General features: G+C 37.6%; 1 protein-coding gene across 3 annotated transcripts; it reads right to left on the bottom strand.

Annotated features, from left to right (window-relative positions):
- Nucleotides 1-3,848: 3,848 nt before the first annotated feature.
- On the bottom strand, nucleotides 3,849-56,254 carry LOC115224808. 3 transcript variants are annotated; one of them, XM_036513620.1, is made up of 2 exons: nucleotides 56,127-56,254; nucleotides 3,849-4,633 (listed from the first exon to the last, which is right to left on the bottom strand). In XM_036513620.1, the coding sequence occupies exon 2, from the start codon at nucleotides 4,628-4,630 to the stop codon at nucleotides 3,854-3,856; it is 777 nt and encodes a 258-aa protein (XP_036369513.1). In that variant the 5' UTR covers nucleotides 4,631-4,633; nucleotides 56,127-56,254; the 3' UTR covers nucleotides 3,849-3,853. The 3 variants fall into 3 exon arrangements, with proteins under 3 accessions (XP_036369513.1, XP_036369512.1, XP_029651592.1); XM_036513619.1 differs by lacking the exon at nucleotides 56,127-56,254 and adding an exon at nucleotides 28,039-28,538; XM_029795732.1 differs by lacking the exon at nucleotides 56,127-56,254 and adding an exon at nucleotides 10,529-10,648.
- Nucleotides 56,255-64,512: the final 8,258 nt, after the last annotated feature.

Below are 64,512 nucleotides of genomic sequence, written 5' to 3'. Positions count from 1 at the left end.
CACGTCCTCGCGTTGTGTTTTTTTTTTGTTGTTCTTGTGGGATTAACTTAATTTATATAACCCATGCTAGCATGGAAAGCGGACGTTAAACGATGATGATGATATTATATATAAATATATATATATATATATATATATATATAAGAAATATTGAATTTCTAAATCTCTCGTAGAGACATGTACGGTGGCGGGGCGATAGAATGGTTGTATACTGTCAATCTAACAAGAACGTGACAGTAGGGGGTACCCCACCGCTGTATAGCCCTAGGAAGCATCGAAACCTCCTGATGGCTTTGACACATTTTCCCCTGTGTCCTTATATACATTTACGAAGGGGAGACAAACACCCCGGCTGCCAGAACTGCATCTAGGGACACGTGTTTCAGGATCGTTGTCCTTCATCGGCCTAGAGTAGCAGACACGGTCTGCTGGTGATATTATATCTTTATTATGGGCACGATGGCCCGAATGCAGAGGGGACATTACAAGACGGGACGTGGGGTACATAAGTAAAAAATAAAATATGAAATGAAGATGAATTATGTGTAATGAGTTAGATGGAACGGCTTACGAACCCCCCAACTCGCAGTTCCGTTTAAAATACAATTTTACATTTTACAATTTACAATGTTACAATTTTACAATTACATAAATTCCAGTTGTTGGACGTTCGTCGTAATGTACTTTGTTAATTCCATCTGGTCTATCACATTTGGCAAATTGTCATAACATACATAATACGTTAAATAAACCTGATCAAACATACTTTTTCATTTAGTAAATGTTCCTTTATCTACAATACCCTTTCATATCGTCATCATGCAGTTTTGTGTGTAATTTAACCCTAATCAATCCTTTCCTACCTGTAAGTCTTTTTTCCACTTCTGTGTCTTTCACGTACAACATGAATACTTTCAGGTATTTTCCTACAGGTCTTTTTCCCTTTTTACAAGCATCCAACTGTTCTCTCACTTTTTTTCTCCATTCTAGGTTTACCTCTGTCTTTGTCTTGTTCGTCCTTTTCTTTGCACTGTCTCTCTTCTTTTTCTTCTGTTATCTTGCTTTTGATTTTTTTCTTTTTAGAACTTTCGGTGGTGATTCCACCCTTGTTCTCTTCCTATATCTTTTGTTCTTTCATCCTCTGCACTTAAACGTTCTTCTTCACATCCTCAATTAGCTGCTCTCTGTTTGCGCCTCCACTGCTTTCGTTCCTCCTGCACTTCTCCCTCCTCCACACACGTATCTTTACACTCCTTCGTTACAGCCTCCGGTGTTATCGTTTTCTCCAGCGGGCATACATCCTTCATGTGGCCTCTTAATTTGCAATTATAACAAACTGGAGGTCTTCCCTCTACCACCCGACCCTCTAAGCGGTCTCAAGGGAAGACCAACTCCTCCGGGATGTTGTATAGGTCTGGCACGGTTATATGTGCCAGAACCTGTACCGCATATCCCCACCACTTAACTTCTGTTGACTTTTCCACCTTCACCACCTCCACACTTTCCTTGCAGTTGAAAACTACTGCCGCTAATATCCTCTCCATGTTAAGTTCGGGCGAAATCCGACTAATTCTTATTCTGACTGCCCTTTTTCCACAGTAACTAGGTAATAAAGTCCAACTTTCCGATTTCAGAATTCTTGTCGCATTCTTTCTTGCTTCATTTTCATTTTTAAAGTGTACCACCACTGTGGCATACTTTCTTCCTCTGTTGAAAAATGTAGGTTCACCCTCAATACCTTGCAGACATTTCTCTATTTCTTCCGTCTCTGCCACTTCTATTTTTCTTGATGTCACACACCATGTCCTGTACATTATCATACGTTTCTCCACATTGTTTTCTTCTTCTTCGGACGGTGTGACTCTCACGCAGTCACCCTCCCTCTTCAAACTGTCGAAATATTTTTCTAAAGTCTTCTTCTCGACTACCACTTCTTCCATTTCTAGTTCACTCGCAACCACGCCTCTGCCTGCTGCTCTCGCATACATCTGGTCTTGCATTTTCAAAGTCTCCAAATAAATTTCACCACGTCCTCCAGCAACGAACTCGAACTCACAACCTCTTCACAATGACGCACTCGAAACCAACACACCAGAATAACGACTCCAAAAAAAAATAGGTCGGCTGGTGATATTTGCCTCGACTTCGTATTGCATATATCTATATTCAGTGAAGTCTATTCACTGATTATCAAAATAAGAAATATTGAATTTCTAAATCTCTCGTAGAGACATGTACGGTGGTGGGGCGATAGAATGGTTGTATACTGTCAATCTAACAAGAACTTTCTTGTTAGATTGACAGTATACAACCATTCTATCGCCCCCACCAAGTACATGTCTCTACGAGAGATTTAGAAATTCAATATTTCTTATTTTGATAATCAGGAATAGACTTCACTGATATAGATATATGCAATTACGAGTCGAGGCAAATATCACCAGCTGACCGGTGTCGCTACTCTAGGCCGATGAAGGACAACGATCCTGAAACACGTGTGTCCCTAGATGCAGTTCGGCAGACCGGGGGTGTTTGTCTCCCCTTCGTATATGTATATAAGGACACAGGGGAGAAAATGTGTCAAAGCCATCAGGAGGCGTTCGATGCTCCCTAGGGCTATACAGCGGTGGTGTACCCCCTACTGTCACGTTCTTGTTAGATTGACAGTATACAACCATTCTATATATATATAAGAAGAGTGTTTATAATTATGAACAAGTCATAATTATAACTAAGAGGTTTCAAAAACCCTTACATGTTTAGAAATAGCAATCAAAAACCACTATAAAGCCACTATTATCACTCATATCATATCTCCTCACAATAAATGCTATCTGCAAGCAACATGACATATAGAATCCACAACTTGAAAATAAAAGGTTAATTCTCTATTGCAATTTCAACGTTAGGAACCTATTAAAGGTTCCATTTGTCTCTTCAGGAGAATATTCCTATAGATAGAAATTGATGCAAGACCTTACTTTGGGGCTTACATGTATCCCGACCGGCAAGAATAATGTGTCAACCTCTATCTACACATTCAAATTCTGAATTCAAATGTCATGTACAGCGTTTATGAGGAAAGACCAGTAAATTCGAGCCACGGCAAAGCACCGGATATGAGTGGGGAAAATTAAATAATTAAAAAGTAATGTAATAATACATTAAGGAGGATATATCATAAATATATCAATAATTATTTATGAATATATCAATGGCCAAACATGTTATCATAAAATACACAAAGGTTAAGATCTTGTATCAATTTCTATCTGATAAGGATATTCTCCTGAAGAGACAAATGGGACCCTTAATAGGTTACTAACATCGAAATTGCAATAGAGAAACAACCTTTTATTTTTAAGTTGTGGAATCTATGTCATGTCACCCACAAACAGCATTTATGTATATATTTGTGTGTGTGTGTCTGCGTTTGCCCCTAGTAGTGCTTGACAACTGGGGTTGATGTGTTTACATCCCCATAACCTAGTGGTTCAGCAAAAGAGACCAATAGGATAAGTACAGGGCTTACAAAGAATAAGTCCTGGAGTTGATTTGTTTAACTAAAATCCCTTAAGGCAGTGCTCTAGCATGGCCACAATCAAATAACTGAAACAAGTAAACGTCTGTGTTTACCCCTAGCACTTCTTGACAACTGGGGTTGATGTGTTTACATCCCCATAACCTAGTGGTTTGGCAAAAGAGACCAATAGGATAAGTAGAGGGCTTACAAAGAATAAGTCCTGGGGTTGATTTGTTCAACTAAAATCCCTTAAGGCGGTGCTCTAGCATGGCCACAATCAAATAACTGAAACAAGTAAAATAATAAATTCAACAACAACAACATGAACAGTTAATTATCAGTCTTTAATGCTTCGATCTTTTTCTTAATATTATTAATTCTCGTTTGAAATATCTGTTTCACATCTTTTACGGTTATATTAATAATGTCCTGGTCATCGCAAAGTTTGACGCCAGCCAATGTCTTCATAAATACTCTACCTTCTTCATTGGCATGCATTGGGTGCAGATTGATCCCAGGAACAATGTTATTCCAGATCATAGTTTTTGGGTCCCATGGTTTGATGTGTATTTCAACGACAAACCTGTGTATGACTTCATCTGCTTTGACCATCAAGGTAGCTTGCTCATCACACCAGCATCTGGCATACGACTGGCAAAGATGGCTTCGCTGGCGCTCCTCTTTCGAGAAAATGTCACTCTCCAGTTTGATCTTATTGCATATTCGATAAACATCAGCCATAGACACCGTCCGGCTAATGACCGGCATGAAATGAATCCCATATCGATTCAAGTCGACTTGTGGTATGTAGCGCTTCATCAGATTGTCAAGATTGACTTTTAGGTGGTCTCTCTGAAATAGCGTTAATTGTAAACCTATGATTTTGCCATCATCTGCCACGCCAAGGTAAACTGAGCCTCCTTGACCTGTGTTCAGAAAAGCATTCAGTGTGCGAGAAACAGACCTCCGCGTGCGTTTTTGGTTTTCCTGGGTCCATGGTGGTAGCTCTTCGACTGACAGGTTCCTGTGACATTTGAATTCGTGTCTGGAATCCTCTTCGAATGGAATCATATTGTTTTCCCAGTAGAAGTCGACATATTTATTCATGATCTACAAAAATAAAAATGAAAAACCTTTTTAAAAATAAATGTGAAATATCACAACAAATAAATATAAATTTTATTTAAATAAATTAAGACATGGCAATGTGGTTAAGAAGCTCACTCAGGAATGGAATTGGAGTGGAAGTGGTAGAAGGAAAGTGTGTGTGTGTGGTGTCTGTGTATTCTTTTACTTGTTTCAGTCATTTGACTGCGGCCATGCTGGAGCATCACCTTTAGTCAAACAAATTGACCCCAAGACTTATTCTTTGTAAGCCTAGCACTTGTTCTATCAGTCTCTTTTGTTAAACCGTTAAGTTATGGGTATGTAAACACACCAACATTGGTTGTCAAGTGATGTTGGAGGGACAAACACAGACACACAAACATACACACACAAACAATGGGCTTCTTTCAGTTTCCACCTACACGACAGGTTTCTTTCAGTTTCTGTCTACCAAATCCACTCACATGGCTTTGCTTCGGCCGAGGCTAAAGTAGAAGACACTTGTCCAAGGTACCACACAGTGGGACTGAACCCAGAACCATGTGGTTGGGAAGCAAGCTACTTACCACACAGCCACTTTCTTAAAAAGTACTTCCTGGATTCTGTTGGTGATCACAAATTGATAGTTTGGATGGGAAATATGTCCTGCAGGCCACTGAGATAGTCAGTATAAGTAGTAGCTTAGTGGTTAGCATGTTAGCAGTGTCGGATTTCAGACAAATGAGGCCTTGTGATAATTAAATTATGAGGCCCCTTACTTAGACAGGGCCCCTGTACTTAAGCACAATGGTAAATCTGGCACTGAGTGTTGGACTCATGATCGTAAGATTGTGGTTTCAATTCCTGGACTAAGAGCAAAACACTTCATTTCACGTTGCTCCAGTCCACTCAGCTAATAGTTGGGATGTTGCACTCATGACTTCTAGATTGTGGTTTCAATTCCTGGACTGGGCAGTGCATTGTGTTCTTGTGCAAAACACTTCATTTCATGTTGCTCCAGTCCACTCAGCTAATGGTTAGGATGTTGCACTCATGACTTCTAGGATGTGGTTTCAACTCCTAGACTGGGCAGTGTATTGTATTCTTGAGCAAAACACTTCATTTCTAATTGCTCCAGTCTATTCAGCTGGCAAAAGTAAGTAATCCTGTGATGGACTAGCATCCTGTCCAGGAGGGGAATTTATACGTCATGGAAACCAGGAAACTGCCCCTTAATGAGTTAGTACAACTTGAAAAGGTAACTTTACCTTTTTACTTCACTGCTGTTTTGAGTCCTAGAAATCACAGAGCTGGTTACCCAGTTTCCATGGTGAATAAGGGACTGAGATCACAACAATGGCCCTGAGTGGGATGTAAGTCTGTTACAGGATTACTCATTTACAGTTAAGTGGACTAGGGTTAGATTAAACGAAGTGGTTTGCCCAAGAACACAACGCATTGCCTGGTCCAAGAATTGAAACCATGATCTCGTACTCGTGATTGCAACACCCTAACCACTGTGCCACATGCCTGAAAGCATGTAGCTTAATGGTTAGGGTATTGGGTACATGATCGTAAGATTGGGAGTTCAATTCCTGGTGGTATGTTATGTCCTTGAGCAAAACACTCTACTTCATATTTCTCGGGTCAATGTATTTCAAAGGGTCAGCCATGTCACATTCTGTCATCATTATCAGTTAACATTTGTTGTCCATGTTTTTTAAAAGCTTGGTAATTATTCTATCGGTCTCTTTTGCTGACCCGATAAGTTACAGGAACGTAAAGAAACCAAATTGGTAGTCAAGCAGTGGTGGTTGGGAACAAAGACAGACACACACATAGATGCAATGGGCTTCTTTCAGTTTCCATCTACCAAATCCACTCACAAGGCTTTGGTCGGCCTGAGGCTATAGCAGAAGACACTTGCTCAAGGTGCCACGCAGTGGGACTGAACCCAGAGCCATGTGGTTGGAAAGCAAACTTCTTACCTCATAACTTTCTGAAAAATGAATTTTTTTTTTAAATCAAAATTTTCAACAAATACATTTCTGATGATGGAGATGACAGTTATATTGGAATTTGATGTGAAAAAATAAATGGTTCGGAGGAGGCGGGGGAATAATTCCCAAACCTCACCGACGTGTATAAAGAAACAAGGTTAAGATGTACGAATTATCTAACACAATCCACCAAATTTATTTCCTTGCGTTTTTCACACAGTTTTCTGATATTATCATAATCTACATCATCTGAAATATATTTGTAGAAAATTTCATCAAATAATATCCTGTTTACAGAAAGTTATCAGGAAACAATTCGAGGTGTGCAAATTATCCGAGATTCCTCTCCCCAACTCCGAAAAACGTTTTTTTACAAATTCCGACGTAACCCTAATCTACACTATTTAAAATGTGGCGATCTTTCGTCTCTAGTAGACCTTTCCGTCGATTTCCGTAAAAAAATAAATTTTTTTTACATATTGGCTTGCGGGAACTTTTGAAGTAATATACATACATATACACATACACCGAGTAAAAAATTTCAGTTATCTCTCTCTTTCACACATTACTCTGTCTCTTCACACACACTAACAGAAGCACTTCACTTACACAACATACTGTCTGTCTCCCACACCCCATCAAACACACACACACACATGTACATCAATGTTTCCCATGCACGGTAACTTCAAAAGAACTTCCCTCGTCATACAATCGCTTTCTCTTAGTCTCTTTCGCTCTCATTACTTCAAAAGTTCCCGCAAGCCCATATGTAAAAAAAAAAAATTTTTTTACGGAAATTGACGGAAAGGTCTACTAGAGACGAAAGATTGCCTAAAATGTATTTCTAGAAAATTTCATTAAAAAGTATACATTTCTCGGTACTTGTCTATTGTCGTGGTCCCGGTTTCGCACACGCGAATTCGCGCGCGCGAAAAATGGAGAAAAATGGAGATTGAGAAAAATTGTTTCAATTAGAAAAGCAACATTTCTAGAAAATAGTAAATTGAAGTGTGAACACAGCACCTTACAGAGTATAAGTATATGACATTTATTTTAAAAATTTAACTTCATTTGTTTTATATTCTAAATAATTTGCAATTTCAAAAAATATATTAATTTTGCGTTTTTTAATTTGATAAATTCTACGGAATAATTTTGCGCGTTTTTGATAAATTCTACGGAAAGAATTTAGTGCGAAAAATTTTATATTTATACACAAAGACCTGTTGAGGCAAGCGAAGTTGATATCGAACCTCATCCCACGACAGGCACCCATGCCAACCCCCTTTGCTTGCGAAGACATGTTGGGGCAAGTGTGACACCCGGCAAATGCCAGGACCCCTGGACTGGTGGTACGTAAAAAGCACTATCCGAATCGTGGCCGATGCCAGAGCCGCCTCGACTGGCACCAATCCGACCGTGACCAGCCTCGCCTGGCACCTGTGCGGGTGGCATGTAAAAAGCACCCACTACACTCTCGGAGTGGTTGGCGTTAGGAAGGGCATCCAGCTGTAGAAACATTGCCAGATAAGACTGGAGTCTGGTGCAGCTTTCTGGCTTCCCAGATCCCCGGTCGAACCGTCCAACCCATGCTGGCATGGAGAACGGACGTTAAACGATGATGATGATGATAAGAAATTAATTCATTAAGTTTACCAAATTATATACGTCTGTAAAAAAAAAAAAAGTTTCACAAACTATATACGTTCGCGTTTGTGTAAAAAAAATTATTAACCAAGTTTTATAAATTATTTACTTTGTTCAAAAAATATTATTGATATTAATTAATTTTCAAGAATTATTTAATTTATATAATTAATTCATTAATTTTATTCTGTAAAATAGTAATTAATTCATTTATCTGTAAATCCGCGAGGAAAGCGACTATGTAATTTTTTTGTGTAAAATTGAAAATGTTATATATACACACACACACACACACACATATATATTTTTAGTGAAATCCAACACCTTTTTTTTTAGGGGGGGGGCGTTAACGCGCATGCGCGAATTCTGCACTGCGCATGCGCAAGTCACCTCGTAGGATCTTGAGTATCGAGTACCTACGTCTGGCGCGCGAATTCGCGTGTGCGAAACCGGGACCACGACAATAGACAGGTACCCATTTCTCAGAAAGTTATAAGGAAACAAAGTCGGTGGGGCGCATATCTGTAGTTATGGCAGAGATAAAACAATCGAGAAATGTTTATAACAAGAAGCATACATAAAACCCGATTGTATCAGGGTGGGCAAAAAGTCACGCACCAAAACAGTTTTACATTTTACGATGTTATTCTTGTTATTATTATTATTCATTAATTAATTAATTAAATAATTTTGTTAATCATGTACAAGTACACCTGTATTCATCATTATTTTATTTATTTTATTGAATTTTAGAAAAACTGAAGCATATTTTTGACAGGAGTATTGAACTTATTTTGAGCGTGACTTTTGGCCCACCCTGTATTTCCATAAGTTTGTCCAAAACATCCACATTTGTTTTCAGATTTTAAGTTAACCCTTGTTTCATATATTCTGAGTAATATAAAACTTTCCTTTCATAATTTCCAAATTACTCGGACGGTCGAAAAAAATGGCAATGTGTATTATTATATGCCGTATAAACATCATGGAAATATGTCTTGTGTATTACATGCGATACAGGCAAAGAGTTAAAATAAATGACGATTTTTTACATAGGGCACGCGGCCTGGAATTTGTGGGTCCAATAACGAAAAATAGAGGGGCCAGTGAAATGCCCTCATATTACATCTTAGCTGTCTTAGGGGAAAATGTGATCGGAGAGAGAAGGACAACACATTAGGCAGCGTAATCCAAAATATATATTTAAAAAATGGGATGGTCACGGTTGAGAGTTAAACAACAATAATAATGCTTTCTACTATAGGCAAAAGCCCTGGAATTTTCGAGGTAGAGGACTAGTCGATTTGATTGACACCAGTACTCAATTGGTACTTATTTTATCGACCCCCAAAGGATGAAAGGCTAGATCAAACTCGGCGGAATTTTAACTCAATAACAATAGTAATGGTTTCAAATGATCAGAAAACCTGAAGATAAAGAAATATATTTTTAATAATAATAATAATGAAATTATTGTATACAGTGCTCAGGTGCGCCACAAAAGGGAAAAAACCAGCAATTTTAGGGGAGAGGTACGTCGATTACATCGACCCCAGTGTTCAACTGGTACTTGTTTTATCGACCCCGAAAGGATGAAAGGCAAAGTCGACCTCGACAGAATTTGAACTCAGAAGGTAAAAACGTACGAAATGTTGCTGATAATAATTATTTCTAATTTTTGGCACGATGCCAGTAATTTTGAGGTGATGAGGAAATCGATTACATCAGCCCCTGCACTCAAATGGCCCCCTTTTTCTTTTTTTTTTTTTCGTCGATCTCACCAGAATGAAAAGCAAAGTTAAACTCGGTGCAATTTGAACCCAGAACGTAACGTAATACGAGAAGAAATCGGTCTCACGACTCTTGCCAGTTCGTTACCTTAATACTGCTATTAGAAGCAACTGAAATTTTGCGGGAAAATTCTGGCAACCTGTCGAGTTACAGGTTGTTAAATAAATAAAATATTTCTTATAACTTATTTTTAAAACAATTATTCTATAATTTTCGAAGATAAAACTTTTGAAAAATAACTTTTTGTAATAATTCTAATAATAAGCGAGAACAAAAATTAGCTTTATAAGGTTAAACTTTAAAAATTAGTCAACATTTATAGTTGTAGGGAAATACGACCACGACATAGTTTAAAAACAAAAACATTTTCAATTATGATGCGTAAATTGTTTCAGGATTAAAATTACCGAAATTTCCATGATATCTATTTGTCTACAGTATTTTTTCTCTCTCTGTTATTAAAAATATATTTCTTTACCTCAAGGTTTTCTGATGAAAAGACAACAGTTGGTTTTTATCAGCAAATTCTTCGGGACGAAAAAAGTAGGAACCAAGTTTTCTCAGTGCGTGTTTTGAGTTATTTCCCCCTTACCTCTTTGCCAGTGACAGCCTTTGCGGCGTGTTAGCAGAATTGTTAGAGCGTCGGACTAAAATGCTTAGCGGAATTCTGGTTCAATATTTTTACCTTTTGCTTAGTTTACCTGGATTTACCTGTAATTAAAGTCACTTTGAGACAAAAGTTATGCAATAGAATTGATTAAGAACCCTTTCTTTAATTATGTTCCAAATATCACATTAATATGTTGATAAGTAAAAAAAATTTACAGTTGTTTAATGAAACTAGTCTAAATTCATGATTATTTTAGAATTTAACTGAAACTCATGAGGGGTGTATTTTGGTCAGAAATATAGTAACGAAAGGGTTAACATTCACTTTTTTTGTTTCAGTTTACATGCAAAACAATATAATATTTTTTAATTATTTATTTTTTATTTGTATATAAGGAAGAATAAGTATACAAATTATTTTGGATCAGCTATGATTGGCGATTATGAATTACTGATAGAAATGATAGTTAGAGATGAAAAAAAAAAAAAAAAAAAACGGGAATAACAATCATGAACGAAATATTTCGCGTAAGAAATAAGTGACAGACATCTCAAAGTACAGTGAACGTATATTTTCCTTCAAATGTATATTTAATAGACATTTCTGAACGAAAATATACAGGGTAATATAAGTAATTGGGTTGATTTGTTTATCTACATCCTTCAAGGCATGCCCCAGCATGGCCACAGTTCAATGGCTGAAATAAGTGATAGAAGTATTTATTTCTCTTTATTGACCATAAGATCATAAGTTCAAATCATTTCTCAGCTGTTATATCATTGCTGGATTTCTTTTTACAGCTGAATATATTTAATTGCAAAGGTGTGTAGCCTAGTGGTTAGGATATTGCACTCATTAACCCAAGATTGTGGTTTCAATTCCTGGACTGGGTAGTGTATTGTGTCCTTAAGCAAAACACTTCATTTTACGTTGCCCCAGTCCACTCAGCTGGTAAAAATTAGTATATAGTGTGTTGGACTCATGATCACATGATTGTGGTTTCAATTCCTGGACTGGGTAGTGTGTTCTGTTCTTAAGCGAAACACTTCATTTCATGTTGCCCCAGTCCACTCAGCTGTAAATGAGTAACCCTGTGACTGACAGGTGTTTAATTCAGAGGGGAACATTGTAAGCTCAATCACTTATCATGCCATAGAAACCAGGTAAGTGGATCATGGGTCTCAAGACAGTGACACCCAGGAGTCTATGATGATATATTTAATTATAAGTAGTGGTTGTGGTTCAGCCCGAGTCAATTCTGATCAAGCAGACTTGTGACTAAAGCTTTCCCAACTTTTATATCCTAGACAAACATTGGATATATAATTTAACGATGTGCAGGTAAAATCAATGTGTTCACACAAAGTACATCACAAGACACCAGAACACCCTCTTAACAACTCCTTCCAACCTTGGTCTCAACCAATACACTACTTTTTATAAGAGTTCGGCTAGTCTATTCTTCCAATGCCCCAGGGGTTTCAGTGACTCTCACCACAACACCAACTGCGATCCTTTTTTCAAGCATAGTTGTATCTATGGCAACACTGTTTAGTGTTAACAAAGTAGCAAGGTAGCAGAATCTTTAGCATGTCAGACAAAATGATTTGCAGCTATTCTTTCAGCTTTATGTTCTGAGTTCAAATCCCACCAAGGCTGACTTTATCTTTTATTCTTCCAGGGTCGATAAAATAAGTACAAGTCAAGTACTGGGGTCAATGCAATTGACTAGCCCCCTCCCCACCAAATTTAAGGCCTTGTGCATATATTAGAAATAATTATTTAGTGTTACCTTTTTATTAACACAGTGGAGGAGGCTGTTTCCTTTTCATATTAATTTTTCTTTTGCTGTCTTGTAAGTTACTTGGAAATCTCACTAGCTCTGGTAATGCCAAAAAAGCATCCAGTACACGCTGTAAAATAGTCAGTGTTAGGAAGGGCATGCTGTTGTAGAAACCATGCCAAAGCAAACTCTGGAGCTTGATGTAGCACTGTGGCTTGCCAAATCTTGTCAAACTATTAAACCAATGCCAGCAAGGAAAGTGGACATTAAATGATGACAATGAGGATGATGAGGAGGAGTCCTTGTTCATTCATCTGCAGAAGGATGACCAAAGCATTGCTTGATATTGTAACTTGCAAGTGAATGGTTCATGTTTACTTGGTCTCAGTTTCTCTTCCTGCCTTGATATGGAATGAAGCCAAAGTCAAGGCAGATGGAGGCACATCTGGATGCAGGGAAAGACTAGGACTTCTATAGTGTCTTGTATTACTCTTCACATTCCACAATGCTGATGTCATCACCATCCTCATCATCATCATCCAGTTGAGTGATTTGCCCAGACTAATGCAACCCTTTCACACCAGATGTGGCATGAATGCTTGGCTCAAGTTTTAGTCACACTGGGCTTCTGACAGCTGAAATATCTCATCTGCACACACCATGACTGCCGATGATAGCAGGGGTTTCCTGGCCATTTGATAGATTATTATCTGTTCAGCATCTAACGAGAGTCAATAAGAGTCATTTGCCAAAATAGTTCAATCCACCATGCTGCATCTCATGATTTCAGCATACCCTGGCTCAGGTGGTTACATACTAATTAACCCATTGATAGAACCCTCACAGGTGCTATTACACCAGGTCAGAGAAAACTGGGAACAATGGTGGCTAATGGATGGTTCCACACTCTTCAAACCCTTGGAACTCCTGTTCCAGGACCCCACTATTAATTCATAGCTCTATTAATTCATCTTGGCAGGGATTATTACTCTGGGTCAGAGTAGACCTGAGAATAATAGAGGCTAAGAGTTGGTTCCCCATCTCTCAAAACCCTGGAATTGCTGGACCAGGATCTCCCTGTTTACCTATATCTAGAACCTTGACAGGTGCTTCTACTCTAGGTTAGAGTAGACCTAGGAACAATAACAGCTCTGAGGTGGTTCCATCCTGGAATTCTTGAACCAGGGCCCCACAACCAGATGCAGTTTAAACTACTTTTTTTTGATTGCAAGATACACTGTTAGAGATAATCTTTATATCTTAGAGTAACCCTGCAAGGGTTTCAGAGTTGATGGCTACCATCTACTTTAGTTTGCCTGTTAAGACAGTTTATTGTGTTAGCGAAGGCACATGGCTCAGTGGTTAGAGCATCAAGCTTACAATCATGAGGTTATGAGTTTGATAGCCAGACCAGGCTGTGTGTGTTGTGTTCTTGAGCAAGACACTTTATTTCACGTTGCTCCAGTCCACTCAGATGTAGAAATGAGTTGCAACATCACTGGTGCCATGCTGTATCAGCTTTTGCCTTTCCCTTGGATAACACAGTGGCATTGAGAGAAGAGGCTGGTAAGCATGAGTGACTGTTGGATTTGTGCCTCGGAAGGGAACTTTCTAGGTGCAATCCCATGATCATTTGTAACCGAAGGGTGCTTTTACTCTTTACCCTGTGCATCTTACAATTTCTTGGAGGTATAGGGGTGAGCTAGTTTCTTATTTCTTTATTCCTCACAAGGGGCTAAACACAGAGGGGACAAACAAGGACAGACAAGGAGATTAAGTCGATTACATTGACCCCAGTGCATAACTGGTACTTAATTTATCAACCCCGAAAGGATGAAAGGCAAAGTTGACCTCGGCGGAATTTGAACTCAGAACATAACGGCAGACGAAATACCTATTTCTTTATTACCTACAAGGGGCTAAATACCTATTTCTTTATTACCTACAAGGGGCTAAACATAGAGGGGACAAACAAGGAGAGACATAGGTATTAAGTCGATCACATCGACCCCAGTGCGTAACTGGTACTTAATATTTCATCCCTGAAAGGATGAAAGGCAAAGTCGACCTCGGCAGAATTTGAACTCACAATGGAGTGCTAACGTTTCTGCCAGCTCACCGCCTGGGGTGAGCTAGTTTCTAAAACTGAGACTGAATGCGAACTAGGAAAGGTTCCTGAAGAAATATAAATGGTGGCTCATCCAGAGATGTTACTCAACATTCATACACCCCCAGTATTATGTGATTTGAGGATTTAGTTACTATTTTAATTGGTTTGTTTATGGCACATTGGTCTCATTAGCAAAATTAAAAATGTTCTCGTCTACTTTTATATGACTGCATGGATTGGATGGAGTTGATTGAGGCAGATTTTCTATGGCTAGATGCCTTTCCTGTTGCCAACCCTTGCCTATTTCCAAGCAAAGTTATAGCTTCCCCGTGACCAGACATGTTCTCACAGAATATTGGAAGTGAATAAATGACACTGCTTGTATAACAGTGTCAATCATTTTACAACTATAATGTGACATCAAGACAAAGAGACACAAACATACACACACACACTGTCTCTCACACACATGCACAAGCACACACACTGTCTCTCTCTCTCTCTCTCACACACACTATCTCTCTCTTACGCACACATGCAAACTCTCTCTCTTTCACATGCACACACACACACACAATAGGCTTCTCTCTGTTTCTATCTATCAAATCCCTTCACAAAGCTTTGCTTCACCATGAGCTATAGAAGACACTTATTTCTTTATTGCCCAGAAAGGATTAAACATAGAGGGGACAAACAAGGACAGACAAAGGGATTAAGTCGATTACATCGACCCCAGTGCATAACTGGTACTTAATTTATTGACCCCAAAAGGATGAAAGGCAAAGTTGACCTCGGTGAAATTTGAACTCAGAACGTAACGGCAGACGAAATACCTATTACTTTACTACCCACAAGGGGCTAAACACAGAGAGGACAAACAAAGACAGACAAATAGATTAAGTCGATTATATCGATCCCAGGGCGTAACTGGTACTTAATTTATCGACCCCGAAAGGATGAAAGGCAAAGTCGACCTCAGCGGAATTTGAACTCAGAACATAGCGGCAGACGAAATACCACTAAGCATTTCACCCAGTGTGCTAACGTTTCTGCCAGCTCGCCGCCCTCTATAGAAGAAGACACTTGCCCAAGACATCATGCAGTGAAACTAAACCTGGAAGCACATGGTTGGGAGGCAAACTTCTTACCATACAAACACACGAATACCTATAAGACACACCTGTGCCAAAATTAAATGTATGTAATCAACAAATTAACTTAATTGTGTGCATTCAACCATTCAGAATCATATTGATTTTTTTTTTGCCTTTTTAGATATAATAAGTTAGATTGACTTGTTCTACAAATTTAGAAATGCTTTATTTGATAAAGTATATATGATCTTCAGGATTTAAACCAGCCATATCTGGAAAAAATATTCTACTTGTTTTATGTCCAAACTGGCTAAATTAACAGGTACCTCATCAAAATCTCACAGCTACTTGATAATGCATGATTAATTTGAAACAATGTGAATAAATAAGCACTGCATTTTACAGAATAATGTAAATGCTAAAGGTTTAATGTATAACAACTATGTTTCAGTAGATATGATTAGAACATGCAAGCCATGTTCTTCCAATATATTCTCTCAAACAAACTGTTTCTACTTACTTACTTGTGGCGACATTCACCCCGGGCGGGTTGAGTTGGCTTCTTCCACCACCCTCGAGGCATCTCGAACAATGGCAGTGGATGAAGTTTCGTGGGAATATGAATTTCACAAGCGGTCCCCAACAATCCCACATGTAGAGACATCCTGTTTGTCGCAGATTGTCCGCAGACGCAGGGACAGAACGACCGAGGAGCCGCCGGTTGCCGAAACAGACACTCCGAGGATTTTCACCAGAGCCCCGTCTGCCGGGTTGTGGCCCTAATACCACTCGATGTCAGACCAATCCGCCTTGGGTGGCCCTACCAGGAAGTTCCCGATGGCATAGCTCTGACACTACCTGTTGCCAGCATCCCCACCACAGTGAGGAGGGGATGGACTTTAGGGACGCAAAACTATTTCTAGGACCACATTATCCAATGTACCCTTCCTTTTTAAAGATATGTGTAATTTGGTAGTTAAGTCTAGCTGGTCAAGCAACTGCTTAAAGCAGGCAAGGGCAAACGTTTTTGTGGGCTACATGAGACAGGGATCATGATCAAACGGGCCACACCACTAGACAAAAGTTTGTGACAATTTTTCGTCAGGTGGGTGATTCAGAAAGCTGCTAATTTGCCCAGTACTCATATAAAAGTTGGTTTGAAGTTAATCTATAATACAATAACGGATCAAATATCTGACAAGTTTAGGACCAGGGGAAGTCCGGATTTGGGGATTTTTTGGTTTTCTGTAGACCGTCTAAATATATACTTACAATATAAAATAAACTATGAGAAGTAAAGAACTAAATTGTATTTAACAGATTCAAAATTGGAAAACTTCTAAAGCAGGGCCTGTTTGATATTTATTAACCCACTTAAAACTCTCAAAATACCTGTATACACAATAATAATAAATAATAAATGTGCCCTTTTAAAGCCTAGCCAGGCTCATGGGCCCAGTTTCCCAGTTTCTATGGTGTATGTGTTCCCCAGCTGGATGGGACGCCAGTCCATCGCAGTGTTACTCATTTTTGCCAGCTGAGTGGACTGGAGCAACGTGAAATGAAGTGTTTTGCTCAAGAACTCAACGCGTCGCCTGGTCCAGGAATCGAAACCACAATCTTACGATCATGATGCTGACACCCTAACCACTAAGCCACGCGCCACCACATACACTATAATGGGCGGAGGTAAAGAATACCCTAACCCTAACCCTAAACACCGGGTGTACGTATTCTTTACCTTCACCCTATAATGTTTATAGGGGGAAAATTGATCGAAGGAGAGGAAGAACATGATTATATTTAACAGATTCGGGTAAAAATTAACCACTTGTAAATTAATGATTTCAAATTTCGCCAAATGGGCTGCAATTTTGGGAGAGGTAATGAGTCGATTACATCAACCTCAGTTTTCAACTGGTACTTATTTTATCGACCCCTAAAGGATGAAAGGCAAAGTCGGCCTCGGCGAAATTTGAACTCAGAACGTAGCGACAGGCGAAATGCTGAGCGGTGTTTCGCCGATCGCTTGTAAAATAATGCGAATTTAATTTGTATCAATCGACATAAAAAAGTAAGGAACAAAATTATTCAATCAGTACAGAGAAAATTACATGTCAAGGGGGATAACTGTTTTAATCATTCGTCAAGGGACAGAACTTTTCAAAGCAATTTCAGTACTTTCCTCTGGGTTTAGAGGTTAATTAAAATGCACGATACGTACTCACTTGGGTGGGACGTTTTATCACAATTTTCGATTTCGTGATTGGGATAGTGCAGAAAAGTTGTGGATGGACACCAAAATAACTGGTGTAAAATCTTAGAACTTTACAACAATACCTTCTGTCTCCGCAACTGGAAACACAACCCAAACATAGTTCGAAATTGTCAGACATACATCTATACATCTGCGATCCAAGAATTACAATACATGATAGTAGACACAATGTGAACTCATAGTGACCTACGTGTTGCAGAATGCTAAACTGGACAAAGCAGGCTTAAAGGAAAGAGAGCTGTGGTCACGGAGCATCAAAGTGGACTCTTTTTTACTCTTTTTACTAGTTTCATTCATTTGACTGTGGCCATACTAGAGCACCGCCTTTAGTCGAGCAAATCGACCCCAGGACTTATTCTTTGTAAGCCCAGTACTTATTCTATCGGTCTCTCTTGCCGAAACACTAAGTTACGGGGGTGTAAACACACCAGCATCGGTTGTCAAGCGTTGTTGGGGGGACAAATACAGGCACACAAACATATACACATACATATACATACATACATATATATATATATATATATATATATATATATATATATATATATATATATATATATATATATATATATATATACGACGGGCTTCTTTCAGTTTCCGTCAGCTAAATCCACTCACAAGGCTTTGGTCAGCCTGAGCCTATAGTAGAAGACAATTGCCCAAGATGCCACGCAATGGGACTGAACCCAAAACCATGTGGCTGGTAAGAAAGCTACTTACTGCGCCTATATACTAACAATATAAAATAAACTATGAGAAGTAAAGAACTAAATTGTATGTACTGTACATACACCTTTGATGAGTTGTAGTGCACCTGAGCACTATACACAATAATTTCATTACTTTTTTTATTTCAAATTTTGACACAAGTCCAGCGATTACAGGGGAGGGATAGGTCCAATATCAATCGACATAAAAAAGAAAAGAACAAAACTATTTTGTACACACCATATGCAAATTAACTTCCCAAACAGGATCTGTTTACTCAATACAAGGTACAGGATATCGTACAGTATTCGCCTGTTTCTGAAAACAGGATATGATTCGGTACAATAGATGGACCCGAGTTCTCAACAGGTACTTGTTTTATTGACCCTGAAACGATGAAAGGCAAAGTCGTCCTTGGTGGAATTTGAACATAAAGACAGATGAAATACCGCTAAGCCTTTTGCTCTGCTTGGAAACAATTCTACCAGCTTGCTACCTTGTTCAGAACAGAAATTAACATGAAATTTTGATTGGAAATTTTATTTTAATTTAGATTACTTAAACACTTTTGATACCATATTTTGGTTGAAATAAACAGTCATTGATTCAATTATTTTTTTAGATAATGAAGAATTTAGTAAAAATTTAAGAAATTAATTTTGTCATTATTAAGTTAGTGCTTGAAACTTAATATATGAAATTTTGAATGAAGATTTTAATTTAGATTATTTTAAAACCTGAATTTTTAATTACAGAACCAGGGATGCTCATAGGCAGATTAGTATCAAAAGATTTACTGCTTAAATTGTGAAGGCGCATGGCTTAGTGGTTAGGGTATATGGCTCACAATTGTAAGGTCATGAGTTCAATTCCTGGCATTGCATTGAGTCCTTGAGCAATACACTTTATTTCACTTTGCTCCAGTCCACTCAACTGGCAAAAATGAGTTGTACCTGTAATACAAAAGGGTCAACCATGTCACATTCAGTATTACACTGAATCTCCCTGAGAACCATGTTAAGGGTATGCATGTCTGTGGAGTTCTCAGCCACTTGCATGTTAATTTCACAAGCAGGCTGTTCCGTTGCTCGGATCAATTAGAACCCTTGTCATCATAACCAGTGGAGTGCCAGTTAATTAGTTTGGAACCTTAATTAATATGAAATTTTCAATGAAGATTCTAATTCAGATTATTTTAAAACCTGAATTTTTGTGTCACAGAACCATAGTAAGTCTCAAGCAGATTTGTATCAAGAGGTTTACAGCTTAAATTGTGAAGGTGCATGGTTAGGGTATATGGCTCACAATTGTAAGGTCAAGAGTTCGATTCCCTCCCCTGTAATCGCTGGCCTTGTGCCAAAATTTAAAATAAAAAAATAATTAAATTATTGTGTATAGTGCTCAGGTGCACAACAACTCATCAAAGGTGTATGTTGAGACCCCCTTCGGTCATGACTAACTACAGGACCGCACCTAGAAAGTTACCCTCCCAAGCACAAGTCCGGGCAAGGTTGTTTATTGAAGACTAGCAGTCACCCATGCATACCAGCCTCCCCTCTCCATTCCACTGATGTTATCCAAGGGAAAGGCAAAGGCCGATACAGCTTGGCACCTGTGATGTTGCAACTCATTTCTACAGCTGAGTGAATTGAAGCAACATGAAGTAAAGTGTCTTGCTCAAGAACACAACACACAGCCTGGTCCGGGATTCAAATTCACTACCTCATGGTCATAAGCTCAACGCTCTAATCACTGAGCCATGCGCCTTCACACAAAGGTGCATGTACAATATATAGAATTATATACCAAAGGCAGGAAAGTGAACAGTGTATGAGTCATGATATACACGTGTGCATGCGTATAGAGAAGGGGATATCAGGTGTAGTGTTGGCGAATTTCAGGAAGCATGGAGATTTTAAAGGATGCAATGTCTCAGCAACTAACAACTGGTGCAGGTAGTTTGTTCCATGCTTCAGCTGTCAATATATTTCACTGTTGTTTATGTAACTATGATTACAAAGTTTGTTTGTTTTATTTTTTTCCACTTTTCATGAATAAATTATTTGCTATGTCAATAAAACAATAAAATGACTCTCGTTATTGATCTGAAGGACACATGTCGTATATGTAAACAGCTGTTAACGATCAATTTGCATGCAAACACTCTTAGAGAAAATATCAATTTAAGCAGGAAACCTTTTGATACAAACCTTCCTGAGACCTACCATGGTTCTGGGGCGCAAAAAATTCAGTTTTAAAATAATCTGAATTCAAAGCTTCGTTCAAAATTTCATATTAATTTAAGTTCCAAACTAACTAATTGGCATTCCACTGGTTATTATGTCGAATGTTCCAGTTGATCTGATCAATGGAACAATCTGCTCATGAAATTAATGTGCCGGTGGCTGAGTGCTCCACAGACATGAGTACCCTCAATGTAGTTCTCAGAGAGATTCAGCGTGACACAGAATTCGACAAGGTTGGCCCATTGAATTACAGGTACTACTATTTTACCAGCTGAGTGAACTGGAGCAACATAAAATAAAGTGTCTTGCTCAAGGACACAACACACCACATGCGCTGCCGGGGATTGAACTCGTGACCTTACAGTTGTGAGCCATATACCCTAAACCTCTAAGCCATGCACCTTCACAAAGGTAGTTAGTAAATGGAAACTTTGTTATTGTTGTTGTAGTTCATCTCTGTGTTAATTCTGATCCAGTTTTGATCTATGATCAAAGGAGTTCCAGCCTTGACAATCCAGCCTTCTCTCATCAGATATAGTTGTATCAAAAACAAATTTATTATTTATGTCATTTTTTATCTTTTGTCTTTTACTTTATTGAGCTGTGGCCATGCTGGAGCACACCTTGAAGGATTTTAACTGAACAAATCAACCCCAGTTCTTGTGTGTTTCTTTTAAAGACTGGTATACAGTCTATTGGTCTCTTTTGTTCAAAGGAAATACTGGGTGTCAGATGGCAGTGTGTGTGTGGGGGGAAACACACACACACACATAAATATATACACATATATATATAAACATATGTGTGTTTATGTTCATATATATACACACTCAATAAAATATATATATATATACAAGATATATATATATATATATCTTGTCAAGTGATGTTGGGGGGACAAACACAGACACACATATATACACACATACATATATATATACATATATACGACGGGATTCTTTCAGTTTCTGTCTACCAAATCCACTCACAAGGCTTTGGTTGGCCCAAGGCTATAGCAGAAGACACTTGCCCAAGGTGCCACGCAGTGGGACTGAACCCAGAACCACGTGGTTCATAAGCAAGCTACTTACCACACAGCCACTCCTACACCTATTGCTCGTTATTGTAATAAACATATAATTTATAAAACAGTATTGAGTTATTCTCCAGAGCAGCAAGGTGACAGGCTTGTAGCCACGCTGGGCAAAATTCTTAGCGGCACTTCATCTGTCTTTATGTTCTGAGTTCGAGGTTGACTTTGCCTTTCGTTCTTTCAGGGTCAATAAAATAAGGACCAGTTAAGCACTGGGGTTGATGCAATCCACTTACATCCACCTAAAAATTGCTGACCCTTGTGCCAGAATTTGAAACCATTTGGACAGAGTCAACATCCATTGACAAGGATGCAAAAGCAACAAAAGTTTTGGAAGAAAAAATATGTAAATAATAAATGAGTGTAAATCAAATCAATGAGTGTGTCAGACAATAAGGCATTAACCCTTTTGTTAATGTATTTATTTTGAGATGCTCTGTGTTTCTTCAATTTTTTAAAATATAACAGGGAATTTAGTAAAGTAACTTAGTTATCATTAAGCTAGTGTTAGGAACATTAATTGTGACTAAGGTTTGGTGGAAGATTTTAATACAGAACTTATCAAAACAAGACATTTGTTACCATATTCTGTTGAGATGCGCTGTGTCCTTTCAATAATTTTAAATATAACAAGAATTTAGTAAAATAACTTAGTTATCATTAAGGTAGTGTTAGGAACATTAATTGTGACTAAGGTTTGGTGGAAGATTTTAATACAGAACTTATCAAAACAAGACATTTGTTACCATATTTCTGTTGAGATGCGCTGTGTTCCTTTCAATTAATTTTAAATATAACAAAGAATTTAGTAAAATAACTTAGTTATCATTAAGCTAGTGTTAGGAACATTAATTGTGACTAAGGTTTGGTGGAAGATTTTAATACAGAACTTATCAAAACAAGACATTTGTTACCATATTTCTGTTGAGATGCGCTGTGTTCCTTTCAATTAATTTTAAATATAACAAAGAATTTAGTAAAATAACTTAGTTATCATTAAGCTAGTGTTAGGAACATTAATTGTGACTAAGGTTTGGTGGAGATTTTAATACAGAACTTATCAAAACAAGACATTTGTTACCATATTTCTGTTGAGATGCGCTGTGTTCCTTTCAATTAATTTTAAATATAACAAAGAATTTAGTAAAATAACTTAGTTATCATTAAGCTAGTGTTAGGAACATTAATTGTGACTAAGGTTGGTGGAAGATTTTAATACAGAACTTATCAAAACAAGACATTTGTTAGCATATTTCTGTTGAGATGCGCTGTGTTCCTTTCAATTAATTTTAAATATAACAAAGAATTTAGTAAAATAACTTAGTTATCATTAAGGTAGTGTTAGGAACATTAATTGTGACTAAGGTTTGGTGGAAGATTTTAATACAGAACTTATCAAAACAAGACATTTGTTACCATATTTCTGTTGAGATGCGCTGTGTTCCTTTCAATTAATTTTAAATATAACAAAGAATTTAGTAAAATAACTTAGTTATCATTAAGCTAGTGTTAGGAACATTAATTGTGACTAAGGTTTGGTGGAAGATTTTAATACAGAACTTATCAAAACAAGACATTTGTTACCATATTTCTGTTGAGATGCTCTGTGTTCCTTTCAATTAATTTTAAATATAACAAAGAATTTAGTAAAATAACTTAGTTATCATTAAGCTGGTGTTAGGAGCATAAATTGTGACTAAGGTTTGGTGGAAGATTTTAATTCAAAACTTATGTAAACAAGACATTTGTACTACAGAGCCAGAGTTGGTTTCAGCCGGGTTCGTATAGAAAGGGTTAAGACTCTCCCCACACACAACACAATATTAAAATTGTTCAACAAAAAAAACATCAATATAGCATCAATATATACATGTGCATGGGTGTGTGTGTGTAAAGAGACAGGTGACAGATGGAGAGAGAGAAAGAGAGAGAGAGAGAGAGAGAGAGAGAGAGGGTGGTGAGAAATAAGGTGTAGCATGTGCAGTATAATCATCAATAGTATGTATAGGAAAAAGATATGAAAACAAGATAAATCAATACCATAATCCACAAGCCAACATTGGAGCCTCTATGTCGTCACTCGACCTGCTAGAAATAGCAGCCAAATTTCCCTCAAAATGCACCCAGCATCTTAGGAAAAGAATACATTAGATAATGTATGCAGTTTTAAATACAATATCTGAATAACCAATAAGATGACAAACAAACAACTTTCTTATATCTTTCTTTCACTGACCAATGCTCCATGAGTAAATTTGGTTGACAGAAACTGTGTGGGAGCCCATCATATATGTATGTGTATATACATATATATATATATATATATATATATATATTATATATATATATATATATATATATATATAAGGTAATGGCAAAACTTCTGCTGACTCTTTCGCCACAACTTTCTCTCACTCTTTCCTCCTGCATCTTGCAGGTGAGCTGCAAGATGCAGGAGGAAAGAGGGAGAGAAAGTTGTGGCGAAAGAGTCAGCAGAAGGTTCGCCATTACCTTCTGCCGGAGCTGTGTGGAGCTTAGGTGTTTTGCTCATAAACAGTCACATCGCCCAGTCTGTTGGTGTATTTATGTCCCCTGTAACTTAGTGGTTCAGTGAAAGAGACTGATAAAAGTATTGGGATTGATTCAGTCAACTAAAAACACTTGAAGGTGATGCTCCAGTATGGCCACAGTCTGAAACAATTAAAGATAAAAGATATTAAAACATATGTAGTGGCTTAGAGTAAAGTGTCTACTTGATACAACAGGTGTGAAGCACTGTGTGTGTATATATATATAAACAGTTAATTTAGGTCCCCAGAATCAAGATGCATATTGTACACGGTAGTGTAACATCCTTGAATTTTATTGGTATGTGTGTGTGTGGTTGTGTGGTTAGAAGATTGCTTCTGAACCACATGATTCCAGGTTCAGTCCCACTGTGTGGCACCTTGGGTAAGTATTTTCTACTAAAGCCCCAAGCCCATCTAAAGTCTTGTGAGTGGATTTGGTAGACAGAAACTGACAGAAGCCAGTTGTATATACATGTGTGTGTGTGTGTGTGTGTGTGTGTGTGTGTGTGTGTGTGGTGTGCGCGCGTGTGTGTGTGTATGTGTTGTGTGTGTGAGTGTGTGCATCTATGTGTCTTTGTAGTAGTGTTTGTCCCCCACCACTGCTTGACAATCAGTACTGGTGTGTTTATGTCCCCAAAACTTAGCAAATTGGCAAATTGATCCATTTTTGTATTCCTAATAAGAGAAATCGGTGGCTTTCTTCTGGCCAGGCTTAAGAATCTGCTGTCAAACAAGGGTGATTTGAACAGAAGAACATGTTGTGTGTTTGGTGGAATATCAAGGGTGTTGCCCTTTGAGCTTGTCCCAGATGGTCATGCTGTAAATTCTAATCTTTATTTCTCAAGAATTACAGTGAGTGTATAATGCTTTGAAAGCTTGCTACCTAGCATTGGTCAATTAAAGATGCTTACTCCTATAGCATAATACTCCAGCACACACTACCAATGTGACCAAGCACAAACTTGAGAAACTTGAGGGGCTGGAAGTGCTGCCTTACCCTGCTTACAGTCCAGTCTTTGTGGAATCAGATAACCATATTTCCCAAGCCTTCTCTCATTTCCTGCACAGATCAAGGTTCAACCAATTGAATGAAGGTCAAAAGGGTGGCGCAAGTTTTTACTTCTAAACCAGCCAAATGGTATAATCATGGAATTGAGCTTCTGACACAACAATAGCAATGAATATGAAGGTATATATATATTTTGATGAATAAACACTCTTCTTATGCAATTTGTTTGAACTATTAACTGAAGCTTGAAGTACAAAAAAAAACTTTTCACTTAAAAAAGTACAGAAATGCAGATTAAGTGTGAGAACATAGAACATCAGAGAACTTCTTGATCATGAAGTGTCAAGTGGCCTTGACCAACACTGACAAAATAGCAAAAAAGCTTGAGAGAATATCATCATTGAGGCACTCACAGAAACCTCAGAACATATACTACATACAAGCTGATTCTGGGTTCAGTCCCACTATGTGGCACTTTGGACAAGTGTCTTCTACACAATGAGCTTCTTTCAGCTCACCCTATCCATCTGTATATCTATGTTTATATTCATATCCATTTGCCAACATACATGTGCATAGATGTATACATATATACAAACACACAAACATACATATATATATACATCTACATAACAGCCCACTAACTATTCTACTTGTATATAAATATAAACTGTGGACATGAGGGTATAATTACCTATTAGGTATATTTCCTATTTAGTACTGGGGATGTTTCATTTATTTAAGAGTTGAGTTCTTTGGATGCTTGCATAAAATGTGATGTCAAGTTGATCCAGGTTGCCGCTATGTTGGTCCTTGGCATGATGGTAGAGTATGGAGGACTGTTTTTTGTCGTCGTATTGTCTCAAATGGTCATTTAGTCTTTCCGCAATGCTGCTAGATGTCTCCCCGTTGTATGTCATGTTCATGTGTGTGTGTGTGTGTATATGTATGTATGTATATGTATCTTGACCTGATCTTGCCACTGGACATGGATTAGAGAGTGAGTTGATGGTGTGCAACTCTTCTTCATAAAGTCACTGTACAGGTCATCAGCCTTCTTTGAGGTTGACAAGAGGGTCCTCATCACTCTTACCAATGAACATGAAGTGTAGCATTTTATATTTTTGACTCCAGTCAAAAATGTTTCCATCTCTCATCTTTCTTTCTGATGGACAAACATGATACAAGTGAGCTGCGGTGTTGAAACTTTCTTTCAATATTTCACAGATTTAGGTGATGAGCGAGCAGAATTGTGATCATGCTAGACAAAATGTTTAGCAGAATTTCATCCATTTTTATGTTCTGAGTTCAAATTCTGCCAAGGTCAATAAAATAAGTACCAGTTGAACACTGGGGTTGATTCCGACTTATCCTATCTCCTGAATTTGCTGGCCTTGTGCCAAAATTTGAAATCAATATTTCACAAATCTCAGATGGTAAGCTGGCAGAATTGTTAATGCACCAGACAAAATGCTTAGCAGTGTTACATCTGTCTTTATGCTTGCCGGACATTGCCCCATCTGATTCTTATCTATTCCACAGTCGTCAAAATCAATTGGACGGAAAAATTATGAATTCTGTAGATGAGGTTAGAACAGTACTGGAGGAGTATTTTTTGTAATGGAGAAGTGAATTTTGAAAGAGGGGCCATGCAAGTCTACTACATAGATGGAAGAACATTGTAGAAAATGAAGGAGAGTATATTTTAGATTAAAAAAGAATTTTGTTTATCTTAATTTTGAAAAATAAAAGAAGTATAAAAAAAACGCATTATTTATGGGGTGACCAATATATATATATATATATATATATATCTATATATATAAACAGCATCATTTAGGGGATGACCCAATATAATATATATATATATATATTGGGTCATCCCCTAAATGATGCTGTTTATATATATAGATATAGATATAAATTTTTTTCTCTTTACCTGCATGAGTTGTTGAGTATTGCTGTCTGGGAGATATCTTATGGTACTAGAATAGTATTTTAGCTGCTATTTCTAAATTTTGGTATGTGGTGAAGCAAATTTTGCTGAACCCTAATTATAATTATGCTCATAATTATATAATCTCTTATTATATTTTTGTATAAGGTTACTACTAATGGTTCTTTTAACATACCGAACTACTTGGTAAAATTATTAATTGATTAATTAATTTTACCCTTTATTATTATTATATTATTATTATTATTATTATTATCATATATATATATATATATATATATATATATATATATATATATATCTGTGTGTGTGTCCTTTGTTTGTCCTCACTATCATCGCTTGACAACTAATGTTAGTGTGTTTATGTTCCCATAACTTAGTGGCTCAGCAAAAGACACTGATAGAATAAATACTAGTCTTACAAAGAACAAGTACTGGGGTTGATTTCTTTGACTAAGACCCTTTTAGATGGTGCTCCAGCATGGCTGCAGTCAAATGGCTTAAACAAGTTACAGACGAAAATAATGTACCTGAGACAATAACTTGAATTTGCAATGCATTGAAACTATATTTTCTTTCTCATTTATACAAAACATTTTAGGTTTGGCTTTTACGATTTTGAAAGCCTTCCTTTCTTTCTTTCACTAGTTCCTGGTTTTATGTGTGAGTAAATTGTTTTATTCTCACTCAGCTATTATTTTTGTGTTGCCTTTCTTTCCACCTCTCCTTGACTTGTCTATGTAAATGGATCAAGGCATTTGTTATTCATCTTGAGAACTTTTCTGGCCATGAGAATTTTGTTTCGATGATCCTTGGCCTATTTCTCAATCATTATTTGATAATACATATCTTGTATAAACGACATAAATTTATTCATTTTCATGTCATTTCTTTCAGTGACATAGCCAAGAGAGAGACCAGTAGCAATGGCCTTATTCACGGCTGCCATGACCGGTGGGAAGAATCAAAAAAAATATATATACTCAGACTGGATGCTTGTTCAAAATGTTTGTAACAGCAAGGACTCTAAAGTCCTTGATAGATAATGATAGATAATGGCACTAAACTGAGCAGGTCATTTAATAACTCCCACACATTCACCTTCTACCAGATTTTGCTTACAATAACTTTTTTATTGATCTGAATCCTACTTAATGGAAGACAGATTTTAGCCATTTAAAAAGCATTAAAGGACTCTTTATCTTTTGCTTTTTACTTGTTTCAGTCATTAGACTGCAGCCATGCTAGGGCAATGCCTTGAAGGACTTTAGTTGAACAAATCGACCCCAGTATCTCTTTTTGCCAAGCTGCTAAGTTATAGGGACATAACCACACCAACACTGGTTTTCAAGCAGTGGTGAGGGACAAACACAGATATGCTCACACAGATATATATATATATATATATATATATATATGTATGTATGTATATATATATATGTATGTATATACACAAGCAAAACGCCCCACCACCACCACCCCCATCTAATGGACAGTGCTGAGTTGTCAAACATTTAAACCAAGTTTTCTCAAAACAACTTGCCCAACCGTCCCATAGGCCTCCCCTTTGACAAAGTAACCTGAATGCTAAAATGTTAAGTGAAGTTAAATAGGTTTTTCTTGTTTTTGAATGCCTAAAATGTAAATTACATGCTGTAATTGCAATGTGTGTGTGTGTGTGTGTGTGTGTACAGGGTACAGTGACTAAACTGTTGTCTAAATTATGCAAAAATAAAAATAACATTGACATCTCATTTAACAGATACTAGCAGTATCGCCCGGCGTTGCTCGGGTTGTAAGGGAAATAACTATATAAGCATTTTTAGAGAGTTATAGCCAAAAAATAGCAAAAAAATGCATTAAAAATTGAAAAAAAATTAAGGTAAATTTTTTTTTTAAATCGTTGACACATCGTAGATATGTTTAGAGAGTTACTTCCCTTATATAAAAGCGAAAAAATGCATTAAAATGGAAAAATATGATGGTAAATTTTTTTAAATCGTAGACTCATCGTAGACGCGCGCTAATACCCAGAAGGGCTCGATATGAATCACGACTATAAGATACCCGCTTTTGGTTAAACTGCACCGCAAAATGTGGGAGTAGTTACGAATCTAAATCGTTGGAGACAGACACACAACTTCACTCTATATAAAGATGCTTTTTTTTTTCAGTCATAGAGTTAGATTTATGAAGGTCTTGAGTAGAAAATCCTTCGAATTCTGACTCGCTGCTTGATATAATGAAATTCGTATCCATTTTTTGTCAGAATTACAAATTTTGAAAACACAATAGGAACAAATTTCTGAAAAAAATCTCCCATAATTCACGGAATTAAAATTACACTTCGAATTTTGTACAAAACTGTATTTGAAGTGTTTACGAAGTATAATACATGTTTTCACGAATGTACTAAAGAGATTTACTCTGATATTCTCATTTAAATATGAATAGGTAAATTCGGGCGGTTTGGTAACGAAAGGGTTAAACGGATGCATACATTTATAACTATATATAAGTGTCGTCTGTTTATACATAAACACTGTTTCATACTTTCAGTTTAGTCTTCCTCAAATCACTCTGTCGCTATTTACTCTCTTCCAAGAACATTTTCACTCACTCTTATCTGTTAGCTTGCCATACATTTTACTCATGTATTTATCAGCGTGATAGACAGAAACAAATATTACATCTAGTTTCACTTTATTCGTTGCACACTGTGTGTGTGCGTTTGCATGTGCTGTAAATCAGACTAAGAAAAGCATTTGACATACACACCAGAATGTGAGTTTTCTGTAAATTTTGCTTAATTGGAGTTTAAATTTTAAAAACTGGACCTGGCAAAACCCGATGCATTCTACTCTTAAAAATGCTAGGTAAATTGTAATTGAAGAAATCCTATATTGTAGATTTCTATAACTGACAAAGGGAGGCAGATAAAATCTGCCTTTTATAATAAGAGATATTTACCAAAATTACATAAAAATATCTTGAAATACTAAAGAGTAAATTTATTCAATAAAATCGCCATTGGCTTCAACCACTGCTTCCATATGACTTCAGAATCTCCTGCAACTCTTCCGGATGGTCTTCTTGTTTAAGTTGGTGAATGCTGCCATAATCCTTGCCTTCAGTTCATCTTTAGTGTTACAAGGAGTTTTGCTGGTCTCTTGCTCAACTGCACCCAGCACATAATAAACAAGGGGGTTGCAATCTAGGGACTTTGGTGGCCTGATGTTAGGGGTGATGTGGTTGCAGAAATTGTCTGACAGCCATGACTGGGTTCTCCTGTTTGTGTGGCATGGTGCAGAGTCCTGTTGCCAGATGTAGTGTCTTCCAGCAGCCACCCTCTAGAGCCAAGGCAGCACTACCTCCACCAGGCCTTTGATGTAGGCTTCTGTGTTGAGGCTGAGGCCATGTGGGAAGATGAATGGATGCATAACATAACTTTAAACACCATGTTAACTGGATGTTTGATTTTTATCACTCTCGGTACATGCCCTCATACTGACACCTAAACACTCTGAAATGTTCATATTGGAGCTTTTAGCATGAATGTTTCCAAATTTCTGAATTGTGTCATGGTGCTGTTTTTCTCACAGATGGTGCCCAACTGACCCTACTATACTGTGTAGTCAACAAAATCAAAAACAAACAATACAAATGCATGAAATTAAAAATATAAAATGACAACAATTTATCCATCACACTCTGTATGGGTGTGCATGTGAGACTGAGAGAGAGAGAGAGACATATATGCATACAATTACATACATACATACATACATACATAATACATACACACACACACACATACATACATACATACATACATACATACATACATACATACATACATACACTTACATACATACATACATACACACATACATACATACATACATACATACATTTACATACATACATACATACATATACACACACACATACATACATATATGCATACACTTACATACATACACACACATACATACATACATGCAAACAGTCCAACCAATGCCAGCATGAAAAAATAGATGTAGAAATGATAACCATGACAATGACGACAGTGAAGAGAATGACATGTGTTTATAAATATGTATGCACACACACACACACACACACACTTATACACATATTCTAAATGTCATTATCCCATATGTCACAATATTTCACCCAAATAAATCATTGGAATCTGACCATTCAAGAAATTGCTTGCAAAATTATAGCTAAACATTAACATGTCACACCATTGCGTTGTGTTTACACATATTTCAACATATATGTGTGTGTGTGTGTGTGTGTGTGTGTGTGTGTGTGTGTGTGTGTGTGTGTGTGTGTGTGTGTGTGTGTGTGTGTGTGTGTGTGTGTATAAATATATGTAGAAATGGCTGTGTGGTAAGAAGCTTGCTTCCCAACCACATGGTTCCAGGTTCAGTCCCATTGTGTGGTACTTTGGGCAAGTATCTTCTACTATAGCTTCAGGCCAACCAAAGCCTTGTGAGTGAATTTCGTAGGTAGAAACTGAAAGAAACCTATCATTTATATATATAGTTATGCTGAGACCCCCTTCAGCCATGACTGACCAATGGGATTGCACCAAGAAAGTTACCCTCCCAGGCACAATTCCAGGCAAGGTTATTTATGGAAGACCAGTAGTCGCCCATGCATACTGGCCTCCCCTCTCCACACCACTGATGTTATCCAAGGGAAAGGCAAAGGCCAATACAGCTTAGCACCTGTGACATCGCAACCCATTTCTACAGCTGAGTGAACTGGAGCAACGTTAAATAAAGTGTCTTGCTCAAGAACACAACATGTAACCCGGTCCAGGATTTGAACTCACAACCTCATGATCATAAGCTTGACACTCTAACCACTGAGCCATGCGCCTTTACTATATATATATAAATTCAATTAAAGATTGTGTTAACATCATGAAGGGATGGTTTCATCCAAAGAAAAACTGGTTCTATCATCATCATCATCGTTTAACGTCTGTTTTCCATGCTGGCATGGGTTGGACAGTTCGACTAGGGTCTGGGAAGCCAGGAGGTCGTATCAAGCCCCAATCTGATCTGGTAGTGTTTCTACAGCTGGATGCCCTTCCTAACACCAACCACTCTGAGAGTGTAGTGGGTGCTTTTTACATGCCACTGGCACAGGGGCCAGAGGAGCCGGCATCGACCACAATTGGATGGTACTTTTTACATGCCACAGGCATGGAAGCCAGTCAAAGTGGCACTGTCATTGGCCACATTCAGATGGTGCTTTTTACATGCTACCGGCACGGGGCTCACAACTACAATTTCCATTTGATTTGATTTTGATATTGCTGTTGATGTTGATGTAAGTATTTGGCAGGAATTAATTTCCTTAAAAGAAGAAAAAGAAAATGGAGATTGAGAAGTTAATAATAAACAATTATTCACCTCCCAGTCTCCATTGTCTTTTTCTTCTCATATATATATATATATATATATAATATATACATACATACATACATACATACATACATACATACACAAACATGTGTGTGTCTTTGTGTCCCCCTACCATCACTTGACAACTGTTGTTGGTGTGCTTATGCCCCCGTAACTTATCAGTTCAACAAAGGAGAGACTTATAAAGAATAAATCCTGGGGTTGATTTCTTCAACTAAAATCCTTTAAAGTGTCACTCCAGCATGGCCAGAGCCAAATGACTGAAACAGTAAAAGAGTAATATATATATATATATATATATATATATAAGAGGAAAAAACTTTTGATAAGCATAACAAATGCGCAACCGGTAAAAAGAACTTTCACCTAATTAAATTACTTAAATTATTTTGTCAGCATTTTCTTCATTTTCTTTTTTATATATCACAACTCATGTTCCACATCTCCTTTTTTAAATATATATATATATAGATATATATATATATATATATATATAAATATATAAACTTTAATACTTTTGATATATATTCAAACTAATATAAATTAAATTAATTTTATGTATTGGCTTATGTTTTTCATTGTTTGATTTGCCTAATAGTGGTTTTATCTCTAATTTAATATATATATATATATGTATATATATTATATATATATTATATATATAATATATATATATATATATATATAATATATTATATATATATATATATATATATAATAAAATATTAAACTTTTAATACTTTTGATATATATTCAAACAAATATAAATTAATTAATTTTATGTATTGGCTTATGTTTTTCATTGTTTGATTTGCCTAATAGTGGTTTTATCTCTAATTTAATATATTATATATATATGTATATATATATATATTATATATATATTATATATATATATATATTATATATATATAATATAATAATAATAATAATTGTGTACAGAGCTCAGGTGCACTACAACCATCTAAAGTGTATATATAATCAGGTGTAGTTTCGGCGGATTTCGGAAAGCATGAGGGCCTTAAAGGATGCAGTATCATGGCAGTCAACAACTGACGCAGGGAGTTTATCCATGCTTCAGCAACTCTGAGCGTGAAAAAATGTTTCCGAAAGTCATGGAAGCGTGTTTGTTTTCTGACTTTGTAGGCATGTCCACGTTTGTTAGACACATGGAGATCAAAAAGGTGTTCAGTGTTGTTGTTGGTGAGGTGGTTTATAACTTTGTGGGTGTTCACCAAGTCCGTCGCCAGACGCCGGAGCTTCAGTGAATCCATGCCCAGGGAAACAAGGCGCTCAGAATATGGTAGGTGTCTGATGGAGGGTATGCGTTTGGTTGCACGTCTCTGGACAGATTCCAGGAGGTCAATGTTCTGAGCAAGATAGGGGTTCCAAACTGATGATGCGAATTCCAAGTGTGGTCGTACCATAGCTGTATACAGTTTTAAATAGATGGCTGGAGAGCAGCTAACAAAAGTCTTGCTGAGTGATGCCAAGACACCCTCGGTCTTCTTGACAATTTTAGAGATATGCTTTGTCCAACGCAAATCACTGCTGACAGTGATGCCTAGGTCACGCTCGCAAGAGGATTTCTTGATATCAGTGTTGTGGAGGGAGTATGTGGACGCAGGGTTTTTTCTCCCAAAATGCATGGTGGTACACTTGTCCACAGCCAGTTTCAGCTGCCAGTCTATGACAGTATCGTTAGCATGCTAGGTAAAATGCCTAGCAGCATTTCGCCTGTTGCTATGTTCTGAGTTCAAATTCCGTCAAGGTTGATTTTGTCTTTTATCCTTTTGGGGTCAATACATTAAGTACCAGTGAAGCCCTGGAGTCGATGTAATCGATTAGTCCCTTCATTACAAATTTTAGGCCTTGATTGGCACCCGTGCTGGTGACATGTAAAAAGCACTATTTGAGTGTGGTTGATGTTAGTGCTGGCTGACTGGTCCTGTACCGGTGGTTAGCAAAAAGCATATTCAAGTGTGGTTGTTGCCATTTCCGCCTGACTGGCTCCCATGCTGGTGGCATGTAAAAAGCATCATTTGAGCTTGGTTCATACCAGTGCTGGCTGACTGGTCCCAAGCCGGTGGCACATAAAAAGCACTATTTGAGTGTGGTCATTGCCAGTGCCGCCTGACTGGCTCCCGTGCCGGTGGCATGTAAAACACACCATTCAAGTGTGGTTGATGCCAGTACCACTTGACTGGCCCTCGTGTTGGTAGCATCTAAAAAGCACCCACTACACTCATGGAGTGGGTGGCTTTAGGAAGAGCATCCATCTGTAGAAACTTTGCCAGATCAGATCGGAGTCTGGTGCAACCTTCTGGCTCGCCAGGCCTCAATCAAATCGTCCAACCCAGGCCAGCATGGAAAGCGGATGTTAAACAACACAATGATTATATGATGATGATATAACTAACATAACACAAACATTAATATATATATATATATATAATATTAATATATAATATTATATATATATCTATATATATATATATATATATATACATACATACATACATACATACATCATACATACATACATACATACATACATATATATGTAACGTTCTGGAATGGCACAACAATGCAGGGTTGGCTATAATAACTTATAAATATTTAATTATTCATCGTCTAATATGATATTCTGGAATATAAAAATTCCTTCTTCAGATATTACTAGGAAGTAATGGAGTAAGAAAACCAACTATAACAATGACTCCATTACATCCTATCTGAAGAAGGAATTTTTATATTCTGAAATATTATATTAGACTAGGAATAATCGAATTATTTATAACAGTTATTATAGTCCACTCTGTATTGATATCCCATTCCAGACACATTACATTTTACAAACAATACACTCTTATATATACATACATTTTACAAACAATACACTCTTATATATACATACATTATATATATATATATATATAATATATATATATACATATATATATATATATATATATATATACATATATATATATATACATACACACACACATATATATATATACATACTACATACATATATATATATACACACACACCACCATACATATATACATACATACAATATATATACATATATAAATATACATACATATTATATATACATACATATATATACCTACAATATATACATACATATATATATACAATACATATATATATACATACATATATCTATATATCTATCTATCTATATATATATATAATATATATATATAAATTATATTATATATATATTATATATATTATTATTGTATGTATGTAGGTAATATATATATTATATATATAATATATATATATATATCTATATATTATATATAATATAGTATACATATAATATATATATATTATATATATATATATATATACATTATATCTATATATATATATATATATATATATATATGTTCTGTTTCATGTATGTATGTATATATATATATATATTATAAACGGGAAGCTTTATGAAATAAACACAAGACGAAGGCAGGTGGAAAACAACCGACCAATTGTATTAGTATGGCGCTCAGAATATAAATAAAACAAGTCTTTAACTTTTCGAGCCTACGCTCTATTCACGAAAATACACAGAGAGAGAAAAACACAGAAGAAGGAAGAAAAAAATGCGTGCAGTAGCTAACGAATCAACATGGCGATCTGCTTTCGGCCAGAGGTCAAAGATCAAACATGAGACGCGAGAGCGAATAAGGGGAGATAATAGGGTTGATAAACGGGTTTGAGGACCATCTAAAAGTGCGTGGGAGGGGTCTGGATGTGTGTATGTATAGGGTTGGTGTATGTATTAGTATGTATAAGGGTGTGTGTGTGTGTTGTGTGTGTATGATAGAGTATTAGTGCTTAGGATTGGTCTGGAACGTGCTATGTATGGTTTGGTGTATGTATTAGTATGTATTAGTACGTATTGGTATGTATAGGTGTGTGTGTGTGTGAGAGATTATAAGTGCGTATGCGGGGTCTGGACGTGTGTATGTAAGGGTTGGTGTAAGTATTAGTATGTACTAGTATGTATTAGTACGTATTAGTATGTATTAGTTGGTGTGTGTAATTAGTAGGGCACATCATATGTGATGTGATGTGTAAAGTCATGTGGTGTAGTGAGGGGAGGGGGAGAAAGGGGGGAGAAAGGGGAGGGGAAGAAGAGGGGGAGGAGAATGGGAAGAGGAGAGGATGGGGGGTGGATAAGGAAGGGGAGAGAGGGAGCAGAGGGAAGGGGAAGATGGAGGGAGAAAGAGGGAAGAAGGGAAGGGGAGTAGGGGTGAAAGGATGAAGGACTGAAGAAGTAGGGGTCGGGGGAGAAAGGATAGGTTATGGAGGGGGGAGGGGGGATAGATGAGGTAGGGGGGGAGAGTTGAGACCAAATGGTGTATAAGAGCGAAGAGAGAAGATTAATTCCTGTTCAGCGCGCAAACGGGAATCCGGATGGCCTCTGTGTAAGGACAAACCGAACACAGATAGGTGTTGCAAGGAGTGACCGGTGGAGCGGAAATGGGCGTGAGACCGGTGTGTCATTCGCAGGTGGATGTCACGAAGGTTTTCCGCGAACCGGTCAGCCAAGCGGCGTCCCGTTTGTCCGATGTACAAGGAATTGCAGAGAGAGCAAGAGATGCAATAGATAATATTGCTGGAGGTGCAGGTGAAGGAGTGGATGATGGGATAGGTCGATGGTGGGTGCTAGTGAGGCGGGTGGTGTTGGAGAGGTGGGCAAGTGCGGCAACGTGGGCGGAGCAGGGGAACGAGCCGGGTTGGGAGGTAGGGTCAGGGAAGGAGCGATGGACCAAAAGGTCTCGAAGGTTGTGGGCCTCGTTTGAAGAGGGGAGGGGTCGGTTAGGGAAGAGGTGTGAAGTGGACGGGTCGGACTGGAGATGACGGAAAGCTCGAAGATGGTGCGTTGGAGACGTAGGGTCGTGGGGTGGTAAGTGAGGGGAAAAGGGAGGCGGGAAGACTACAGGGCGGGTTCGGGGAGAGAGAGCAGATACACGGTCCACGGACCGTGCTCTGGCAAGGGCGGTGTGGATAGTGGTGAGGGGGTATCCACGTAGGGTATATATATATATATGTGTGTGTGTGTGTGTGTAGGTTATATTATATATATATATATATATATATATTATATATATATATATATATATATATATATATATATATATTCAATTTTTCATCCTTTCGGGGTCGATAAATTAAGTACCAGTTACGCACTGGGGTCGATGTAATTGACTTAATTCATTTGTCTGTCCTTGTTTGTCCCCTCTGTGTTTAGCCCCTTGTGGGTAGTAAAGAAATGGGTATATACATATAAAATGGTTGAGAATCCCTAACCCATGACAGCATGGAAAGTAGATATTAAATGATGATGATGATGGTGGTGATGATGTCGACATAAGTTTTTAAATGAAAGTGATCAATTAATTGATAGACATGTCCGGACTATCTCACTTCTATGTTAGCAATTTCAGTGGATCATTTTATTGAATTCCAATAACTGTTAATTGAATTTCTCACTGTACCTATGACATATGGAGGATGAAATAAACAAAACAACAACAACAACAACAAGCAGAACAAGTTCTATCAGGTTCAATGCTGTTTGTGGTATTGATCCATTTCAGTATTAATTACTAATCCATCAGTAATCGTTGGTTTTTTTAATTTTCTATCTTTCACTTGCTTCAGTCGTTGGACAGCAGCCCTGCTGGGACCATCACCTAGAAGGCTTATAAGTCAGACAAATTGACCCCATTACTTATGGGTCTTTTTTAAGTTTTGTACTTTAGTGATGTTTGTTGAACTGCTAAGTCACAAGGACGCAAACAAATCAACACCAGTTATCAAATGGGTGGGAGGGGCTGACATGAACATACATAATGTTGCCAAGATAGCATTTAAAATTTTCTTTTGTTTTCTTTAATAAGGCGGCGAGCTGGCAGAAACGTTTGCACGCCGGGCGAAATGCGTAGCCGTATTTTGTCTGCCGCTATGTTCTGAGTTCAAATTCTGCCGAGGTCAACTTTGCCTTTCATCCTTTCGGGGTTGATTAAATAAGTACCAGTTATGCACAGGGGTCAATATAATCGACTTAATCCGTTTGTCTGTCCTTGTTTGTCCTCTCTGTGTTTAGCTCCTTGTGGGCAGTAAAGAAATAGGTATTTCATCTGTCTTTACGTTCTGGGTTCAAATTCTGCCAAGGTCGACTTTGCCTTACATCCTTTCAGGGTTAATAAATAAAGTACCAGTTACATAGTGGGGTTTGGATTATAAAGATGCCACTGGAAGAAATGCTTTTAAAGAATTTGCAAAAATTTACCATTAACCTATAAATATTCTTTTCTACTCTAGGCACAAGGCACACAATTTTGGGGGTGGGGGCCAGTCAATTAGATCAACCCCAAAACGATGAAAGACAAAGTCAACCTCGGTGGAATTTGAACTCAGAACGTAAAAACAGATGAAATACTGCTAAGCATTTCACCTGGTGTGCTAACATTTCTGCCAGCTCACTGCCTTGTGTTCTTCATATATTGGTTCCATATATTGCCAAACTCAAATTCTAAAGTTGAACAGTTGTTCAGCTGTAGGAGTGGGATCAAATCAAAACTGATAAAGAAAATGCAGCTCCGTATGCTTGGACTGATACTTTCTGTAAAATACAGCCTAGCCATAGGCGCAGGAGTGGCTGTGTGGTAAGTAGCTTGCTAACCAACCACATGGTTCCGGGTTCAGTCCCACTGTGTGGCATCTTGGGCAAGTGTCTTCTGCTATAGTCCCGGGCCGACCAATGCCTTGTGAGTGGATTTGGTAGACGGAAACTGAAAGAAGCCTGTCGTATATATATATATATATATATGTGTTTGTGTCTGTGTTTGTCCCCCTAGTATTGCTTGACAACCGATGCTGGTGTGTTTACGTCCCGTCACTTAGCGGTTCGGCAAAAGAGACCAATAGAATAAGTACTGTGCTTACAAAGAATAAGTCCCGGGGTCGATTTACTCGACTAAAGGCGGTGCTCCAGCATGGCCGCAGTCAAATGATTGAAACAAGTAAAAGAGTAAAAAGAGAGAGAATAACATAATTGGACTTCAACATTTTGGTTTCGTATAAAGCCGAAATTTAACATAAAACTGTTATTTTTTATGTTGGCAACACTAAACACACACACATTTATATACACTGGTCTTCAACACAATTTTTGTCAGCCAGATCCACTGATATGCTTTGGTTGGCCTAGTGCTTATAGTAAAAAACACTTATCCCAAGGTGCCATGCAATGGAACTAAAACCGAAACCACATGGTTGCAGAGTAGTATTTTAACATAAAGTTGGGATCTTTTCAGTTTGAACAGCAGTTTTTTCTAGCGATGTCATATGAAATTGTCACCCATAATTATGACCCTAGTATCGATCTATTACATTTCAATCTGTTTTAGGGTTAGAGATGGGGGGAAGGGTATCTTTTTTTCTTCACAAATGTAAATAAACCCAATCTGTTTCTTAAACGAGGGACATATTTATACGGCACAGAATGTTTTTTTAACTCAATAGACGTCAGTGATTGGTTGAAATTGCAGAAATTGAAGAAAAAACAACAACAAATATCTTACAAACTATAGAATTTTCTCAATAAAGCCAAGAGAAAAAGATGTTTTATAAACACAGTCTACCAGTATACGAAGTTTTAAAGTGTTTAGTTACGTAGAAATTATTTTTAAAAACTGCCTTTCAAACCGAAAAGATCCTAAAGTTGCTTCAACAACACTCCTTAGCGATATTTAAAACCTAACTACCTGGTTTTATATCATAGCATTTCAATTTACGTTAGTTTGAACGCCCGTACAGTAAGGAATTTGTAAATATTAAAGATTTATTTGTTTGTTTTGTTTTGTTTTGTTTTTCTTAGCACATATCTTCCCCACTCTGTAGGCTCTTTATGCATATGCGCATATGCAAATTTGTTCCTGGTACTAACTGAAAAGGTTAGGTTCGCCACTTATCTCATTGACACGAGAAAGGTAAAAATAAAGTAGTTGTTTTAATTACGATACCGTCGAGCTTCCATAGAAAAATGACGTGCGCGAATAGCATGATTTCATCAGACGGCTTTTGTTAGTTTAACAAGTGGGTTGTGTGTGTGTGTGTGTGTGCTGTTGCTCGTGACTGTGTGTGTGTGTGTGCGTGAGAAAGACATTCTGCGGGCTTGCGTGTGTGCGTGCGTGTGTGTGTGTGTGTGTGTGTGTGCGTGCGTGAGAAAGACATACTGAGTGTGTGTGTGGTTTGTTTAAAATCTGATTGCGCAAAGTTGAATTGATGTTCACTATTGTGATAATCTTTTTACGCACGAAGACACCTCGACATTGTTGTCTCTCCCATACACACACATTACAAATCTATTTATAAATGTGTGTATATATGTGTGTTCCGAGCTCGAATTCCGCCGAGGTCGATTTTGCCTTTCATTCTTTCGGTATAGTTAAAATAGGTAACGGGGTCGTTGTAATCATCTTAACCCCATTTTCACTAAAACTGCTGGTCTTGGGCTAAAATTTGAAACCATTTATAGTTTCACTAACGGAAGAAAGAACTCAATACGTAAAAACATATACATATATTTTATACTTTACTTGTTTCAGTCATTAGACTGTGGCCATGCTGGGGCATCGCCTTGAATGGTTTAGTCGAAGGAATCGATCCCGCAATTCACTTTTTAAGAATTGTTTTTCAAAAATCCCCCCCCTAAATCACAAAATAAGGAGGAAGATCTGCCTTATTTTTCAGATCCTGTCAGCAACACTGTAGCTGGAAGCAGGATAACAATCTAATTCTAGACTTTATCACATTCAAGAATACAAACATGTTTTTAAGCAGAGTCAAAAATAAACACAAACTTTCACCAGCACACTAGGGTCGGCACTGTGAACCTCAGTGCTCTCTCTCCCTAGTGTGCAGATTCCTATCTTGGATATGTAAGTATGCACACAACAGCCAAACACCGTGTCGCTGGAACTGTGAAGAGTACAGTTCTATAAAATGATTTAAAAATTTTTTTCATTAACTAGGGAATGGCTACTTAAGGATTATATAATCTACAAGTTTAAAGAAAAAAGGACTCATAGGTGCAGGAGTGGTTGTGTGGTAAGTAGCTTGCTTACCAACCACATGGTTCCGGGTTCAGTCCCACTGCGTGGCACCTTGGGCAAGTGTCTTCTACTATAGCCTCGGGCCGACCAAAGCCTTGTGAGTGGATTTGGTAGACGGAAACTGAAAGAAGCTCGTCGTATATATGTATATATATTATATATATATATATATATATATATTATATATATATATATGTATATATATATATTATATATATATATATTATATATATATATATATATATATATATGTATGTGTGTGTGTGTTTGTCTCCCTAGCATTGCTTGACAACCGATGCTGGTGTGTTTACATCGCCGTAACTTAGCAGTTCGGCAAAAGAGACCGATAGAATAAGTACTAGGCTTACAAAGAATAAGTCCTGTGGGGGGGGGCGATTTCCTCGACTAAAGGCGGTGCTCCAGCATGGCCGCAGTCAAATGACTGAAACAAGTAAAAGAGTATTATATTGAATGTTATCAATATTATCAAGTGGGAATAGGGGTTGTTGCAATTCTGCAGTACCTATACATGAGCTACCACTGCATATGACATATCTACACATATATGCCCACCCACCTCCACTGGCTTTGTTTTCTATAACACGTGTCACTTCCTTCATAGAGCACTTGTAATGTTTATAAACAGATTTGGTGAACTGAATCATTCAAGGAAATAAATAGAAAACAGTGCCAAGGTTTTTGTCATGGAGACATTTTATTTCATCATCTACCTGGTCTATTTTTAGATACCATAGTAGCAATACACACACACACACACATACACCTTTTTATCTCTTCTCTATTCCTAGTTTTTAGTCATTAGACTATAACCATCCACTCATAAGGGTTTGGTCTACCCGAGATTATAGTGGAAGACACAGATCCTTTTGGTTTGAACGGCAGTTTTTAACATAATTTCTAGGTAATTAAAAAATTTTAAACTTCATATACTGGTAGAATGTGTTTATAAAACATCTTTTTCTCTTGGCTTTATTGAGGAAATTCTATAATTTGTAAGATATTTGTTGTTTTTTTCTTCAATTTCTGCAATTTCAACCAATCAATGACGTCCATTGACGTAAAAACATTCTGTGCCGTATGAATATGTCCCTCGTTTAAGAAACAGATTGGGTTTATTTACATTTGTGAAGAAAAAAAGGTACCCTTTCCCCCACCCCTAACTAACCCTAACCCTAAAACAGTTTGAAATGCAATAGATCGATACTAGGGTCATAATTACGGGTGACAATTTCAAGTTCAAACCGAAAAGATCCGAAGACACTTGTTCTCAGTGTCACACAGTGGGACTGAAACCAGAACCATGTAATTGGGAAACAAACTTCTTATAAAACAGCTACGCTTGTGCCTTTAAATCTCTATACATATAAAGCTGAAGTTGTCTGTGTATGGCAGGCTTGGTAGCCTTCAACTAACACTATCTCCTCCGAGACCCTGCTGCACAAGTTGACCAAAATTGAGAGTATGATAGAAGAAGGCTTGCTCTTCATTCTGTAGAAGAACAAATTCAAATCGGACCATGTTAGCATCAAAAATTATTTACATCAAAAAGGTGATTTTTTTTCTATGAAAATCCCTATTTTTTATGATTTTTTTATTGCTGTGTCACCATTTTTCGGTGTATTTCAACCAGAAAAATGTTCACTTAAAGAGAATAACGAGGTACATAATGCAAAATTTTTACTTTTCAAAAATTCCAATTCTAAAGGGTCGAAAAGAAAACAAGCCTGAGTAACGCTAGGCTATACTCTTTACTCTTTACTCGTTTCAGTCATGTGACTGTGGCCATGCTGGAGCACCGCCTTTAGTCGATCAAATCGACCCCAGGTCTTATTCTTTGTAAGCCTAGTACTTATTCTATCGGTCTCTTTTTGCCGAACCGCTAAGTTACGGGGATGTAAACACACCAGCATCGGTTGTCAAGCGATGTTGGGGATGGTGGGGGGCAAACACAAACGTATACACACACACACACATACATATATACGACAGGCTTCTTTTAGTTTCCGTCTACCAAATCCACTCACAAGGCTTTGGTCGGCCCGAGACTATAGTAGAAGACACTTACCCAAGGTGCCACGCAGTGGGACTGAACCCGGAACCACGTGGTTCGTAAGCAAGCTACTTACCACACTGCCACTCCTGCGCCTATACTGCTAGAATTTTAATAAAATATGTAAGCTTTGATAGGATAAAACATGATTAAGTGTTCCATCTGTGATCATCTCATCTTTTTTCCCATTTTTTTTTTCAGAGATAGTTTGTAGCTAAAACTACATTATCTAATTTGTCATTCTCTCTTTTTTTCACTGTTTTCCTGTCCTGTATATCATGTGATAACACACAACATATTTCCCTGGTGTCATACATTATATATGATATTTTAATGGAGTCCAGAATTTATTAAAGCTACTACAAATAGACAGATAGGATTATTAGGAAGGAGATAGCAAGATAGTTTATTTTAAATTTCCTGTTTAGTTTCAGCCTGTATGGAGGTGGCAAAATGAGTAACCAGATGAGAGTGGGGGGCAGGGATAGAATGAGAACTAATTTCAAAATGTTATCTCTTTAACTGCGAGATGTGTAAATATATTGGGAAGGGATCCACTCTAGCAGATCCTGAAAAAGCTGACTTTACTATAGAGAATATTTTATGTGCATTTTTTTTTCCATTTAGTTGAGTTCCATTAGTTTCATTTCATGTGCCATTTTCCCCTGACTCTCTTTCATTTGACCAAGATATTTAAAATTTTTATAAGGCGGCGAGCTGGCAGAAACATTGGCATGTCGGGCGAAATGCTTAGCGGTATTTCATCTGCCACTGTGTTCTGAGTTCAAATTCCACCAAGGTTGACTTTGCCTTTCATCCTTTCGGGGTCGATAAATTAAGTACCAGTTACGCACTGGGGTCGATGTAATTGACTTAATCCATTTTTCTGTTCTTGTTTGTCCCCTCTGTGTTTAGCCCCTTGTGGGTAGTAAAGAAATAGGTATTTCATCTGCCGCTGTGTTCTGAGTTCAAATTCCGCCGAGGTCGACTTTGCTTTTCATCCTTTAGGGGTCGATAAATTAAGTCCCAGTTACGCACTGGGGTCGATGTAATTGACTTAATCCATTTGTCTGTTCTTGTTTGTCCCCTCTGTGTTTAGCCCCTTGTGGGTAGTAAAGAAATAGGTATTTCATCTGCCGATGTGTTCTGAGTTCAAATTCCGCCGAGGTCGACTTTGCCTTTCATCCTTTCGGGGTCGACAAATTAAGTACCAGTTACGCACTGGGGTCGATGTAATTGACTTAATCCGTTTGTCTGTCCTTGTTTGTCCCCTCTGTGTTTAGCCCCTTGTGGGTAGTAAAGAAATAGGTATTTCATCTGCCTCTGAGTTCAAATTCCGCCGAGGTCGACTTTGCCTTTCATCCTTTCGGGGTCGACAAATTAAGTACCAGTTACGCACTGGGGTCGATGTAATTGACTTAATCCGTTTGTCTGTCCTTGTTTGTCCCCTCTGTGTTTAGCCCCTTGTGGATAGTAAAGAAATAGATATTTAAAATTTTTGTTGCATTTGTTATCTTTCTGATACGTAACGATGGATACTGATGTGTATAAGTCTTTTTATAAATTTAATTCTAGAGAAATGAAGAGGCAAATTTACCTTGTCTTAGCTGATTTTTTTTGCCCAGCTAAAAATGTCTTCAAAGAGAACAGTGATAATTTTCTGAAATAGTGTTCTGATTATGTTAAAATGTTTTTAATGCATTCAGAGAAGGTCATTTGCTTGACTTTGAACATTTGTAAAAAATATATTTTGTCACAAAGCCAAAAATTACAGTAATGATTCCTCGTTGTGCCCCGCCACCCATTATACTAATAACTCCCCATTGTGCCCCACCAACCCCTATATTAATAACATTTCATTGTGCCCTACCACCTCCTATACTAATTTAGAGCATCTATGTGACAGGAATATATTCATATCTCTCTTTTACTTGCTTCAGTCATTTTGACTGTGGCCATGCTGGAGCACCGCCTTTGTCGATTGAGCAAATCGATCCCAGGACTTATTCTTTGTTAGCCTAGTACTTATTCTATCGGTCTCTTTTGCCGAACCGCTAAGTTACAGGGACATAAACACACCAACATCGGTTGTCAAGTGATGTTGGAGGGACAAACACAGACACACAAACATATACACACACACACACACACACACACACCACACACACACACACATATATATATATATATATATATATATATATAATATATATATATATATATACGACAGGCTTCTTTCAGTTTCCGTCTACCAAATCCACTCACAAGGCTTTGGTTGGCCCAAGACTACAGTAGAAGACACTTGCCCAAAGTGCCACGCAGTGGGACTGAACCCGGAACCATGTGGTTGATAAGCAAGCTACTTACCACACAGCCACTCCTGCGCCTATGTAGAAAATTTCATTTAAAAAAATATCCATTTTTCTGATTTGCCTGTCCGAAGTATTTTGCCAAAATATTTCGGAAGGCAAAGGGTTAAGATAATGAGATATGATTTGTGGGCTGCTATTTCTAGCAAATCGAGCAACCGGTTAGAGTACGACTTCGTCGACACCTCCGTAATCGTTCGCTGTTATTATTAGAATTGAAATGTCAGTGGGAAAACAAAACCAGCTTAAAATAGATCAGATGGTGAAATAAACTTCTGCTGTTGCCAATGATCCAGTTTTCCATCTTACTTTCTCGAAAGAAAACGACCGAACAGAGCTTTCTTGCTTTGTTTTATCTTCTGATGCTTTAAAGTGAAGGTGATTAATGTTCAAAATCAATGTTAAGATTTACTAAAACGGTGAGCTAATTTAGAGCATCAATGTGACAGGAATATATTCATATCTCTCTAAATTTCGGCGGCCGACTTTACATTCTGAGTTCAAATTCCACCGAGGTCGACTTTGTCGTTCATACGTTCGGGGTTGTTAAAATAAATACCATTTGAGCCCTGGGGTCAATATAATCTGAAATTGCTGGTCTTGAGCCAAAATTTGAAATTGATATTGATATTTCCTAAAGCGGCGAGCTGCCAGAATCGTTAGCACGCCGGGCGAAATGCCTGGCGGTATTTCGTCTGCAGTCACGTTCTGAGTTCAAATTCCGCCGCGGTCGACTTGGCCTTTCATCCTTTCAGGGTCGATAAATTAATTATCAGTTACGCACTGGGGTCGATGTAATCGACTTAATCCGTTTATCTGTCCTTGTTTGTCCTCTCTGTGTTTAGCCCCTTGTGTGTAGTAAAGAAATAGGTATTTCATCTGACCTTACGTTCTGAGTTCAAATTCCTCTGAGGTCGACGCTGCCTTTTATCCATTCGTGGTTGATAAATTAAGTACCAGTTGTGTACTGGTGTCGATTTAATCAACTGGTCCCTTCCCCAAAAATTTCGGGCCTTGTGCCTAGAGTAGAAAAGATACTATACATTTCGGATTATGTGTGTGTGTGTGGTGTGTGTGTGTGTGTGTGTGTGGTGTGTGTGTGTGTGTATAGAATGTTAGGTGTGATGTACAAAATTGAATATTGAGAAAAAGAAAAGTCGTCAGAATTTTGGAAAAAATCCTTTTCTTCATTATTATTAGCTCTTTCGTTCCTCTCTAGAACTTGTCAAATACAATTTTTGTATTTGACAAGTTCTAGAGAGGAACGAAGGCGCTAATAATAATGAAGAAATAAAAAGATTTTTTCCAAAATTCTGACGACTTTTTTCTCAACACACACACACACATAGTCATTTGTTTCATTAAGACAATGCTTCAGCACACAAGTCCTTGGTTTCAATGGCTGCCGAGTGTGACTGGTTTTGAACTGGTTGATCATCCTCCCTATGTTAGTGATTTGGTTCCTTCTGGTTATCATCTGTTTCCCAACATAGAAAAACACTCAGCTGAGCACCAGTATCACTATGATGAGAACATCTTATCTGTTGTTGATGACCATTTTGATCAACAGAAAAGCTTCTTCACCAGTGCGATCCCAGCACTGCAACTACTTATGGAAGTGTGTGGACAGTAAGATAAACTATGTTAGAAAATGAACTTCATTTGGTCACATTCCATTGAGAGTGTCTTGCTCAGATTATGAACATTTCAGCCGACCTTCATAATAATAAAAATTATTGGATCTTTTCGGTTTGAACGGCAGTTTTTAACATAATTTCTAGGTAACTAAAAAATTTTAACTTCATATACTGATAGAATGTGTTTATAAAACATCTTTTTCTCTTGGCTTTATTGAGAAAATTTTATCGTTTGTAAGATATTTGTTGTTTTTTTCCTTCAATTTCTGCAATTTCAACCAATCAGTGACGTCTATTGAGTTTAAAAAACACTCTGTGCCGTATGAATATGTCCCTCGTTTAAGAAACAAATTGGGTTTATTTACATTTGTGAAGAAAAAAATATACCCTTCCCCCCACCCCTAACCCTAAAACAGATTGAAATGCAATAGATCGATACTAGGGTCATAATTATGGGTGACAATTTCATATGACACCGCTTGAAAAAACTGCCGTTCAAACCGAAAAAATCCTCATTATTATTATACCTGCATTTTTTTTATTGTTAACATTGGAAAAATCCACATTTTTCATAAAAAAATTAGGACCTGGGTTTGCACCTCCTTAGCAAATTTTGTTGCTGGGTCACTGAGCACGCTCCTTACCACACAGCCATGCTTGCATCTGTGTCAAAAGTATTCAAACCAGTTTGAAGACATTCTACCTCGCTCCCTCCTGAATGTATAGTCCTACATTCTTTGACTAAGTCATACAAAAAAGGTAACACAGTAATAACAATAAGAAAAAAAAGGAGTGAACTTTGCTTACGTCATGCAAAAGGTAAATGGTAGTGACAATAATAGTGGCAATGGTGGTGGTGGTGGAGCTGGTGCTGCTGGTTGTTGTTGTTGCTGGTGGCGGCGGCGGTGGCGACGACAGTGATTATGATGACGATGGCAGTGGTGGTGGTGGAACTGTTAGTAATGGTGGTGGTGATAGAGGAGGAAGAGGAGGAGGTCGTAGTTGTGTTGACGGTGGTGTTGGAGGTGGCAGTGATGTTGGCAGTGGTGGTGGTGAAGGTGGGGGGAGGGTGATGATTGTTATGATGGTAGTGGTGGTGGTGGTGGTGGTAGTGGTGGTGGTGGTGGTAAACAGCGTGACAAAACAAATGTACTAAATCTAATAAACAAATAAAAGCTGACATTACTTTCTACTCTTTTACTTGTTTCAGTCATTTGACTGTGGCCATGCTGGAGCACCGCCTTTAGTCGAGCAAATCGACCCCAGGACTTATTCTTCGTAAGCCTAGTACTTATTATATCGGTCTCTTTTTGCTGAACCGCTAAGTTACGGGGACGTAAACATATCAGCATCGGTTGTCAAGCGATATTGGAGGACGCAGACACAAACATATATACACATATAAGCGACGGGCTTTTTTCAGTTTCCGTCTACCAAATCCACCCACAAGGCTTTGGTTGGCCTGAGGCTATAGAAGACATTTGCCCAAGGTGCTACATAGTAGGACTGAACCCGGAACCATGTGGTTCATAAGCAAGCTACTTACCACACATGCCACTCCTACGCCTATTTATATTATTTACATTATTTACATTTGACAAATATTTGTCCTCATCTTGTTTGTTGTTAACACATCTCTGTTGATATACCCTCCAGCCTTCATCAGGTGTCTTGGGGAAATTTCGAACCTGGGTTCTCGGGTTCTCATTCCTAAGGTATTTTTCGATGTTATTATTATTATTATTATCATTATTATTATTATTATTATTATTATTATTATTATTATTATTATTATTATTATTATTCATAATAATAATAACAACAACATCGAAAAATACCTTAGGAATGAGAACCCAGGTTCGAAATTTCCCCCAGGACACCTGATGAAGGCTGGAGGGTATATCAACCGAAAAGTTGTGTTAACAACAAACAAGATGAGGGCAAAATCCGTCAAAACGCAAAGGATGTACATAATTCCTCATCTCTTAAATATAGAACTGTAAAAGTCGACATTTTATTTCTTTTGTTTTTACATTTTTGTTACCCCCCTCCCCCGCAGAAACTATTCACGGATTTGATGCATTTTATAAATTTTGAAAGGGCTAAGCAGAGCAAGAGCACACACGAAGACGGACGGTGTCGCTGACGAGGTCACAGATGTGTGACGAAAGAATTCCCGACAATGGACATGAGTTAGAATAAGAACAGTAATATACGGGGATCTTTTCGGTTTGACCGGCAGTTTTTAACGTAATTTCTAGGTAACTAAAAAATTTTAAACTTCATATACTGGTAGAATGTGTTTATAAAACATCTTTTTCTCTTGGCTTTATTGAGAAAATTCTATAGTTTGTTAGATATTTGTTGTTTTTTTCTTCAATTTCTGCAATTTCAACCAATCAATGACGTCTATTGTGGTAAAAAACATTCTGTGCTGCATGAATATGTCCCTCGTTTAAGAAACAGATTGGGTTTATTTACATTTGTGAAGAAAAAAAAAGATACCCTAACCCTAAAATAGATTGAAATGCAATAGATCGATACTAGGGTCATAATTATGGGTGACAATTTCATATGACACCGCTAGAAAAAACTGCCGTTCAAACCGAAAAGATCCATAAACGAGTGAAGAACAAACGGATGGTGTGTGTGCTTATTTGGCAAGAAAACATTTTTAAAATGACCTTCCCAACAAAAACAATAAATTTTTAAATCTTTTATTTTTATCTAAAATAATTTTTTATTAAGTAAATAATATGTTTGCATTCCCCATAACTTAGCGGTTCAACAAAAGAGACTGATAAGATAAGTTTTGGATCTTTTCGGTTTGAACGGCAGTTTTTTCTAGCGGTGTCATGAAATTGTCACCCATAATTATGACCCTAGTATCGATCTATTGCTTTTCAATCTGTTTTAGGGTTAGGGTTAGAGTTAGGGTTAGTTAGGGTTAGGGGTGGGGGGAAGGGTATCTTTTTATCTTCACAAATGTAAATAAACCCAATCTGTTTCTTAAACGAGGGACATATTCATACGGCACAGAATGTTTTCACCTCAATAGACGTCATTGATTGGTTGAAATTGCAGAAATGCAAGAAAATAAACAACAAATATCCTACAAACTATAGAATTTTCTCAATAAAGCCAAAGAGAAAAAGATGTTTTATAAACACATTCTACCAGAATACGAAGTTTAAAAGTGTTTAGTTACATGGAAATTATTTTAAAAAACTGCCGGTCAAACCGAAAAGATCCTAAGTTTTTCTTTCTTTTTATTCTTATAATTGTTTCGGTCATTTGACTGTGGCCATACTGGAGCACAGCTTTTAGCCAAACAAATCGACCGCATGACTTATTCTGTGTAACCTTGGTACTTTTTTTTTATTTGTTTTCTATTGTATTTATATTACAGCAGAAACCATTAGAGTGTTCCATACATAATCCCCTACTCCCTCCGCTCACACACACACACACACACACTCCTCCTTTTGATCCTATGGCTCAAATTTCAGTTTAAGAGATCAATGGCTCATTGCTCTTGTTCAGCTGGCAACAATACTTCTGTCACGTGACCATCACTCCGAGCTATAATGTTGGAGCTGTCAGATAAACAACAACCCTATCGCTCGATCTATTTCTGCTGTTGGTCTGCCTGCCTGCCTGTCTGTCTCTCTCTCTCTTACTCTTCTCTTTTATGTTTGATTTTGTTTCAAATGTTAGACTGCGACCGTGCTGGAGGACTACTTTGAAAAGTTTACTTAAACAACTTGACCCCAGGACCTATTTTTATGTCTGGTATTTCCTCTGCAAAGGCGGCGAGCTGGCAGAATCGTTAGCACGCCGGGCGAAATGCATAGCCGTATTTCGTCTGCCGCTACGTTCTGAGTTCAAATTCCGCCGAGGTCGACTTTGCCTTTCATCCTTTCGGGGTCGATAAATTAAGTACCAGTTACGCACTGGGGTCGATGTAATCGACTTAATCCGTTTCTCTGTCCTTGTTTGTCCTCTCTGTGTTTAGCCCCTTGTGGGTAGTAAAGAAATAGGGGATCTTTTCGCTTTGACCGGCAGATTTTTTTTAATAATTTCTTTGTAACAAGAAAATTTTAAACTTCGTATACTGGTAGAATGGTTTTATAAAACATCTTTTTCTCTTGGCTTTCTTGAGAAAATTCTGTAGTTTGTAAGATATTTGTTGTTTATTTTCTTGCATTTCGGCAATTTCAACCAATCAATGACGTATATTGAGGTGAAAACTATTTCTCCGGAGCGTTGTCAACAAGCCGGTCAAAGCGAAAAGATCCCAAATAGGTATTTCGTCTGCCGTTACGTTCTGAGTTCAAATTCCGGTGAGGTTGACTTTGCCTTTCATCCTTTCGGGGTCGACTAAGTAAGTACCAGTTACACACTGGAGTCGATGTAATCGACATAATCCGTTTGTCTGTCCTTGTTTGCCCCTTCTGTGTTTAGCCCCTTGTAGGTAATAAAGAAATAGGTATTTCGTCTGCTGCTACGTTCTGAGTTCAAATTCCGCCGAGGTCGACTTTGCCTTTCATCCCCTTGTGGGTAGTAAAGAAATAGGTATTTACTCTGCTTGTCTCAGTTTTGCTAAGTTGCAGAGACATAAACAAACCAACACTGTTAGTCAAGCAGTGGGAGACGAGCAAACACAAAGTTACACATAGACATACACACAGACACACACACACACACACAAGTTATATTTATACACCCATATTTATACAGACATCTTTCAAAAATGGTGACGTCTCTTTACTCTTTAGATGTCTGTGTATATATATGTATATACATGCTGATATTTTATATATCATGGCAAGGAGGTCTAAATGCAGAGACTAAATGCCCCCCCCCCTGATGATTTCTAATAAAATGAAATCACGTGACATGAAAGTGATGTGGGAGTTCAGGCGCCCATGACAGACAATTCTCGTCTGCTATGATCTATGCATGTGCTTTTATGTACCAAGCAAGCGTCTATCTATCTATCTATCTATCTATCTATCTATCTATCTATCTATCTCTCTCTCTCTCTCTCTCTCTCTCTCTCTCTCTCTCTATATATATATATATATATATATATATATATATATATATATGTATAGTAAATCACCCCGGCACCCCCCAAAAACAGGAAGAACAAACACAAAATATACAACGCGAGGACGTGGTACATGTATAGTATTAGCAGACGCTCAGGGAAGGAAAGAAAGATGGTTTAACGTTTCGAGCAAAGCTCCTTTTCAGGACGGAGAGAAAAATCGCCAATGATTCACATATGGTTTTATATACATATATATATATATAATATATATATATATTATATATATATATAATATATATATATATGTATGTATGTATGTATATATGTATATATATATATCTTGGTAATCCTTAAACTCTCAGGACGTTTAAGTGTAACTGAAATATCTCAGAAATAGTATATTTTATCTTTTTCTTTTTTTAAAGGATTTATTTTCATACTTACTTTTGGCAGTGCAGTACAAATTTTTGTGACATTTGGACCTTTATTTAAATGATTTAGCACAGTTTTTGCTATTTCTTGATGAAAAAAATACATGGCTTCCATGAAGTCGACACACATACACACATACAGAATACACACACACACATAATGAATATCATGGCGTCTCAATCAACACGAACACACGTTTGCTATCAGTGACATATACACACACATTGTCTTCTCGCTCTCTAAGAAAAAAAGAAACCATTGACTTTTTGACGTACACAATATTTTAATCATTTAAAAAAGTCTTTAACTGAATGTGATTTCATCATCCAGAGTTCGTAAATTTCCGTAAAATTTGGTATTTATTTACTTTTTTTTGAAGTGGTAGAGAGGAGAAAGTGAAAAATGTATGGACGTGTGTGTGTGTGAAAGAGAGAAAGAGAGAGAGAGAGAGAGGAAGAGGGGAAGAGAGAGAGAGGAAGAAAGAAAGGAAGTGAGAGAGAAAGTGAGAGTGAAGCGATGTGTTGTCATACATGTGAGTACATCCTTTTTGTATGTACGTGTACATGTGTGTGTGTGTGTGTGAGAGAGAGTGTGTATGTGTGTGTGAGCAAATGTTTGTGTTCTCATGTATGTGTAAGTGGCACTCTCTCTCTCTCTCTCTCTCTCTCTCTCTCTCTCTCTCTCTGTCACACACGTCCATTTCATATACATATTTATACATCTTCCGCTTTCTCCCTTCTTTCACTTTAAAACAAAAGTAACAGGTGATTTTCAGGATAAAAACTGTTAAGAAGCTTCCACTTATGTAAATTGATTTCTATTGTTTGGACAGCTCCAATTAAATAAGTCCAGAAGTTAGGTTAGATATGTATATATATACAGGCATAAGTACCGTGAATTCCCATTCTACAAACTGACAAACAATTCCGTGAATACTTTACCGCGCAAGGCTGGGTAGTAAGTCTAGTGTATATATATTAGTTATATACACTCACAAACTTGTCTGACATTTATATTTTCAGAGGTATGAAACTTTGAGTAGCTCGCATTTGAATCCTGAATAGTATTTATCTCTTACTGGATGTAATACATATTTTGTTGTTCCTGTGAATCGGAACAGTATATCATCATCATCATCATTATTTAACGTCTGCCTTCCACACTGGCATGGGTAGGACGGTTTGACAGGAGCTGGCCAGACAGAAGGCTGCACCAGACTTTTGTGACTGTTTTGACAGGATTTTGGTAGCTGGATGCCCTTCCTAATACCAACCATCCAACAGAGTGGACTTTTACTTGGCACAAGTACAGGCGAGATCAGTTTTGGCAAGGTTTTTACAGCTGGATGCCCTTCCAAATGCCAACCACTTTACTGGATGGACTGGGTGCTTTTTATGTGGCACCAACATTGGCAGGGTCACCAAGTAACTTGCAAGATAAAAATCCTTTAAGAGGGGAGGCGCCATTGGAGGAGGTGATCTTGTGTCAGATGAGAAAAGGTTATAGTAAGACAGGTGTCTTGCTGTAGAGGAGGTACAAGGTTACCCGCCAGAGAAAGACAGAGAGAGAGAGAGAGAGAGAGAGAGATCAGGAATGAGAGCAGAAACATGTGTGCTGCCACAAAGGAGATACATGGTTAACCAACCTGAGGGGAGTGCATGGAAAGGAGAGAGAGAGAGTGGGAGACATCAGGGCAGAGATAGAAGCATAGTGCCGGGCACACTCACAGAGGAAGGAGATCAGAATATAAATGGGATGGTCGAGTAGAGGCAGAGAGAGATATAGATGGTGGCAAGTGGCAAGATATTGCTGAAGAAGCGTGATTAGTGAGTAAGAGGGAAAGTGAGTGGTGAAAACCTGGATATATAGAGGTGGGGGCTGCCGGATAGCAATGATTAAAAAAACAGGGTCGTGAGGACAGGATTGGGGAGTGAGAGGTAGGCATATTGCATGAAGGAGGAAATGTGAGGAAAAGATGTAGAGATCTATACTGGTTTGTTGGGGTAGGGTGTGTGAGAAGTTTTCTTGTTATGTGTGGGTGGGACACACAGCGCTTCTAGAACTCAGTTTTGCTGACTTGGGCGAGTCTTCTCACGAACCTCATATCGCCAGACATCTTGGTCCATTGTCATGGCCCAACAGCCTGAGATCGGCCCTTACCGCTTCATTACGTAGGTACCATCCACTCCCAGTGATCGACATACATACATGGTTTTAGTCGAAGAAATCGACACCCAGGACTTATTCTTTGTAAGCCTAGTACTTATTCTGTCGGTCTCTTTGCTGAACTGCTAAGTTACGGGGTATATAAACACACTAGCATCGGTTGTCAAGTGATGGCGAGGGGACAAACACAGACACACACAAAAACACACACAAAAATACACACATACACACACACAGACACACATACACACACATATATATATATATAGGCTTTTGTACCTGTCAGTCCGCTGTTAATACTGTCAGAATGTTCATGTTTATCGTTAACCAAACTTAGGTGGGGGGGGGGAAGTGAAGTCGGAGCCGAGAAGATTGCGTGGGTCAGCTTATGCAAAACAAATTGTGGCGGTGACGGTGGAAGTGGGGAATTGCTGTCATTTAATAGCGATTTATGTTGTTTGTTTTGTTTTGTTTTGTTTTGTTTCGTTTTGTTTTGTTTTAGAAAATGTCTTTATCCATTTGTCAAACAAGAGTTTGCGGTTAGAGAGAAATTGAGACGAATTGACAGTAAATCATTTGCTTATGGGCCATCAAGATTAGACTGGCGTTTACAATAAGAAGAAGAATGAGCTGCAGTTGCAACAGCTGGTGGTGGTGGTGGTGGTGAGTGTTTTTGCTATTGTTGCTGTCGATGGTCATTATATTGAGTGTTGATGATGATGATGATGACGACGACGATGGTGATGATAAGGATGGTGTAGATGATTGCCTTTGTTGTTGCTTTTGATGATGATGATGATGTCAGTGGTTGTTTTTGTTGTTGTTGATGACGACGACGACGACGGCACGACGATGATGAAGAAGACGACGAGAACGATAAAACGACGATTGTGATAATAATTGCTTTTGTTGTTGTTGCTGCGGCTGCTGCTGATGCTGATGATGATGATGATGATGATGATGAATATGATGATGATGATGTTAATCACGACGACGACGACGATGACGTTTTCAATGGTGTGACGGTAGACTTTTTTTTAATATCATTGTTGATGAAGTGGATGATAAGCAGACCTATTTGTTTATGATCAATAGTATTCCAGACATAACGTTCTTATCATTTTGTCCCACTCTTCTAATATTACTTTATTCAATGCAGTGACAGATAACGTTTAATTTAAAGCCAGTCACCAAAAAGCCCGATTCTTTTTCTTGTGGTATGGAGGTTTGTGTGCCTCAATGGCTCTAAAAGCTATTCCAGCGGAGAGCAAGCTCCTCGTAGAGTCTTCCATGTCCGTCGTCAGCCCAGTCGCATGACCTTTAGAGGCTCTTGCAACTTTTTGTTTCGAGGCCCCATCCCTTCAATCAAAATTCGTATCTACGCCCCTTTTATTCGTAGCTATACTTTACTTAATTCTATCTGAAGTTCAATATTTCACGTTATCTTTGAGAACATCTTTAAAAGTACAACAAATTAAATTTATTTCGGTCTATTACACATTTCAGTAAGTAAAACTTCCAGATATGAATAAAAGAACACTTGTGTGTGACAAAAATTAGCTTACTACAGTACGATGTAGATAAATTATTTGGCAAACTTTGCATCGGAAGTGTCCCAGATTTCTGGATTTCCGGTTTTCTGGAAATAACTAAATTGTATTTAACAGATTCAAATTGATACACTTCTAAAGTAGGGTATGTTTGATATTTATTAATCCACTTAAAATTCTTCAACTATATCATACTCTGCCATATATACAGTGTATAGTATTTATAGGATGAAAATTCAAAGAAAAAAGCAGAGAAGCTGGTTTTATTTAACAGATACAGATACAAATGAATACACGTCTAAAGCAAAGTATATTTAAAAGAGATGCAGCACGGAATTTTGTCAGTGAACAGGTCGCGGTCTCAAAGCGACGAAAATATTTTGACAAATTAAATTTAAATGTTGAAGTGAATCTAACGGTTTTTGTGTGTTTCTTAAATGGCTTATAAACACCTTCCACGCTTCAATTATCATATATGTATATATGTATATATATATACTTTTTACTCTTTTACTTGTTTCAGTCATTTGACTGCGGCCATGCTGGAGCACCGCCTTTAGTCGAGCAAATCGACCCCGGGACTTATTCTTTGTAAGCCCAGTACTTATATATATATATATATATATATATACTGATGCAACATGGAATTTTGTCAGTGAGCAGGTCGCGGTCTCAAAGCGACGAAAATATTTTGACAAATTAAATTTAAATGTTGAAGTGAATCTAATGGTTTTTGTGTGTTTCTTAAATGGCTTACAAACACCTTCCACGCTTCAATTGTTTAAATATTTATTCAGTTAAAAAAGTGACGTGCCAAAGTATTTTTAACACACTATGCAAATTAGCCGACCTCAAGAAACCAGGGTGTTTTGAGAGGACAGTATATTGCACAGTATTTCCGGATTTGTGGACATTCCGGACAAGGGGTCTGATACTGTATATATATTTCTTTACTACCCACAAAGGGCTAAACACAGAAGGGACAAACAAGGACAGACAAAGGGATTAAGTCGATTATATCGACCCCAGTGCGTAATTGTTACTTAATTTATCGATCCCGAAAGGATGAAAAGTAAAGTCGACCTCGGCGGAATTTGAACTCACAACGTAGCGGCAGACGAAATACGGCTACGAATTTCTCCCGGCGTGCTAACGTTTCTGCCAGCTCACCGCCTTGTATATATACTGTATATATAAATTCGCAAACACACCTGCACGCACACAAACACCTGCGATAGGTGACAAGCATTGTTGTGTTGAAGCACGCCATGTCGTCGGTAGGGTCATATGGACCTTACCCATTTGGTGAAGGTGACGAGCGACAGTATCAAAAAGCAACCCTTCTGCCGGACCAATTTTTTAGTGGATTGGTGCAGATCCTCATGAATAATAAGCTCGTTCAGTCGATCTTCCTCAGACTGAACAGGTCGTCTGGAACAAGGAATATGTGAGATCGAATTTCCCTTTCTTGAAGCGTGGAAACCATTTCTGTGCAGTTCTTTCAGTAATGATGCCTTCTCCGTGCACAATGCAAATGTCACGAGCAGCTTTGGCAGTTTCGGAACCTTGATTTGAACCCAAAGAGATGCGGGTGTCGAAACTGCTCATTCTTTTCTATTTGACATTCTATCGTCACATGTCTGAAAAGGAGGTAAGATTTAATCAAATTTTGAAAATGATAAACAAAAGTTGTAGAGGGAAAATAGAACTACTGGGTTGTCCGGAAAGTTCGTGCCGATTTATAAGCTTACCTTTCGACTTGTTTTAGAACATGGTTGAGTCCATAAAATAGGATTTGACTGTACCTCCATTTAGAGTACAGTTTAAGCTACATTTTCGTGGAAGAAGGTTTCTGTTCCTATAACCTGTGTTAATTATGTAACCCTTTAAAATGGAAGATAAGAATGTTCATTTTTGGCACTTGACGTTTTGGGAACCAGACAAAAATTGCTGCAGCTCAGCTGGGATGTGTTACCCCACCTTCCATATTCACCAGATATTGCTCCTTCGGATTTCCACTTATTCAGGTGTCTGCAGAATAGTCTTAATGGTAAAAATTTCAATTCCTTGGATGACGTAAAAAGATACCTTGATGAATTCTTTGCCATGAAACCACCTCAAATCTGGGAAGAGGGTATTTTCAAGTTAAAGGAAAGATGGAGACGCATTGTGCAACAAAATGGTTCATATTTGGTTGATTAAAAAATGTAATGGCAAGTATTTATTGACCTTTTTCTTTCCTTTAAAAATCGGCACGAACTTATCAGACAACCCAATACAAAAGAAAACAACAACAAAAAACAAGCTCATAAATGACTACGATAAAATAGTTTTCATGTTAATTCAAATAACATGGAAAGAACCGAAGAAACTTTATTGCTCATGTAGTAAACTACGGAATTCTTAGATTTTCTCAATTTCCTGTAATTCAGACCCGCGAACTTTTATTTGAATTTTGTTGTTTTTTCGGGTTTTTTTCAAGTTTTGATTTGCACACATACATACAAACACACACACTCTCTCACACACACACACACACTCTCTCACACACACACACGTACATACATACATGCAAATACATAGATAGACAAGTAGATAGATAGATAGATAGATAGATATCTGAAGAAGCTAAATCAGATTAGTTAAACAAAAGTTCTCATGAACCGACAACATTCCAGCGACTGAATCCGGTTAGCCATATTGTTGGTTTCTTATCTGACTAGTTTGCCGAATGGTTAAATAAATACCGATACTTCAGTTAATTCTTTCAGATGTTTTTATAAATACTAAATCTAAGTGTTTTATTGCAAGGTCAAGACATTTCAATAGGCAATGAGATTTAGAGAAATACAACCTATTTATCGGTTTCATAGTTATTAAAATATTCAGCTATTCAGAACGTGCCTTTATGATTCCGGGTTCAGTTGTACAGGGTGCGGCAGAAATACCTTCCACATTTGAAAGGTTGAAAAAAGGAAAAAGAAACAATATTTATGAAAAATTAATTTTACTGTTGTTTAAACAAAGGGTTACAGTTTTTGTTCATTAGCTAAAGGAAAAAAAAAAAGAACATCATTGGCATGTGCATAAGTTCATTAGCGACACATAAGTGAAAGTTTAATATGTGGGAGGTATTTCTGCAGCACCCTGTACCTTGAAGAAGTGTCTTCTTCTATAGCTCGCCGGGGCTGGCCAAGGCCTTGTGAGTGGATTTGATAAATGGAAACTGAAAGAAACCCATCGTATATATTCTTTTAGTCTTTTGCTTGTTTCAGTCATTTGACTGCGGCCATGCTGGGGTACCGCCTGAACTTTTTTGAGTCGATCCCAATAGTCAAGGCTTGTCATGTCATCCTCCGCAGACCTCCACCAGGCAGCTCATTTTAAGATAGATACGCGAGTAAAATTACTAATAGAGAAATGAAAATAAACTTTGGAAACAGCAACGCCACCATAAGTTATGTGGAAACGATGAACGTGTTTTCAAGGGAGATAATCAAAGAACGTAACTAATACTTCATATAAAGTAAATATAACAAATGAAAAATCCTTCAAGAATCCATAAAAATTCCCGAATCACTACCAAAATTTCATCATCTGTTCCTTGTGTCATTACCAACTTTTCCTGCCAGTTTCATCAAATACCGTTCATAGCTTTTTGAGTTATTTTGCACACAGACGGACATACCAACGCCGATGAAAACAACCTCCTTCCTTGTCGGAGGTAATGACGAAACAAAATAAAATATTTGTCTTTTCTTTATATACTAGCTGACCCCGTACCGTCAAAAATGACAGCTAAGTTGTAGTATTTTATATATTAATATGGATAGTAAATCAAATTGATACACTTGTCAATGTTATCTAGTGGTTGTCTTTTGAGACGTGACATCGATCATCGTTTGTTACTGAAAGAACTCTGGTTCACACATACAAACATTCACATACTTCCCTTGTACACGCACACACGCACACACATATACTCACACATTGTTGAAAGGCTGTTTGATTTTTCAGATCTTTTCGGTTTGAACGGCAGTTTTTAACATAATTTCTAAGTAACTAAAAAATGTTAAACTTCGTATACTGGTAGAATGTGTTTATAAAACATATTTTTCTCTTGGCTTTCTTGAGGAAATTCTGGTCTTTAATTTCTTCAATTTCTGCAATTTCAACCAATCACTGGCGTCTATTGAGTTAATTATTATGACCCTAGTATCGATCTGTTGCATTTCAATCTATTTTAGATTTAGGGTTAGGGTGGGGGGAAGGGTATCTTTTTTTCTTCAGAAATGTAGATAAACCCAATCTGTTTCTTAAACGGGGGACATATTTATACGGCACAGAATGTTTTCACCTCAATAGACGGTCACTGATTGGTTGAAATTGCAGAAATTGAAGAAAAAAAACAACAAATATCTTACAAACTATAGAATTTTCTCAATAAAGCCAAGAGAAAAAGATGTTTTATAAACACATTCTACCAGTATACGAAGTTTAAAATTTTTTAGTTACCTAGAAATTATGTTAAAAAACTGCCGGTCAAACCGAAAAGATCCTGTTTTTCTTTTCAGCGTTGAATGTTCACCACCGCCACTTCCAAGACACGCACGCACGTGCACACACACACGCACGCACACACACACACACAACACACACACACACACACACACACACACACACACACACACACAAACAAACAAATATGCACATACCTCCCTTTTACATACACACACATATACTCACACAACACACTATAACTTTGCCATCACCCCCTTCTCCCTTATTCATCAGTCAGTCCTTCGTTTCTCATTCATATGTTATGACGGAGAAAAAAAACCCAAGAGTATTATTATAGTACAAGATTTTGAAATATATTGACCTAATTTCTATATATATGTCAGACACGCCCACTTTGTCTTACACGCACACTCAGAGTGCAGAAGAGTATTTGAAAATGAATTCAAAAACTCAGATTGTGTTTATAGTAGTTATCGTTGTTGTTTAGTGTCAGTTCAACCTAGATTGCATCAACTAATGGTCAAAGGTGACCATCCCATCTTATTTTTCAGATTTTAAATCAGGGTGTGCAGCTCGGCACCTAGAAAAACAGGTCCATGTCATCGGACATGGAATGCTGGGCAGACGAAGTTAAACTGGTCTGGATCTGGTTCACTCACGGTCTGCAGATGGACCGGAACTGGGACAAGGGGAGGAACAGGGTAGACAGTCTTACCTAGAGATGAGCCAAAAGGAAGGTGGGATCTTTTCGGTTTGAACTGCAGTTTTTTAAAATAATTTCCACGTAATTAAACACTTTTAAACTCCGTACACTGGTAGAATGTGTTTATAAAACATCTTTTTCTCTTGGCTTTCTTGAGAAAATTCTATAGTTTGTAAGATATTTGTTGTTTTTTTTCTTCAATTTCTGCAATTTCAACCAATCAATAACGTCTATTGAGGTGAAAACATTCTGTGCCGTATGAATATGTCCCTCGTTTAAGAAACAGATTGGGTTTATTTACATTTGTGAAGAAAAAAAGATACCCTTCCCCCCACCCCTAACCCTAACTAACCCTAACTCTAACCCTAACCCTAAAACAGATTGAAATGCAATAGATCGATACTAGGGTCATAATTATGGGTGACAATTTCATATGACACCGCTAGAAAAAACTGCCGTTCAAACCGAAAAGATCCGGAAGGTGTTCCTGAAAGGGCAGGTGGTAGTAACGAATGCCTACATTGCTTGTTATTGTTTACCATATGACCATCATGCCTTTGTCGTGAACTTGCATTTTTGTGTGTTAACTGAAGACCACCTTTGCGAGGCAGATCGTTACAAAGAATGATGCTGTGTCTTTCAATTGAATGTCTGATCAAGCTGGTGGCGTCTAACATAAAATAAGCAAATTCGTAAACGTACAAATAAATTTTATTGATAGAAAAACTGTGCATATATGTCAGTAAATTATCACAGATTTACTGGTTATCAGAACAGTAAAAGATTTACTACGTTGGTTTAAAACATGAGCTACCTGGAAAAGGAAAATGCGGATGCAAATACTGCTGCACAATGGCGACTTGTAGATAAAATTCGTTGGGGTGCTGCTTCAGAAAAATTTTAGCCGGGGTTTTAATATTGTGTAAAAGGAAACAAACATATAAAAGGAATAGTTATACATAAACTTGATCGGCTCGCGTTTTAGCCATTGCTGGGTAGTGTGTTTAATTTGTTCACTGAACACCGCCGCGAATTCCCCCTTGTTTTTCAAAAATCCTCCCTAAATCACAAAATTAAGGGGGAAAAATCTGCCCTACTTTTTAGATCCTGGCAGCAACACATAAGCTATAAGCAGGATAATAATCTGATTCTTCTTTTTATCACATTCAAGAATATAAACACGTTTTTAAGCACAACACACGCAGAGTCAAAAAGAAACACCACCTTTCACCAGCAGTGCGTGGACCATAGTACTCTCTCTCCCTAGCGTGAAACTTCCTATCTCGAACATGTGAGCATGCCAAACACCACGTCGCTGGAACTGTGAAGCGCACAGTTCTATACAAATGTTTTTGTATATTTTTCATAAACTTGGGGATGGCTACTGACATTAAGCTTAAGGATTATATAATGTACAAGTATAAAGAAAGAATTAAAGAAAAAAGGACCCATTATATTGAATGTTATTGATAATATCGAGTGGAAATAGGGGTGGTGTAGTTCCGCAGTGTCAATACACGAGCCGCCACTGCTGCTGCACATTGTTGAAGCTTGGAGAAGAGAACCATGATGGAAATGGCCCGGTCCAGGAATCGAAGCCACAATCTTGAACTCATGAGTCCAACACCCGAATTACTAAACCATGTGCCTCTACAGTTGAGCACTGGTGTCGATGAAATCGACTTATCTCCCATCTTCCTTGATTTATTGGCCTTGTGCCAAAATTTTGAAACCGATATTAGCTGATGTTGGCAACCAGACTCACCAAATACTCACCAAGTGTCTGCAACACGGATGATTTAAACTCTTATTTGTTTAAGGACTACACTAAGTCAGTTGAAACTCGTCTTCATTCACTTATCCCTTTCTCTCCCTCCTTCTCTCTCTCTAT

Source organism: Octopus sinensis, linkage group LG26 (genome assembly GCF_006345805.1).
Source record: "Octopus sinensis linkage group LG26, ASM634580v1, whole genome shotgun sequence".
NCBI classification, from domain to species: domain Eukaryota; kingdom Metazoa; phylum Mollusca; class Cephalopoda; order Octopoda; family Octopodidae; genus Octopus; species Octopus sinensis.
Note: the sequence above shows the minus strand (reverse complement) of the source record. Positions and strands in the feature narration are given on the sequence as shown.

Excerpts from the sequence above, each read along its gene's own strand:
- LOC115224808 (XM_036513619.1), bottom strand. The coding sequence starts at position 28,104 with ATGTTTTGTATAAATGAGAAAGAAAATATAGTTTCAATGCATTGCAAA. Across the intron at positions 4,634-28,038 it reads AATTCAAGTTATTGTCTCAG|ATCATGAATAAATATGTCGA; the intron begins GTACATTATTTT and ends TTATTTTTGTAG.